Genomic DNA, 72,089 nt, shown 5'->3' with positions numbered 1-72,089 from the left:
GTCTGCCCGCGGACTTTATTGGAAAAATTCAACGTGACAACAATACCTAATCATTGTTAATAGCAGCCGGTCGACTGTGAATACTGGTCATGGGTAGTGTATCTTTCAAACAATGAAGACAATTAAATTTTTTGATCCTCTCGGCCTACCCTATACATTTTACACTCCACACATCAACAACTATATTGAAAGCAGTGGGAAAATTATTATTCAAAATCGGAAGAGAGTGCAGGATCTGACGACTAAAAGTTGCGGTTTCCATGCGCTACAATATTTCGTGTTCAGATGTCGCGACTATGCTTACAAGCAGTTTCTCATTATTTACATAGACAATCCCCTTCTGAACGACTTTTTGGTGGAAAATATCCTCTCAGACCTGTATAATATTGGTTTTAGTGCCCTACGAGTAAAGTGCTGAAAAAATGTATGTGAATTTGTTTATTAATATAGAAAAAATGTATATATACAACAATGCCTTTATTCTTCACTTTAAATTTCTTCTTCTTCGGTGTATAGGCAATTGTCAAGAACCACTAATGTTGGTAGATCATTGGAATTCACTGTATATTGATCTTGATTGGCTGCAAAGTCAGGGTCTCATTTTCTACAATACAATGTAACGTCACTCTTATCGTATCTCTTTGTATAGTCAATGATACTATTTGCATTCATATTGTGAAATTCACGTGTTTCAATTTGTCTATTTGAAGCAATATCACATACAGTGTTTTCAAATGGTGAATCACATTCTGTAACTGCCAAATAAATATCACTAGGTTTATAGTCATAATAGGCAGTCTCGCCATATCGGTGAAGTAGAAACTAAATTGTCATCTTACCCCCACAGTTTACTCGTAATCCTGATTTTTTCTCCCAAAATAATTTAAAACCACTACGATACAAGTCTCGTAGAATTAAAATAAACTTTCATTTAGGGTTCTTTCCAATAATATTAGGATAAATGTTTTCCCACTGATCACACTTGTCATAGTGGCAATTGGAGCATAGTTGCCCTCTAGGGTGAGTCACAAATCTCTTCAAGACATGAATTACAGTCTTTAATTTGTACTGCGTATCCTCTGTGTAATTTACAGGGATTACATAATTTGCACTTTTCATTATATACATCAATAATTATACAATTCTCACATGATGACCAACTGCCAAGAGTATAAATTCATAGTGGACATGTATAGAACATTTTTGGTTTCCAATGTCAACTCCCTCACAGCTAAAAGGAAACTGATCCACGTTCGATAAATTCAGAGGGGGATGGGACAGAAGTAACTCTGTGACGTTACATAACGTCTTTCGAAGGGGGAGTCATCTACATAGAATCTATGGCAATGTTTTCAAAAGTATATCCACTATATTATTCTGCTTTGTTTCAATTAATATATCAATAAATTGAGTAAAAGCATTTGAGTCACGTTGTAAAAGCTTCATACAATAGTCCAATGGGGGAGAATCAGTTTTCATTATATTGACAAGTGTTCCCTGAGAAAATATCTTCCGTTGAAGAAATAACTCGAAAAAATCGTCATTCAGAATCAAATGTTTTTCCATAATCACAAGATTCGACCTAATTCTCTCTTTCTCAAATTTATTCATTTTTCAATCCTAACACTCTCACTGCTGACTCTAGACTAACCACGATTCGTTCTATTTCAAGAATATTCGATAAGCTAAAAAAAAATCTAACAAAAAGAAATGGGGACATTTTTGATTTCAAAACAATTTTATTGTGCGTGATCATAAATACAACAATAATATATATTACACATATACAATTACCGATATAACTTATTGTCCTCTATACACTTCACTATTGCATTTAAAGCACTTTGAAGTCTATTCACATGTGCTATATCAACTTTTGCAGCAAAGCATAATTGGTCCTCCAATTTAAATTTGCTCAATGATAACACCAATCTTGCATATACTTTATCCTATTCAAGACAAAGCCGTGATCCTCTCGTGATTTCTACCGCAATGTTTGCTACTCTTGTATCATTGCTGCTGCTACCAACTCCACTATCAACTTCTAATAGTATAAACATTCCACTCATTATTGCAAATATATCTTAATGAATAAATATACGAGTAAAATCCAACTGTTCTCACCTCACTCTTTGAATTCTATTCTCACACTAATATCAACTACACCAAAAATCCTTCCTTATATTCGCTGCATCACTTCCCATTAGTATTTCTGACTCCCGTGATTGGTCTAGAAAGAGGCACGTGGTTTTGTACTACTTGTATTCTAATCCTATGATTGACTGTCATCCTGTTCGTACCGTTGTTCGTAACGTTAGTAGGAAAATGATCTTGTACTGATCGCGCTATAAGACCCTTTCTACTAGCTGGGTCGAGTCTTGCTGAGCTTACAGAGTCACGCCACTGACCCCCGTCCCAAACCATAGAATTGGATACACTAGGATTCGAACCCTCACCCTCTCGGACAGAAAATCCTAAATCCAGCGCACCAATCCACTCGGCTAGATACTACTACTACTACTAACAACTCACCGCAGCACCAAGGCACCTGAGGCCAACACAGCTACGCACGCTCCTCCTCCATCCCAATCTATTCAAAGCCTCCCTTTTTACGCCCGCTCATGAAGTTCCCATTTCCTTTAAATCTTTCTTTATAACGTCCTCCCACCACAGACGAGGACGACCTGCTTTCCGTTTAGCCCTAAACGGTTGGTCGACGGTTGGTCGAAAAGAACAATCTTCGGCAATCTGTCATCCTACATCCGCACAACATACCCTAGCCATCTCAAGCTTTCTTTCATTATAGCCCTAGAGAGCGGTATTGAACAACACCTTTCGTACAGCCTATTGTTTGAAATACGGTCAGTCATCCGGGTACCCAGAACAATCCTTAAGCAATTTCTCTGGAATACATCTAGCAAATCTTCATCCGCTTTTCGAAGCGCCCGTGCTCCAGAGCCATATTTGACCTCTGTCATCATGTTAGATTCAAGTACTCTAATCTTGGTTTGAAGATTTATCTTCCTGTTCTTCTAAACTTTTTTTAATTGTGAAAAAACTCTCCAAACCTTGCCTATCTACTTTTACCATTTTCGCTACTAACACGATTTTAACTAACAATGCCACCAAGATAAAGGAAGTTACCCATTTGATCAATCTTTTCACCACCCAACATCACCTTTTCATCTTCACTTATTCCTAGCCTTAGTGGCTTAAGACTGGTTCTCACTGCCCAGATTTTTTTTCTGGGCAGATTTTTTTTCTGTCCACAAAAAAAATCTGGGAATTCCGCATGTTCACACCGGAATTCAGTTCTCACTGTCCAGATAATTTTTCTGGACAGATTTTTTTTCTGGCCATCGGAAAAATCGGCGTAAGATTCAAAAAATGGATCATGAGGCTACAACTGTTTTGCTCTTGTGCTTACTTCGAAGGAGAAAGAAGAGAAAAGGCCTACAAGCCTCAGAGACTATGAGAAAAAGAAAATTTTGGGTCAGAGACTTTTTAAAAATGAGAAGTGAAAATGGTACTTCAAACCTACTAATCAATAACCTGCGTTTGAAAGATGCAGATTGGTTTCATGACTATTTCAGAATGTCACCTAAGCAATTTTATTACCTACTTGGTTTGGTTAAACCGTATATTACAAGACAAAATATAAACTTCAAAGCTGCTATATGACCTAATGAAAAGCTTGAAGTGACATTAAGACATCTTGCAGCTGGCGGTACACAGAGAAACCAAAGCTTCACATATTACCTGGGAAGGTAGATTGCCAACTAAATTATATGGAACACTATGAATGCAATCTGCCAAGTGCTGTCCCCATTATTTGTACGATTTCCCAGTGAGCAATCTGAGTGGAAGGAAATTTCCCATGAGTTTGCAGTAAAATGGAACTTCCCACACTGTGTTGGAGCTATTGATGGGAAGCACATTAGAATCCAGGCTCCACCAAACTCGGGGTCACAATATTTCAACTACAAGCAGTTCCACAGCATAGTGTTGATGGCTATGTGCGATGCTAACTATCGATTTGTCTATGTTGACATAGGCAGTTATGGCCGGCAAAGTGATGGTTCTGTGTTTGGCAATTCAACTCTTGGTAAGAAAGTGATTGCCGGTACTTTAGATCTTCCAGGCAGTGATACGACTGATACAGGAAATGCCACCTACTTACCATATGTGATTGTTGGAGACGCAGCTTTCCCCTTGAAAACAAACTTACTTAGACCCTATCCTGGTGATCACCTTCCAGTACCAGAGGAAATTTTCAATTACAGGCTTTCTCGTGCACGAAGGATAATAGAAAATGCATTTGGAATTCTTGGTGCCAAGTGGAGGATATTCAGAGAAGCAATTAATGCAAAGCCTGAGAATATTGACAAGGTCATACGCACTTGTGTTTGCCTACATAATTACTTGCGTACCGAAGATCTTACAACTCCACGGAGACACTCGAGGTATGTTAGTGCTAACTTCGTTGACACAGAAACTGACGGTGTTATAACATTGGGGCAGTGGAGACAAGAGCAAGTAAATGGGCTGTTACCAATTGTCTCAACAGCAGCACGAAACCCAGCTGAAGCTGCCAAACATGCCCGTGACAAATTTCGAGACTACTTCATGACGCCAGAAGGAAGTGTTCCTTGGCAGCTGAGTAGAGTGAGTCAAGGCCGCATTCCTGAGTAGGTCAGTGTTGTGTTGTAGCAGCAGGCTGTATGCAAACTTATCACACTCAAAGTTGTGTGATTAACTATCAGAAATGAATGTGTAAATGTGTGCGTCTATTTCTGGCTGTAGTTTAGTTACTTTTCTATAGTAAAGATTAAAGTCTATAGTAAAAACGGCTTATTTCGCTTTTTCTGGTGGATTTTCCTGCTTTCAATATATTGCTGGTAAATTTATCAGATAAATATGCTGCATGGGTTCAGGGGAGGATAATTGATAGTAATGACTGGCAACTGTTAAATAGCGACTATTTTTTCTAATAGTGAGATAAAATACTGTTTAATACTGAGATAAAAACTAACTTTCAGTAAAGCACAAGTATAGTACAAAGTACAAAGCACAAGCTATACATAAATGTTTGGGTCAATGTGCGACACAGTTATAACACTTCTGAACCGTAATCTTTCCGTTGAGAAACCAAAGTTAACGCGAAGCGCTGAATACCATTAAATTTATTGCCTAGCTTGCAATCCAGATGCATAGTTTCCAGCAAAAACTTATCTCAACTAATTCAACGACTGTTTAGGCCTTAAATTTGTTTGTTCATTTTTAGAATCCATAAACATATTTCGTTACTCTCCCCAACACCGCTTTTCTTTCTAAGCCTCTACGTTAGGCACAATCTGTTTTGGAAAGAATATGGCGTTAAAAAGTGGACATACTTGACACTGAAATTTTCTCTCCTTAAAGAAAAAGAGAAAAAAAAAGAAATTTCTCAATGTCCATTTCTTTAGACACTGTCGTAAATTAAAAATTAATATTTTCAAAACAACCGGCTGTATAAATAAATTTCGAGTTATCCCTGACTCTATATACAACTTTTTAATACCTCAAGGCATCAATATTTGCACTACGGAAGTCTTGACAGAGGAAAAAAAGAAAAAAACGGATACGGTAGTTATGCAGCATCCGAGCTCGTCCACTATAACAAGCATTCGAAAGTAGAAAAAAGAGCTAAGCATGAGTGAGTGCAGTAGAAAATGTTGGGGTATTGAGATTTTGCATACTGATAAAACTCAGAGCAAAGAACTGCACTGAAATGAATTTATATGGATACTATTCTTCTACATAGGCACTAGTTTTTTCAATATACTTTCCTACCGCTTTTGAATGCTCTGCTGCATAGCCATAAGCCGCTCTAACTCACTTGCCTTTGAAGCATGTCTTTGTATATCTGAACCATAGCAGGATTGCCAACCATAGGTCTAATCAACCATAGAGTCTAGTTGTAAACTAAGAAATTACACAAACACATTACTCATTTCCTGGTCATCACTTTCATATTTTTTAAGCACTTCAGAAATTTCATGACGTGCCGCTGCTTGTGCTTTTTTTGGCAAACCGTTCAACACGCTACAGATGTACTGGCTAAAATGTAAGTTGGGTGTTTTTTCTCTTGTAAAGACGAAAGAGCTTTGACAATTTCTTGGTCAATGTCTGTATGTGCCTGGCTACCTCCAGGAGTATTCTGAGTCTTGTTACCTCCACTACTACCACATGGCTCTTGGGATGTTTTGCGCTTTCGTTCAGGCTGGATGGGAGCTAAAGGTGACATACATGATGATGAGGTTTCAGACTGCTGATTCTCCGCGGAGTTTATCCTAGCTCTTTTTGACGGCTGAAAAAGAGATTCTGCTGTCTGCTCAAACTCTTCTGAGCTCAATTCTATATGCTGAGTAAATTCGTCTTCATCATCAATTGAAGTATCTATCCTGGTCAAAGTTTCACTAACAGAAGCAATCTGCAGAGGCTCAGTCATGTTGTCCACAGTTTTTCTTAGCTGACCCGTCTCTGTCATGAAGCTGAAAAGGTGGAAATACTTCCATGTTTTTCTGTTTACTTTTGCACCATCTCCACTTTTACCTTTTTCACTGCGTCTACACTTCATATAAGTATCTCTTAGAATGTCAAACTTTTTCTTCAAAATGTATGCAAGATTCTGAACAGGCAGTCCATAATCTGAAAACAAAATCCCGGATTCTGCCATGGCTGCAAAAGAGTTTTTCTTCTTCCTACAATCTTTGAAGTCTTCTCTAGAAGAATCCCATAGCCATGGATAGTTGATACAGGTGTTGACAAGGAGTTCAATCTCACTGTCAGACCATTTTATTTTGTCCTCCATGACGATAATGGTATCCTAGGGGTTTGCAAGGTACCAGCTGGCTTCAGCTCTGGTTCTTATGCCTAAAAAGAAAAAAGGGTACAGATTACACTATTATATTATTACATTATAACATATTTACAGTATATATTGTAATATCAGTTGACTTATGCTGAGTTCCGACCTACTCACCATGGTAAGCAAACATGAAAAAAAAGTTAGCAAATCCGTTCCAACCTTCTTCTCCTTACCATAGAGTTACCATGACTATTGTTCCAACCTGACATTTTTCCCTTGATTTTAGTTACCATAGTAACTTTTTGTTTACCATGCTGCTCTGCAGGGTAAGGAGCTTACTATGGTAGCTTACCATGGTAACCGGGTTGGAACTCACTCGCCAGTTGCCTCTGAAACAAATTTTTATGTAAAAAAATTAATTGTTTTTAAGAGGTTCCTAGAAACTGGTGTTCTTTTAAAATATCTGAAATTAGATACTTACCTTACTAATTAGCAAATTAGCTACCCTACAAAAAAAAAAAACTTAGTGGTGTTAAGATGGTACAAGACACACGTGGTCTAAAGGTAGCACAAGGGGTGCTGCCTACCGCACCCCGCACCCACACCTCTTCCCAACCCCTTGCTCCTGCTACTTAAGTCAGCTAACCAAAAGTACTATCGTAATTAGTGGGAGACGTATATGTATTAGTATGATTTAATATAAAAAAAGTGACAATTTTATAATTTAATAGAGTCCTGTAACTTTTGAATTTGCTGAAACATTTATGGCCTTTTCTCCCCATCATATTTCTGTACTAGACTGATTGAGCTCTACTTCTACAAAGTCAGGTTACCTAAATAAAGGTGCAGTTTAGTTCCCACTGTAGTGTGGGGTACAGAGGCCCTACCAATAGAACTGGGATATACAGTAAGAAGTGAGCTGCTTATACCCTGCTTCTACTGGACAGTAGGCTATCTGTGCAACTTTACAGCCCAATTGACTAAATAAAATACAGTAAGAAAAAAGTTGTTTTTATCAGGGGGAACTAATCTACACCTTCTCATGTATCTCCAACGAATTTTTCTCTAATATTCTTGTGAAGTCAGCTTCTTCAGTTTTTTACCTTGATCTTGGTTGGTGGTTGTCGTTTTCTGAGTGATCTTTAAATATCTGCTTGTTCTTCAGCTACATCAACCATGCTTTGAACTACTTTTAAGGCTAAAATCTGACCAGATTTTTTTCTGGCCAGAAAATATCAAACTCGATCTGATCGAAAAATCTGGTCAGAAAACAGTAAAATCTGGGAAAAAAATCTGGCCAGAATTCTGGAGACGAAAATCTGACCAGATTTCTGGTCAGTGAGAACAGCAATCTGGGCAGTGAGAACTTAGCTTTAGTCTTCTTAATATTAATTTTCAAACCTATTCTAGCATCCAAACTCGCAAAACCTCTAAAAGTTCATTCATTTTGCTCACACTTTCCTCTAGACTTTTTCCTCCCCATTTGATTCCGTGGTCTCCCATTGCCTTTTCTGTGCCCCTTAATACAAAATCCATCAAAATAATCCATATAAAGGGAGATAGAACACAGCCCTGCTTAACTCCTGATTTAATACAAAACCAGCTGCTAACCTCATTTCCTACCTTAACTGCAAGCAGTGTTATTCTCGTACACAACACTAATCACTTTAATGTATTTGTCTGGTATACCATACAAGGATAAAACCTTTGCTATAGCTCTTCTATCAACAGAATCGAACGCTTGCTCATAATCTATAAAACTAAGGACCAAAGGTGTTTGACAACTCAAGCACTTCTCAATTATTAACCTAAGAGGGAAAATTTGGTCGACGCATCCTCTAACTTTTCTAAAACCGCACTTTTCTTCTCTTAAAACTTTGTCTATGGCATCTCTCAGTCTAAAAAGTATCATTATACTAAGAAATTTGCTACCTACAGAGACCAGACTAATGTCTCGATAATTACCACACTCACTTTTATCACCTTTCTTGTAAAGTGGCTTAATTAAGGTTCTCCTAAAAACGTTAGGTACTTCCCCCTTTTCAAAAATCACATCCATAATCTTCAGTAACTTATTTCTAACCTCAGAGCCACCATATTTAAGAAACTCATTTACTACCCTATCAGCACCTAGGGCTTTATTATTTTTTAATCCTTTTAGTACTGTCGTTAATTCTTACTCGCAAAACAAATCTTCCCTCACATCCAAGGTATCACAAAGTTTTTCATTTTCCTCTATATCTTTACCTGCAGCTCTATCTCGGTTTAGCAAATTATCAAAATGTTCTGCCCATCTCCCTTTAATTCTTTCCTTATCGCTAATTGTGGCCCCATTTCTATCTTTAAATAGGCCAAGTCCGGATTGACTACTCGCTCTCAAATTATTGACATGCCAGTACAATATTTTACTATTATGACGTCTAGCTGAATATTCCAGGTCCTCGGCAATTTTATCCATGGCCTCCATTTCACAGCTCCTTAGTTCATATTTTAATGCTTTCTCCACTTTCTTTAAATTGCTTTTGTTTTCATATGATCTATCACTCAGATAATTCTTGTACAGTTCCTTTCTCCTTTCTATTAAACATAAAGCTTTTTCACTAATATTCTTAGCTGCAGTCCTAGCTTTCTTTCCTACGACACCTTCGGCAACATCACAAATTATTTTTCTAAAATTATTCCAACCTTCTTCCACATTATCAAATTTTAAACTCTGAAGTTTAGTATTCAACTGTTCCTGGAACGTTTCTCTCAAATTCTCATCCTGGAGTCTACCAACATCATAACTTCCCGGGAGGTAGTTACCCTTACAAAATTTGAGCTTTAAACTACCCCTTGACACAACCAGATGGTGATGTTTACTTTTAACATCAATAACAGCACTTCTATATACCCTAGTATCCTGTATTGATCCTGCCGGTCTTCGGTTTATAATAGCAAAATAAGTAATTTTTGCTGTTTTATCATAACGTGAAAACAATGTAATTTTCGATCAATTGTATGGCCAAAAACTGTATTGGTTATAACTAGATTGCACCACTAACGGAATTGCAGATTTCTATAGTCATTACTACTTTCTTTTCCTGTACCAAATTTACCTAGGCTTAGATAATATGTATTTTAATTTCTAATGACATGGGCGTAAAGATCCCATAGTAAAAACATCATATTTCTGCCTGGGACCCTGTCTATTTGCTCCTGTAATTAAAATTCATCTGAGTCACTAGTATCTCCGTCAGTCGGTCCTACAGGGGCATAAACTACTAACTGATACCTTGAACTTTTGAGTCATAAAATGAGCAATTAGTATTCTATTATTAATACCTTCCCAGCCTAAACAAGACTTAGCAGCTTCCTTATTCATCATGAGCCCTACCCCCTGTCTATGTACCCCATCCTTCCTGCCTGAGTAAACAAATTCTATATCATCTAATTTTAGACTTCCTACCCCTGGGATATGAGTTTCTGAAACTCCTAATAAGTCCAGTTCAATTCGTCTGAATTCGTCAGTCAAAATGCTGATACGATGGTCATTTTTTGACGTTGTAACATTCCAAGTTCCAATTTTCATGTCCTTTAAATCATTGAAATTTTTTGGCCTCAGGAAAAGCAATGATCCCGGACACCAGTGCAGGACGGGGATCACATATCTTCTCAAGTCTACACCAAAGTGCTTAAGCCGGCTTAGAATCGGACGGCAAGAAGTCCCTGGGACCACCATGAATGGAGGCTTTGTGCAATCCTGGGACCATCTTGGTCACAACATGGTTTCCAGCACTTGGCGATGCTCTTCTATCAACAAGAGTCGAAATCCTGCAGAGACAATCTCAAGCCTATTACCTCCGACTGATTATATATTCATGCCTACAAATATTATGGTACTACGGGGAGGCAGTCCATAGTAGATAGATTAGCTAGGAAGAGGTTTTTCAGCCCGAAAACGCCCTTCAAAACATACCAAGCTCAGAAGAATTATCCATTGATCAGAATCCCGTGCGAATGCTGCGTCGTTTACTAGGCTATAATTTCCCCAAGGGGCGCCACTCCTCAAGTGGGATAAGAATTGACTGCAAGGTCCCCCGTCTTGCAGGTACGCCGAAAGGGTCGAGGCAGCCCTTCGCAGAGGCCGTTCTCCAAATATCTGGATCTTACACCTTGCCGCAGTTCTCCTCCTATACAGGATCCTCCCACGATGGTGTTCTGCATCACCATGCAATTTAACCAATTACTGGGAGAAGATTTGTAACTCAGGGGACTTGTGAATACACCTACTGAGTGTACATTCGAGGGAGCTTCTTCCTCCTCTACCTGCACCTATGACCCCAGGTGAGGGTGCCCCAGTTTAACTTAAGCATGAGAACTGAAATAATTGAAACAAAAAATAATTGAAACTCAGCTAGATGAACTAGGCCAAGAAAAACTTTGGCCCAAAGAGCGAGAAATTGACTAGGGGAAGAACCCCCTCTTATACGTAATAATTTCTGTTCGTTTTAAGTGTTAAAGTTGCTCCTTATTTTCAGTTGAAAAAAAAACTTGTTTGTTTATGTAATTTCTGATCATTTTTTAAATAATGCTGGGAAATCCGGCACCCCCTTCAGGAAAATGTCCCTTCCCCAAGGTAACATCCTCCATGGAAAGATCTTCCCACATAGCCCCCTTTTCTGCCCCCCCCCCCCACACCAGAAAAAAAAATCCCTCCTGAAAACGTCTGTATACTTCCCAATAACAAATACTATATGTAAACAATGGGCCAAGTTCATAACTTGCAGCCCTTCGACCGGGAACTGTGGGGGACTAAATCATCCTCAAAGACATATTTATTAGGTTTTCAACTATGCTGAACAAAAGGGCTCAAATTTTGATTGGGTGACTTTGGGAAAAACATGATCGTGGGAGAGGGCCAATTTGCCCTCCATTTTTTTGGTCGCTTAAAAAGGGCAATAGAAATTTTAATTTACGTTCGAATGAGCCCTCTCACGATATTCTAGGACTACTGGATCGGTACGATAACCCCTGGAAAAAAAAACCAACAAAACAAACAAATAAACACGGATTTGTGATCTTTCTTCTGGCAAAAAATACAAAATTGCACATTTTTGCAGATAGGAACTTGAAACATCTACAATAAGGTTTTCTGTTACGCTGAGTCTGATGGTTTGATTTTCATTAAGATTCTATTACTTTTAGGGGGCGTTTCCCCCTTTTTTCGAAAATAAGGCAAATATTTTCAGGCTCTTGGCTTTTTATGGGTAAATCTAAATTCGGTGAAACTTGATTATTTAAAAGTAGCATAAAAATCCGATTCTTTTTATGTATCTACTGGCATCAAAATTCTGTTTTTTAGAGTTTCGATTACCATTGAGCCGGGTCGCTCCTTACTTACAGTTCGTTAATACGAAGTGTTTGAAAGCTTAGTAACTTCGTTGACGCCATGGGAGCCCCGCATAATGGTTATTTTGATGAAGAGGTTTTCAAAAGACATTTCGTGGAAACGACACCAATTTATGCCAATGACTAATCAAACAGTTCGTGGTTACGAACTGTAAGTAAGGAGCTACCCGGCTCAATAGTAACCGAAACTCTAAAAAACGGGATTTTGATACCAATAGATACATCAAAAGAATCAGATTTTAATACTGATTTCAAATATATAAGTTTCATCAAGTTTAGTCATACCCATCAAAAGTTACGTGCCTGAGAAAATGTGGCTGATTTTCAAAAAAAGGGGGAAAGACCCCCTAAAAGTTATAGAACCTCAATGAAAATCACACCATCAGATTCAGCGTATCAGATAACCCTGCTGTAGAGGTTTCAAGCTCCTATCTGTAAAAATGTGGAATTTTGTATGTTTTGCCACAAAAAACATCACAGATAAGTGTTTATTTTTATTATTTTTTTTTTCCAGGGGTGATCATGTTGACCCAGTGGTCCTAGAATATTGTGGGAAGGCTTATTCAAACGGAAATTAAAAGTTATAGTGCCCTTTTTAAGTGACAAAAAAATGGAGGGCAAATAGGCCTCCTCCCGCGCTCATGTTTTTCCCAAAGTCACCCGATCAAAATTTTGAGATAGCGATTTTGTTGAGCATGGTCGAAAATATAATAAATATGTCTTTTAGGATGACTTAATCCCCCAAAGTCCCCGGGGGGAGGGCTGAAAGTTATGAACTTATACCCAATGTTTACATGTAGTAGTGGTTATTGGGAAGTATACATACGTTTTCAGGAGGGATTTTTTTTGGTAGGGGGGGGGGGGTCGAGGGTTACGTGTGAGGATCTTTCCAAGGAGGAAGTTTTAATGGGGGAAGAGACATTGCTATGAAGGGAGCGTCGGATTTCCCAGCCTTATTTTAAAAAAAAAAGATCAGAAATTAAATAAAAAAATAAACAAGTTTTTCAACTGAAAGTAAGGAGCAACATCAAAACTTAAAACGAACAGCAATTAAAGTATATCAAGTATATGATAGGGTTCGCCCCCTAGTCAATACCTCGCTCTTTAAGCCAAAGATTTTTTAGTATTTTCATAAGAACTATTTATTCTAATTAACGGCCTTTGTGATTAAGGGGTCATTTTAAAAAAATGGAACAAAATTCGAACTTTAGCGTAAACAGCGAGGTATTGACTAGTGGGCGAACCAAAAATATATGGATATAGAAGTTCGTTACGTAAGTTAATTCGCAAGTTACGTATATTTATTACTAATAAAAACGTTCGTAAATAAAATTAAACAACTTTCGAGAAAGCCATTTAACCAAATAAAATTATAATTGATTTGCATTTTTTTTTTAATTATTCATGTACGGTGAGCCAAAATCAAAACCTCCATTAATTCAAAAACATTGAAAAATTAAATATAGAAAAACAAGTTTTTTAACTGAAAGTAAGGAGCAACATTAAAACTTAAAACGAACAGAAATTATTCCGTATATGACGGGGCTGTCACCTCAACGCCTCGCTCTTTACACTAAAGTTTGACTCTGTCTCACAACTTTATTTTTTAAAACAATAAAAAAGTGGCTACCTAAAGCAGAATCAAAGGAGCTATTAGAACTATTATAAATTAAGGCTTTTTCTATGTCTTCTTTATGCTAGTATAGGCGCTTTTCTAAATTCTGTGGGTTTCTCCCTACGGGAGTGTCTTTTTAGTCTACGGCAAATTGTATTCTTGACAAAAAGAATGGGATACCCGTTATTAAAAAGAATATCTCTGATAAAATTTATTTCTGCTGTTATGTAAAAATCGGAGCAAATAATAATAGTAATAATATTAATTTATTTTTTACCCACAGAAACACTATACAAGCATTAAAATGTGGAGTAAAAACAATTAAATACATACAAAAAATGAAAAACAATGACTATAGAAAAAAAAATTAACATTAAATAAACACAGGAAATTAAATACACACATACACACACACACAAAAGAACAATAGAGAAATAAAAAATTATACACAAGACATTAAATACATTAACTACACACAAGAAATGAAATTCACAAAAAAAAAACAACAACAACAACCAGTAGCCCAGTAAAAGGAATCACGGCACTGAAAATACATTGAAAATATGTTACAAATTTCAACTAGGGTCTTTAAAACTTCCCAATCAATTCCTGTCGCTGAATCTTCGATCAGATGATAACTTTCCTCTATTTTTTTTTTTAACAATTGCTCAAAAATAGCCATATCTATATTTGTATACATGGAAACAATGTCATAACTACTAACTATTGTATTTTCTTATATACTTGCCTTTTTAAGCTTTTCTACTAAATCTGCCGAATTACTAATGTAGGAACTTTGGGAATAAAGTAAAGGTTTGAATGCTGTACATAGCCATTTTCCATTATTGGAAGCATGGGCTTTAGTGGGCGTTCAGACGCTGGATTGTGTCTCAGACTCTGTCCAAGTTTTTCCGTTCAGAATGGTTGAAAGCTGAAAATAGGAACTATCGAGCAACATTTTCAAAACTGAAAACACCTATTTAGATGACAATTATGATCGTGAATTTCCTGTTTCTGAAAATACCTTGAACTTTCAACCATTCTGAGCGGGAAACTTGGACAGAGTCGTAGACAGAATCCAGCGTCTCAACGCCCACTTAGTACAAGCGACGATAGGTCTTAAGGGAATATCTTGTTTATTTAATTTTGATAAACAGTAAAATTTTGGACAGAAACTACCACGGAGGAAAAATTTATTGTATGATCGTGAGGTGATTTTACCATTAGGTCCGTTTTTAACACTAAGATCTTACATCTAAGATCTTACATCGATAACTTTGATGATCTACTCATCATTGTTCTCAGACCACTGATCAGAGCAGAATGATGAAAGACGTTTGCACAAAAACGACGAAAGATGCAAGATCTTTGTTCAAAGATTTCACTTTTAAGCGTATTCTGACAAAATATGTAAGATCATCGCAGATTGATGAGTGAAAAAACAGGCCTATTCTGTTATAGCTGCTTTAATTCATTTATAACATAATTAGATTTTGTTGTCACAATCTGTCGTATCCATGACAACAAGTGAATTGCTTTTATCTGCTTTTAGTTATTATACTAGATGGGTCTCTGTGGAGATTAGACGATATTTTTATGTCGTGCAAATTTTGTGGTGTAATATTGATAGGAGACTTTACATTTTTTTTTGGCTGTTGTAAAGGATATTTATAAGACAAGTATTAACTTCATCTGGGTTAGAAACAGATGTATAGTATTTATGCAAAGAGGACTCTAGAGAGGAAACTATATCTGCCACAGGAACTTGTTTCGGTAGAACGGACAATTTTGGAGCTTTTTCCAGTGTTTGGATTTCCTGGGGTTCAAGCGTTCTAGAAGAGAGCTTAACAATAGGTACTTAAATCACAGGCTTCGGAAAAGGTCTTGTCATATGCGTCACACTCGAGTTGTTTTTTGGTGTCTTTTTTTCACACATTTAAACGGTTACTTACATATGTGTACTCTTTGATGCCTTTTCAAAGAATCTACTCGAGAAAAGCTCTTGTCACATAAATCACATTTAAACGGTTTGTCACCAGTATGGACTTTTTGATGCTTGTTTAAAGAGCATGATTGAGAAAAGCTCTTGTCACATACATCACATTTAAATGGTTTCTCGCCAGTATGGACTTTTTGATGCTTTTTCAAAGTGCCTGATTGAGAAAAGCTTTTGTCACATAAATCACAATTAAAAGGTTTCTCACCAGTATGGACTTTTTGATGCTTGTTCAAAGTGCTTGAATCAGAAAACCTCTTGTCACATACATCACATTTAAATGGTTTCTCACCACTATGTATTCTTTGGTGCCTAATCAAATCGCACTTAAAAAAAAAGCTTTTGTCACACACATCACATTGAAATGGTTTTTCAGCAGTATGTGTTCTTTGGTGTTTAATCAAATTCCAAAAAAAAGAAAAGTATTTGTCACATACATCACACTTAAATGGTTTCTCAGCTGCATGTACTCTTTGATGTTTATTCATTTCCATTGAATTAGAAAAGCAATTTGTACATAAATCACATTTATATGGTCTTTTTTCTGTATATATATTTTTATTTCTTTCAAAGTTTTCGTGCTTTTTACTCGGTAAGCCACTATTAAAATATATATTCTGACTGTTTAAGCTTTCTGCTTCAGGTTCAGATTCATTGGAAGTTTCTATTCGAATTTTGGTATGATTTGATGAAGGACCTTCAACTCCATTAACTGCAAAAATAAAAGGATAAAAAAAAACAACCTAAAATGGCTAAACCATTCAGAAACAATGCAGCTTAGAAACGCACACAAAACGAAAAAATGAATTTAAAAACTGCCAAAAGGAAATTCTCGATTCAATTCAAGTATAATAATGTATGCATTGCAGCAATAATTTTTGAGAATTGTCTCTATTTTATATCTATTTACTCTATTTACAAATCTTAATATTCACATAATAACGCAAAAACTTCCACTGTTAAAAAAAAGAAATGTAGAGGGCAAAGTCAGTAAAGTGAAAATTATGTTCTGGTCTTTAGAGGCCCCGAGAGCTTCAGCCGTACCATTTTTAGGTTCTGTTCATTTTGAGTTTGACTCGGTTATCTATTGTACTGTCTGTTCCTTTTGGGTTTCATTTATTTATTGATGGTAGTTTCTGGTAGTTTTACTCTTGAAAAACTATTTGACTTTATTTATGCTCATCTTTGGTTTAATGGAGCTCTTGACTTTTCTTTGAAAAACTTCTTTTGAGGAAAAAGTTTGGTAAAACTAATTTCAGTTCGTTTTTAATGACATTAAATAAAAAAACTGTTTTTTTTTTAACTGAAAGTAAGGAGCGACATTAAAACTTAAAACCAACCGAAATTATTCCATATATGAAAGGGGCTATCCCCTCCACAACGCCTCGCTCTTTACACTAAAGCTTGACTTTTTGTCACAACTCTACTTATAAAAACTCTACAACAAAAGTTGTGACGTAGCTCCTTACTTTCAGTTAAAAAAACTTCCTTTTTTATTTAATTTTTGAACGTTTTTGAACTAATGTAGATTCAAATTTGGCTCACCGTACATGAAAAAAAAAAAAAAAAATTTATATTATTTTGGCAGATTTATCCCGTATATGAGGGGTTGCCCCCTCCTCAATACCTTGCTCTTACCACTAAAACTGTTAGCACTTTTAAAAAAGCTTTCTATTCTAATTAAAAGACCCACGTGTTTCAGTAGACGCTCTTAAAAAATTGGGACAAACAGTCAAAGTTTAGCTTAAAGAGGGGGCAACCCTTAATATATGGAATAATTTCTGTTTGCTTTTCAAATAATGCCGGTAAATCTGGCCCACCCTCTATGAAATATGCCCCTCCCCTCACAGAAAACTCCTCCGTGGGCATCTCATCCAACGTAAAGTGCACCCCCCCCCGTCAAATTCCCTCCTGATTGTTCCATCGTCGCTGAGAATCCCCCTTCTTTTTAAATTGTTTGCGGACAATTCAGCCTGAAAAAATATCCTTAGCCTTTTTTCATTTGAATTATTTAAAAAAAAATGTCCACAAAATAGTTTTTCATAAAAAAAGTAAAGAACTACAATAAACCAAAACTGAACAAAAATAGAATCAAATAATCTACCAAGCATACAACTACTACAAATCAGTATCAATAAATAAATGAAACCCAAAACGAATAGAAATTAAAATAAATAACAGAACAAAACTCAAAATGAACAGAAATTAAAATGAGTAGGGTTCAAAACTCCTATGCTTTCCAAAAGCCAGGATATGGTGTGTACTTTACTGAAAAAAATCAAATAAATGTGCATCATCAATTTAATATACATATGCTGATATTTATTCCTTAAAATCTTAATCAATTGTAGATTACTTTTAGTTATAAAAGTGAAAATATAGGTTTTCAAGAGGACGTATCAACAATACTTCAGGACCGGTTGATGGTATTAAGTTAAAAATTTAATCATGTTTTGAGGGGATGTTGGAAAAAAAAGTTGTTATTTGTTTACTGCTAGTACTAAAACTTTTGCTGTAAATAATTAATCAACCTTATGACAATGCTGAAAAAATTTAAACATCAGAAGTTTGTTGGGATGTTTATTATGGGATATGATGGGCGAGTCGGAGGGAGATCTCAAATCACTTTGACTCATAAAAGGGCACAATAAATTCTAATTTAAAATAAAATGAGAGGCATCTGAATTTAGTACGACCACCCATTCCATAAAAACCTTATATGCCCCAGGGCATAACTTAAAGCCCTTGCCGTAGGGCTCTGGGGGGTTGTGCCAACCCTGGAAGCATTTTGTAAGTTGTTTGGACTATTTTAAAAAAAAATTCCATCGTAAAATTTTAATCAGATGAATTTGGTGAAAAGAGGGGTAGTTGGGTGGGGGGGGGGCTACTTGATCTCCGTCACTATTTACCCTTATAACGGAAATAGAACTTCCAATTTCAACCAAATGAGCAACGTCTAAAGCTTATACAACCATCCCTTCCATAAGAACCTTAAATGTCCATGGGGCATAGCTTACAACCCTCACCCTCAGGCTCTGGTGGTGTGTATCAACCTCAAAAGCCTTGTTATATGATATTGGGACTATTTTTAATAAAAGGAATGTCTCAAAATATCTATTGGATGCATCATAGGCAGTGCAATAGCGTTGCCTAAGTAAAGAACGATGTGGGCACAATGTAATATTTATTTTTGGTTCTTGGTCTTAGACCAGGGCATTTCGTATCGAAGGACTTGTCGTAGAAACTACGAAAACAACTCATTCAATTAGAAATTAGAGTGGCCTGGGCCCTTTTTAATGGTCGAGAGTGGTTGGAAGGGAACTAACACCCCTTCCACGCCCACCATTTCCCCAAAACACATCCAATCACAATTTTGAGATAACCATTTTGTTCAGCGTAGTTGATTTCAAGAGAGAAACTATGTTTTTGAGGAGGACACTCCCCCACAGCCCTCAGGGCAAGGGTTGTAAGTTATTCCCTGGGGACATAAAAGTTTTTTATAGAAAGTTTTGTCGTAGAAACTTCAAAAAGGGCTCATTTGATTGGAAATTCAAAGGGCTAGTGCCCTTTGTGATAGTCGAAAGTGATTGGAGGTCAACTAATCCCCCTCTCACGTTCACCTATTCCCCAAACACATACAATTAAAATTTTGAGATAGCCATTTTGTTCAACGCAGTTGAAAGTTCTGGAAATTAGGTCTTTGAGGATGACAACCCCCCACAGCCCTCAGGGCAAGGGTTGTATGTTATGCCCTGGGGGCATATAAAGCTTTTTTATAGAAAGCGTTGTCGTAGAAACTTTAAAAAGGAATCATTCGATTGGAAATTGAAACGGCTAGTGCCCGTTTTAATAGTCGAAAGTGATTTCGACTATTTCCCAAAACACATCCAATCAAAACCATTACCCCAAAATGGTTTTGACACATCCACCATTTCCCCAAACACATCCAATCAAAATTTTGAGGTAGCCATTGTGTTCAACGTAGTTGAAAGGTCCGGAAATTATGTCTTTGAGGATGACAACTCCAAAATGAGATAGCCATTTTGTTCGACCTAGTTAAAAAGTATGGAAATTATGTTTTTGAAGATGACACTCCCCTCACAGACCTCAGGGCAAGGGTTGTAAATTATATCCTGGAAGCATATAAGGTTTTTTTTATAGAAACCGTTGTCGTAGAAACTTCAAAAAGGAATCATTTGATTGGAAATTGAAACGGCTAGTGCCCGTTTTAATAGTCTAAAGTGATTTCGACTATTTCCCCAAACACATCCAATCAAAACCATTACCCCAAAATGGTTTTGACACATCCACCATTTCCCCAAACACATCCAATCAATATTTTGAGGTAGCCATTGTGTTCAACGTAGTTGAAAGGTTCGGAAATTATGTCTTTGAGGATGACAACTCCCTCACAGCCCTCAGGTCAAGGGTTGTAAGTTATGCATTGGTGCATAAAAGATTTTTGTAGAAAGCGTTGTCGTAGAAACTTCAAAAAGGGCGCATTCGGTTGGAAATTGAAAGGGCTAGGGCCTGTTTTAATAGTCGGAAGTTATTGGAGGGCAACTAACCCCCCTTTGACGCCCACCATTTTGCCAAACTTATCCAATCAAAATTTTGAGATAGCAATTTTCTACAACGTAGTTGAAAGTTCTGGAAATTAGGTATTTGAGGATGACAACCCGCCAGCACACAGGGCAAGGCTTGTAAGTTATGCCCTGGGGGCATATAAGGTTTTTATTGAAAGCTTTGTCGCAGAAACTTCAAAAGCGCTGATTCGATTGGAAATTGAAAGGGGTAGTGCCTTTTTTAATAGTTGAAAGTGATTGGAGGGCAACCAGCGCCCCTCTCACGCCCACCATTTCCCCAAACACATCCAATTAAAATTTTGAGATAGCCATTTTGTGTAACGTAGTTGAAAGTTCTGGAATTTAGGTCTTTGTGGATGACAACCCCCTCACAGCCCTAAGGAGCAAGGGTTGTAATTTATGCCCTGGGGGCATATAAGGTACTTATAGAAATCGTTGTCGTCGAAACTCAAAAAGGGCTCAATCGATTGGAAATTGAAAGGGCTAGTGCTATTTTTAACAGTCGCAAGTGATTGGATGGCTGGACATTTTAATAGTAAAGATCAATGCAGGTACAATGTATTATTATTTTTTTCTTTTTTTTTGTTTAGACCAGGGCACTTCATATCAAAGTTGTCTTAGGAACTTCGAAAAGGGCTCATTCGATTGAAAATAGAAAGGGCTAGTGCCCTTTCTAATAGTCAAAAGTGATTGGAGGGCAACTAGTCCCCGTCCCAAGCCCACCCTCCTATTTGTCCATTATGTTTAAAAACTAAATGTTGCCTTAAGATTAAATCAAAATACACTATGTTAATGCTAATTTTCAATAAGGCATCTCAGCAGTATCCCAAGAACGACTGAGGGAATTATGTTCAAACTTTCGGGGCTACTTCTGCTCAATTTAACCAAATCAAAATAGCGTAAATGTATCAAAGCTATCAAAGGAAGTACAGATTTTTTTTTTCGCGAATGGTATCAAGTTATCTATTTCAGGTCAACTAGAGAAGGTATGAAACTAAATTAAACACTACTATTTGTGTCCAAATATTACAAAGGGTGTATGTTGTTAAAGATTGCTGAAAATTTTTCTCCAGCATAAAAATAGCAGGCCAAACTATAAAGTCTTGAAAAAACGAAGAGATTTAAAGAATTATTTTCTTTTCCCCTGAAAAGACTATGTCAATATAAAACGAACAAAAATTAATTAAAAAAAAGTTTTTCCACAAAACAATTTTTTCAAAGAAAAGTAAAGAACTCTATTTAACAAAAAATGAGTAAAAATCAAATATAATAATCTAACAAGTGTGAAACTACCACAAATTAGCATCGATAAAAAAATGAAACCCAAAACGAACATAAATTACACTAAATAACTGAGTCAAACTCAAAACAAGCAGAAGCTAACATGAGTAGGGCTCAAAATCCCTATGCCTTCCCAAGGCCAGAACATAACTTGCACTTCACTGAAACAAACAAAAATGAATGTACATTATCAGTTTAATATACATATACTGATATTTAGTAATCAAAATGTTTATATTATTTTATTTATAAAGTTATAAAAGTAAAAATAATTATATTTTTTCAGTAAAGTGCGAACTATATTCTAGCTTTGCGAAGGCATAGGGGTTTTGAGCCCTACTCATGTTAATTTCTGCTCGTTTTGAGTTTGACTCGGTTATTTATTGTAATTTCTGTTCGTTTTGGGTTTCATTTATTTATTGATGCTGATTTGTGGTAGTTTCATGCTTGGTGGATTATTTGATTTTATTTTTGCTCATTTTTGGTTAAATGGAGTTCTTTATTTTTCTTTGATCAACTTATTTTGTGGAAAAGTTTTTGTAATTAATCTCAGGAAAAAACGACGTGTTTGTGTATGTGTGTGAGGGGGGGGGGTGTCTCCCTCACTGACATAATTTCCGAAATCTTCAACTACGACGAATAAAATTATTATCTCCAAATTTTGATTGGAGGTGTTAAGGCAAATGATGAGCTTGGAGAGGGGGCTGTTAACTTTCAAATAACTTTGACTATTAAAAAGGGCACTTATAACTTCCAATTTCAAATCAAATAAGCCCCATCTGATGGTTATACGACCGCCTATTCTATAAACAAGTTTATATGCCCTCATAAACTTACAACCCTATCCCCATGGTGATGAGAGGTTGTCATCCCTAGAGACATTATTATCTGTTCTTCGGATTATTTTGAAAAAAAATCGCTATCTCATAATTCAAATCAGATGTGTTTGGTGACCACACTTTCTATAAAAACCTTATATGCCCCCAGGGGTGTAACTTACAACCTTGGCCCTGAGGGCTGTGGGAGGGGGGGTTCATACTCAAAGACATAATTTCCTTACCCTTCAACTACGTTCAACAAAATGGCTATATCAAAATATTGATCGGATGTGTTTGGGGAAATAATGGGCGTTGGGGGAGGGGGCATTCGCCCTCCGATCACTTTTGACTATTAATAAGGGCTTTGACTATTTTTCTAGGTGTTTATCCATTAAACTATTACCTGACAAATTTAATCTTGCCTAAAAAAATATTTTAGATATACCTTCATTGTCAAAACATGTGGACCCCAATTCCTGGGTGTCACGTTCAAATTTATATGGTCCTGAAAAGCTGGAGAAAGTACCAAAAGGAACAATTTCCCGACAAACGTCAGAGAGTTCCTCACTGTTAATAGGTAAAGCTTCCTCAGGTTCCGAAAAAAAGTAAAACTGACATAAAACACATTCGACAGTGAAGCTTACTATACAAGCCCAACTACTTTGTTCTTTACAATAGATAAGTCCCGAAAATCAATATTGACCCTTAATAGGATCAAAAAATACTTTGGTTTGGCTATTTACTAAGTTTTGCTATATATATATATATATATATATATATATATATATATATATATATATATATATATATATATATATATATATATATATATATATATATATATATATATATATATATATATATATATATATATATATATATATCTATATGTATATATATATTAAATATATATATATATTAAATATATATATATATATTAAATATATATAATCTATATTATATATAATATATACCCCAGCACGCGGCAGGCTTTTATATATATATTCTCACTGTCGCTTGTCTTATAAAGAAGACAATTTGAGCCTTTTCTTGATGTCATGACGTCCAAATTGACCTTAAATTAGAAGCGGTGCCTTTGAAAAATTACATTTTATTTATTGGACCTTTAACTTTTGTCTCGTCTTGTCTTTTGTCATTATGAAAGACATATCACCGAACCTTTGTTTCTTTCAATTTTTCAGGTGGTGGGACAAAAACTTCTTTTTCTTCCAACGATTTATCTAGTCCAGATTTTTGATTTTCAAATATATGGAAGGCATTGACGACCACCTATGTTTCTTTTAATTAATTAAAAAAAACTTTTTCCACAAAATAAGTTTTTCAAAGAAAAGTAAAGAACTCCATTTAATCAAAAATGAGCAAAAATAAAGTCAAATAATCTACCAAACGTGAAACTACCACAAATCAGCATCAATAAATAAATGAAACCCAAAACGAACAGAAATTACAATAAAAAACCGATTCAAACTCAAAACAAGTAGAAATTAACATGAGTAGTGCTCAAAACCTCTATGCCTTCCCAAGGCCAGAACATAATTTGCACTTCACTGAAAAAAATACAAATAAATGTGCATTGTCAGTTCAATATACATATACTGATATTTAGTAATCAAAATGTAAATATTATTTTATTTATAAAGTTGTAATAGTAAAAACATTTATATTTTTTCAGTAAAGTGCGAATTATGTTCTGGCCTTGGGAAGGCATAGGGGTTTTGAGCCCTAATCATGTTAATTTCTGTTCGTTTTGGGTTTCATTTACTTATCGATGCTGATTTGTGGTAGTTTCACGCTTGGTGGATTATTTGATTTTATTTTTGGTCATTTTTGGTTAAATGGAGTTCTTTATTTTTCTTTGAAAGACTTATTTTGTGGAAAAAGTTTTTGTAATTAATCTCAGGAAAAAACGACGTGTTGATGTGTGTGTGTGTGTATGTGTGTGCGTGTGTGGGGGGGTGGTGTCTCCCTCACTGACATAATTTCCGAAACCTTCAACTACGACGAATAAAATTGCTATCTCCAAATTTTGATTGGAGGTGTTAAGGCAAATGATGAGCGTGGAGAGGGGGCTGTTTGCTCTAGAATAACTTTGACTATTAAAAAGGGCACTTATAACTTCCAATTCCAAATCAAATAATCCCCATCTGATGGTTATACGACCGCCTATTCTATAAAAAAGTTTATATGCCCTCATAAAATAACTTACAACCCTATCCCCATGGTGATGAGAGGTTGTCATCCCTAGAGACTTTATTATGTGTTCTTCGAATTATTTTGAAAAGAAACGCTATCCCATAATTTAAATCAGATGCGTTTGGTGACCACACTTTCTATAAAAACCTTATATGCCCCCAGGGGTATAACTTACAACCTTAGCCCTGAGGGCTGTGGGGAGGTTGTCATACTCAAAGACATAATTTCCAGACCCTTCAACTACGTTCAACAAAATGGCTATATCAAAATATTGATCGGATGTGTTTGGGGAAATAATGGGGGTTGGGGGAGGGGGCATTCGCCCTCCAATCGCTTTTGACTATAATAAGGTCACTAGCCATCTCAATTTAAAATTGAATGTGCACTTTTTGAAGTTTCTATGACAGCGCTTTCTATAAAAACCTTATATGCCCGCAGGCCAAAACAAAATGGATATCTCAAAATTTTGATTGCATGCGTTTAGGGAAATGATGGGCGTGAGAGAGGGGTTAGTTGCCCTCAAATCACTTTCGACTATTAAAAACAGCACTACCCTTTTCATTTCCAATCGAATGAGCCCTTTTTGAAGTTTCTACGACAACAATTTCTATAAAAACCTTATGTGCCCAAAGGGCATAACTTAAAACCCTTGCCCTGAGGGCTCTGGGGGGGGGAGGTATCATCTTCAAAGACCTACTTTCCAGAACTTTCAACTACGTTGAAAAAAAATAGCCATCTCGAAATTTTGATTGGATGTGTTTGGGGAAATGGTGCGCGTGAGAGGGGGGGGGGGGGTTAGTTGCCCTCCAATAACTTTCGACTATTAAAAGGGCACTACTCCTCTCAATTTCCAATCGAATGACCCCCTTTTGAAGCTTCTACGACAACACTTTCTATAAGAACCTTATATGCCCCAAGGGCATAACTTACAACCCTTGTTCTGAGGGCTACGGAGGAGGGGTGTCATCCTCAGAGACATAGTTTCCGGACCTTAATTATTGCCTTTTGGTCAGCTGAACACCCCTTTCATGATGCCCCGGAAGTTCCACCTAGACACGGTAAGCCGTTCCAAAAATATTGCTGATGTGCGCTTTTGACCCCTATTGCATCTTTTTAACCTTAATACTCTAAGCCTTACAAGTTTTTGCAATTGAAGTAGTAATTGGAAAAGTTTAGTAGAAGTTTAGTAAAAGTAGTAGTGGCAGTAGTGTTAGTGGTGACATGCATATAGTACCATTTGTCAATTGATCTTCCCCTTTAAGTGTTCTCTGAAAGTTCCAACTTAATACCCAAATCCATTCTTGAGATACGCCTATTTGACAATCTGCATGCACATAGTGCGTTTTGGCTTAGTTTAAATTCCCCCTCAATAGTCTTTCAAATTTTCATCTTCATACCCGTAGCCTTAATTGTGCTAACACCATAGTAGCAGTTGTAGTAGTGGGAGAAGTAGTAATAGTTATTAGCGTATTATTATTAGTAGTAGTAACAGTAGTAGCAGCAGCATTAATAGCAGTAGCAGCAAGTACATTTTGCCTTTTGATCAACTGAAAATTCCACTGTTAGTACCCCTCAAATTTTCTCTTGATACTACGGCTGTATCCAGGGGGTAGGGGGTTTGAACACCCCCCCCCCTCCCGAAATGTTTGTCTGACTCGTAAAAACGTAACAAAAATGGACACAAACAAATTTTGTATGCGTTTTTTGAGGGTTTTTTTATTGTGTCAAACCCCCATCCCCCAATTTTTTTTAGTAAAACCCCCTTTGAAAAAAAAAACCTGGGTACGGCCTTGCTTGATACGATAAGCCGTTCCAAAAATATTACTGATACGCCGGTATCAGCAATCTGCATGCACACGATTTTGTTCAACTTCCCCCTCGACTTCTACTTAGATGTTTATTTCAATATTCTAAGCCATGGTAGTACCCGCTACAGAAGTAGTAGTTTTAGTGATAGTAGTGGTAGTAGTAGTAGTAGTTGCTGTGGTAGCAGTAGAAGCAGCGGTAGTTGTAGCAGTAGTAGCGTGCAAATATTGCCTTTTTGGTCAATTGATCATGTCCCTTGTCATTTCCTGTAAGTTACAAATTAATATACTTAATCATTCCTGAAATACGCCCTTTTGACAACCCATATACACATAACATGTTTTGATTTAGTTCAACACTCCCCTCAACATTCCTTGAAAAACTTAACTTAATGCCCTTCGTATTTTGGGAAAGTGGTAGTCAAACATGTATATCTTTTCTCAATAACATATATTATATGTAAACAATAAACAAATTGCTGAACGTACAGCCCTTGCTCTGAGGCGTCGGTGGGGGGAGGGGGGTGATATCCCCAAACATTTAATTACTGAGCCTTTCAACGATGCTGGAAAAAATAGATGTCTAAAAGCTTTGTTTGGATGTTTGTATTGAAAAATGATAGGCGGGGGGGGGAGGAGGGGGGGCTGGTTGCTCTCAAATAACCTTGACTCTTAAAAAGGGCAATATACAACCTGATATGCCCCCAGGGCATAACTTACAGCTGCTCCAGGGCTCTGGGGGGGGGATGTGTGTTCTTTGGGCTATTTTGATCTCTCACAACTTCAATCAGATGCACTTAGTGAAAAAAGGGGTAATTGAGGGGGGGGGGGGACTCGTGCTAGTTGACCTTCATCACTTTTGACTCTTAAAAGGGAGCTTAAACTTCCAATTTTCAACCAAATGAGCCACCTCTAAAGTTTATAGACGTACAAACGTCTCTTCTATAAAAACCTTAAATGCCACCGGGGCACAAGTTACAATCCTTGCCCCAAGGCTCTGATAGTTTGTATCAAACCCAAAAGCCTTGTTATATGAACTTTAGACGATTTTGAATAAAACGGCTATCTCAAAATTTCTAATTGAATGCATTTCGGGAAAACATGACGTGTGGGGGGGGGGGGGGGAGGTAGCTACCCTCTGATCACTTTGACTCTTAAAAGGAGCACTAAAAATTCTGATTACCAATCCAATGATTCCCTTCCGAAGTATATACGACAAACTTTTTTATAAAAACCTTATATGCCCACAGGGCATAATTTATAAACGTTGCCCTAAGAGCTGTGGAGGGGGGGCGTTATCATCCTCAAAGATATAATTTTCGGACCCTTCAACTACGCTGCACAAAATTCCTATATTGAAAGTTTGATTGGATGTGTTTGGGGAAATCATGGGCGTGGGGCTAGATGCTCTTAAATCACTTTTGACTCTTAAAAAAGGCACTTCAACTTCAAATTTGAAATCAAATGAGCGCCATCTGAAGTTTATACGGCCACCCATTCCAAAAAAACCTTATATGCCCCTAGGGAATAACTTACAATCCTTGCCCCAGGGCTCTGGGGGGGGGGGGGGAGGGGTGGCAATATGAGCCACCTCTAAAGTTTATACGAAGTACAAACGTCTCTACAATAAAAACCTTAAATGCCACCGGGGCAAACGTTACAATCCTTGCCCCAAGGCTCTGATGGTGTGTATCAAACCCAAAAGCCTTGTTATATGATCTTTAGACTATTTTGTATACAACGGCTATCTTAAAATTTCTATTGAATGCATTTCGGGAAAACATGACGTGTGGGGGGGGGGGGGTAGCTGCCCTCTGATCACTTTGACTCTTAAAAAGGGCACTAGAACTTCTTACTACCAATCCAATGATCCCCCTCCGAAGTATATACGACAAACTTTTTTTTTATAAAAACCTTATAGGCCCCCAGGGCATAGTTAACAACCGTTGCCTTGAGGGCTGTGGGGGGGGGATATAATCCTCGAAGATATAATTTTCGGACCCTTCAACTACACTGCACAAAATTCCTATCTCAAAAGTTTGATTGGATTTGTTTGGGGAAATCATGAGCGTGGGGCTAGTTGCTCTTAAATCACTTTTGACTCTTAAAAAAGGCACTACAACTTCCAATTTGAAATCAAATGAGCGCCATCTGAAGTTTATACGGCCACCCATTCCAAAAAACCTTATATGCCCCCAAGGGAATAACTTACAATCCTTGCCCCCAGGCTCTGGGGGGGGGGTGTCAACCCTGGAGGCATTGTTATATGTTCTTGGGACTCTTTTGAACAAAATGGATATCTCAAAATTTCTATTCCCTGAGGGCTGTGTGTGGGGGGGGAGGTTATCACCCTCAAAGATATAGTTTTCGGACCCTTCAACTACGCTGCACAAAACTGCTATCCCAAAAATTTGATTGGTTGTGTTTGGGGAAATCATGGGCATGGGGGGAGGAGGCTAGTTGCTCTTAAATCACTTCTAAGTTTCCATGAAAACTCTAAAAAAAAAAAAAAAAAAACCTGGTCTAAAACCAAAAAAAAAAAAATACATTGTGCCAACATTGGTGATTACTTAGACAAAAACCTTATCTAAGTTATAAAAACCTTATATGCTCCCAGAGCATAACTTACAGCCCTTGCCCCAGGGCTCTGGGAGGGGCTTGTGTCAACCCTGGAGGCATTGTTATATGTTCTTTGGACTCTTTTGAACAAATTGGCTATCTCACAATTTCATTCAGATGGGTTTAGTGAAAAGAGGGGCAGTCAGGGGGGGGGGTTGGTAGTTGCCCTCTATCACTTTTGACTCTTAAAAGGGAACTAGAACTTCCAATTTTCAACCAGACGAGTCTCCTCTAAAGTTTATACCCATCCCTTCCATAAAAACTTTAAATGCCCCTGGGGTATAGCTTACGAACCTTGCTCTCAGGCTCTGGGGGTTTGTTTCAACACCAAAAGCCTTGTTATATGATCTTTCGACTATTTTTAATAAAAAGGCTATCTCAAAACTTCTATTGGATGCATTTCTGAACTCCGATCACTTTGACTCTTAAAAGGGGCCCTAAAAAATCTGATTACCAATCCAACGAGCACTCTCCGAGGTTTTTATGACCACCCTTTCTATAAAACCTTACATGCCCCCAGGGAATAACTGACAAACCTTGCTCTGAGGGCTTGGGGGAGGGGACATAATGCTCAAAGACATAATTCCTAGACTTTTCAAATACGCTGAATAACATGGCTATCTCAGGATTTTGATTGGATATGTTTGGGGAAATGATGAGCGGGGGGGGGGGGCTATTTGCACTCCAATCACTTTCGACTGTTAAAAAGGGCACTAGCCAACTCAATTTCCAACCGAATGAGCCCTTTTCAAAGTTTCTACGACAACTCTAAAAAACAAAAAAACCTGGTCTAAAAAAAAAGAATAAAAGAAAAAAAAAATATTGTGCCAACATTGGTCTTTACTTAGACAGCGCTATTGCGCTGCCAATTTTTAATTTTATAACAGATATTTGATTAAAGCAGAAGTTTTAGTTAAGGTGCACCCAAACTCGAAACACCCCCCCCCCCCAAAAAAAAAAAAATTCAGTAATTTGTTTTTAGCATAAAAACCAAATTATCCATGTACATTATAGTTCTCTAATCAGCAGTCGTAACACGTGATCATTAGAGTTTGTAAATCGTCGCCTAATCTTAAATTATTTTACCATCTCGTTACAGCTTTACCCATAAAAATGAAAGTTCCAAATTCTAAAATGATAAATCAGTTGCATCGGCAACATTGGTATACCGTAAAATCGGTTTAGAAAAACCTGAACATAGGACGCAGATAAGAGAAATGTTCCATCTGAAGATTAGTCAAAAAGTATTTAGTCCATTTTTCAAGGTGTTTATCCATTAAACTATTACCTGACAAATTTAATCTCGCCAAAAAAAAATATTTTAGATATACCTTCATTGTCAAAACATGTGGACCCCAATTCCTGGGTGTCATGTTCAAATTTATATGGTCCTGAAAAGCTGGAGAAAGTACCAAAAGGAACAATTTCCCGTTTTGGAGACATAAAAAGGTCTGGAACGTCAAAGAGTTCCTCACTATTACTAGGTAAAGCTTCCTCAGGTTCTGAAAAAAAAAAAAGTAAAACTGACACAAAACAAATTCGACAGTGAAGCTTACTACACAAGCCCAACTACTTTTTTCTTTACAATGGATTAGTCCCGAAAATCAATATTGACCCTTAATAGGATTAAAAAATACTTTGGTTTGGCTATTTACTAAGTTTTGCTATATATATATATATATATATATATATATATATATATATATATATATATATATATATATATATATATATATATATATATATATATATATATATATATATATATATATATATATATATATATATATATTATATATATATATATATATATATATATATATATATATATATATATATATATATATATATATATATATATATATATATATATATATATATATATAAACCAACAAAGAGAAAAATCTAAAAAAAAAAAAAAAACGAGACTGTGGCCAGTGGAGAGAAAATAAAAAAAAAAAAAAAAAACAACGCGGATATTTCGCCTGCATACAAAAACGGCTTATTCAGCACTAAAGACACACAACAAGAAAAAGATAAAACAAAAAAAAAAACAAGATAAAACTAAAAACCAATAAAACCACCACCAAAAAAAAACAAACAAAAATGTACAATTGGCGCAAACTGATCCACGTAGGGAAAAGATTTTAATATAGAGTTACTTCAGTGAGGACACCAGAGTAACTGAGAAAAAATAAAAAAACCGTAAATCACTTTAATTATTCTGTTGCGAAATTATCCTTTTGTTAGCTATTACTGAAGCAAATCGTTTTGGTCTAGCAGGTAAAATAGTCCCCTGGTGACTATTTAAAATATTAACTCCCTTATTGACTGTTGATTCACTCTTTAGAGGGTTATCATAAATTGGGTCAATATTTAAATTGCCTGTGTCCCTATTTATGGAAAGGTTGGCAAACATATGTTTTTAATTTTTATGGCTTCCCTCGCCCATTGAGTGTAACCCCCATCATTAGAAATAGCCAAGGCTTCATCAAATTTTACAAAATGATCTGGTTGAAGCCAAATATGCTCTGCTAAAGCTGAAACAAAAGTTTCTGGAGGCTTGCTTAATTGTAGGGTTTTTTCTATTGAATTTCGGTGTTCAATAAACCTTTCAACAAATTTATGGTGAGTTCTACCAATATAGAACTTCCCACAAGAACACGGAATTTTACACACCCCACTTACTAAATTTCCCCGAGTTAAATCCTTACCAGAACTAAAAAACTAACCATTGGTCTTAACGATTGGAAACAAGTATCAATACCAAATTTACGTAAAACCCGCGAAAGATTCTCATCCAAATCAGGTACATATGATAATGAAATGAAGGTTTTTTATACAACTAAATCTACAGACTGAGAAGCCTCAATAACCCTTCTATCATGTTTAACCTGTCAATTTTCAATTATTTCATCAATGAACGTAATTGGATAACTATTTCAAAACAAAATATCCCTCAAGTATAGTAATTCCGAATCCTGAAATTTTTGTGACCAAATTACAAAAGCTCTATGCACTAGTGAAATTACAACCCCCCTTTTCACCGACAGAGGGTGGCAAGAATGACAATTTAAATACCTATCATTGTGCGTTGGTTTTCTGTAAATCGAGAAAAGTAAATGGAGATCCCTTTTAATTAATAAAATATCCAGAAAAAGTAATTTATTATTTTCCTCAAACTCAACTGTAAATTTAATTTTATTATAAAAACTATTTAAATGCTTACAAAATAGGTCTAAGGAGTCCAATCCATGTTTCCAAACGCACACCACATCATCCATGATCCTACCCCAGAAACAAGGGAAGATTCTAAAACTGTTTATAGCGGAGGTTTCAATGGCATCTATGAATAGATTTGCCAATAAAGGAGAAAGAGAAGTCCCCATAGGTAACCCAAAAATTTGTCTATAAAACTCCCCTCAAAAACCAAAATAAAAAGAAAATTCATTTACCAGAATAATTAGTCTCATAATGACTTCAATATCCAAACTGGCTAAAGTCACATCCTGTATTAAATCAAAGTGTTTTTCTAATTTACTTTTTAAAATATCCTCGCACCTTTTTAAATCACAATTTGAATACATGGACACATAATTTAAGAATTTTGACTCAAATTATGTTGAAAACTTTTTAAGAAATAACTTTCCATCTGACATTTTTATACGAATTAAGGAAATGGCCATTAGATCTTTTCGCCATGATTTTCATTTGTCCAAGGTTCGTTTGGTTGACAAGTTTAATAAAATTTAGTTTGAAAATTTCCAAGATTCAGATGTTTTTTATCCTCGTCATTGCCTGAGTCCAGCATTTAAGAATTTTTCCTCTAAACCTCTTAATATTAAACAGGAAGCCGTTTTGTCAAAGGGTTCTAAGTTCGGTTTTCCAACTCCAGTGTCCTATTCAAAAATAATTTCACATGTGGAATCAGGAATTATGGTCTCTAGAGATAAGGTTGATACTCCTCAAGAACTCAGAGCCGAGATCGTAACAAAAGTAAACACCTTTAATATGAACTTAATTGGTAAAGACATTTCACAAAAAATGACATTAAAATCCTTTCTGATTTGAAAAAGGATAAATTCCTTACTATCACCAGAGCCGATAAGGGAAACACGATCGTAATTATGAACACTGAAGACTATAATAATCATTTGAAAGCCATTATATAAGACACTATTACATACAAAAAACTTGACTTTGATCCCACAGATAAATTTTTAAAATCAAAAAGACTGGACATAGGTTCAATTAACAGTAATTTTTACATTACCGCAAGGTTTTAGAACAAATATTATCATAGGAGTTGTTCGGCCCCCAAGATTTATGGTCTACCAAAGATTCACCAGACTGGCGCCCCCCTCCGCCCCATTATGTCAACTTTTCCGTCACCTGTTTCAAAATTAACAAAATGGTTGTCGGTAGCTTTGCGTCCACTTTTGGGAACACGAAAATCATATTTAAAAAATTCGACTGATCTTACTAATAAATTGCGAAATTTCACGCTGGAGGACAGTTCAATTTTTTGCAGTTTTGATGTTGTGTCCATGTATTCAAATTGTGATTTAAAATGGTGTGAGGATATTTTAAAAAGTAAATTAGAAAAAACACTTTGATTTAATACAGGATGTGACTTTAGTCAGTTTGGATATTGAAGTCATTATGAGACTAATTATTCTGGTAAATGAATTTTCTTTTTATTTTGGTTTTCGAGGGGAGTTTTATAGACAAATTTTTGGGTTACCTATGGGGGCTTCTCTCTCTCTCCTTTATTGGCAAATCTATTCATAGATGCTATTGAAACCTCTGCTATGAACAGTTTTATAATCTCCCCTTGTTTCTGGGGTAGGTTCATGGATGATGTGGTGTGCGTTTGGAAACATGGATTGGACTCCTTAGACCTATTATGTAAGCATTTAAATAGTTTTGATAATAATATTAAATTTACAGTTGAGTTTGAGGATAATAATAAATTACCTTTTCTGGATATTTTATTAATTAAAAGGGATCTCCATTTACTTTTCTCGATTTACAGAAAACCAACGCACAATGATAGGTATTTAAATTTTCATTCTTGCCACCCTATGTCGGTGAAAAGGGGGTTGTAATTTCACTAGTGGATAGAGCCTTTATAATTTGTTCCCAGGAATTTCAGGATTCGGAATTATTATACTTGAGGGATATTTTGTTTTGAAATAGTTATCCAATTACGTTCATTGATGAAATAATTGAAAATAGACGGGTTAAACATGATAGAAGGGTTATTGGGGCTTCTCAGTCTGTAGATTTAGATGTATAAAAAAGCTTCATTTCATTATCAGAATGTACCTGATTTGGATGAGAAACTTTCACGGGTTTTACGTAAATTTGGTATTGATACATGTTTCCAATCGTTGAGGCCAATGGGTGGTTTTTTTAGTTCTGGTAAGGATTTAACTCGGGGAAATTTAGTAAGTGGGGTGTATAAAATTCCATGTTCTTGTGGGAAGTTCTATATTGGTAGGACTCACCAACAATTTGTTGAAAGGTTTATTGAACACCGAAACTCAATAGAAAAAACCCTACAATTAAGCAAGCCTCCAGAAACTTTTGTTTCAGCTTTAGCAGAGCATATTTGGCTTCAACCAGATCATTTTGTAAAATTTGATGAAGCCTTGGCTATTTCTAATGATGGGGGTTACACTCAATGGGCGAGGGAAGCCATAGAAATTAAAAAACATATGTTTGCCAACCTTTCCATAAATAGGGACACGGGCAATTTAAATATTGACCCAATTTATGATAACCTTCTAAAGAGTGAATGAACAGTCAATAAGGGAGTTAAGATTTTAAATAATCACCAGGGGACTATTTTACCTGCTAGACCAAAACGATTTGCTTCAGTAATAGCTAACAAAAGGATTATTTCGCAACAGAATAATTAAAGTAATTTACATTTTTTTGTTTTTCCTTAGTTAATCTGGTGTCATCACTGCAGTAACTCTCTATTCGCATCTTTTCTATTTTTGGATCAGCTTGCGCCAATTGTACATTTTTGTTTGTTTTTTTTTTGTTTTTGTTTTTGGTGCGTTTATTGGTTTTTAGTTTTATCTTGTTTTTTTTTTTGTTTTATCTTTTTCTTGTTGTTGTTCTTTAGTAGTGAAGACGCCTTGTTTTTATGCAGGCGAAATATCCGCGTTGGTTTTGTATTTGTTTTTTTATTTTCTCTTCAATGGCCATAGTCTCGTTTTTTTTTTGTTTTTTTTTAGATTTTTCTCTGTTGGTTCTTGTCATGGCTGGCCAGTTCAGCTTAAGATCTTTCATATATATATATATATATATATATATATATATATATATATATATATATATATATATATATATATATATATATATATATATATATATATATATATATATATATATATATATATATATATATATATATATATATAGAAATTAACATAAGTTGGGCTCAAAACCCCTATGCCTTCCCAAGACCAGAACATAATTTGCACTTAACTGAAAAAAATATATATGTTTTACTTTTATAACTTTAATAAATCAAATAATATTAACATTTTGATTACTAAATATCAGTATATGTATATTAAACTGACAATGCACATTCATTTGTATTTTTTCGAGTAAAGTGCAAAATATATTCTGGCCTTGGGAAGGCATATGGGTTTTGAGCCCAACTTAGGTTAATTTCTGCTCGTTTTGAGTTTGACTTGGTTATTTATTGTAATTTCTGTTCGTTTTGGGTTTTATTTATTTATCGTTGCTGATTTGTGGTAGTTTCACGCTTGGTAGATTTTTTGATTTTATTTTTGCTTATTTTTTGTTGAATGGAGTTCGTTACTTTTCTTTGAAAACTTATTTTATGGAAAACGTTTTTTAATTAATTTCTGTTTGTTTTGTATTGACACAGTCTTTTCAGGGAAAAAGAAAATAATAGTTTAAATCTTTTCGTTTTTTTAAGAATTTATAGTTTGGCCTGCTATTTGTATGCTGGAGAGAAATTTTCACCAATTTTTAACAACATACAACCTTTAAAAACCTGGACACAAATAGTAGCGTTTAATTTAGTTTTATACCTCCTCTAGTTGACTTGAAATAGAAAACTTGATAGCATTCGGAAAAAAATCTGTTTACTTTCTTTGATAGCTTGGATACACTTACGCTATTTTGATTTGGTTAAATTTTAAGAGCAGGAGTAGCCCTGAAAGTTTGAACATAATGCTCTCAATTGTTCCTGGGATACTGCTAAGATACCTTATTGGGAATTAGCAGTAATACAGTGCATTTTGATTTAATCTTATGGCAACATTTAGTTTTTAAACATAAAGGCAAATGGGAGGGTGGGCGTGGGAGGGGGATTAGTTTCCCTCCAATCACTTTTGACTATTAAAAAGGGCACTAGCCATTTCAATTTCCAACCGAATGAGCCATTTTTTAAGTTTCTACGACAAAGCGTTCTATAAAAACCTTATATGCCACAAGGGCATAACTCATAACCCTTGCCCTGAGGGCTGGTTGTCATCCTCAAAGACCTAATTTCCAGAACTTTCAACTAAGTTGAAAAAGGGCACTAGACCTTTTAATTTCCAATGGAATGAGCCCTTTTTCAAGTTTCTAAGACAAAGAATTCAATAAAAACTTATATGTCCCTAGGGCATAATTTATAACCGTTGCCCTGAAGACTGTGGGGGAAGGGCCCTGTTCAAAGGTATAAAGTCCTGAACTTTAAACCGCGCGGAACAAAAAGGCTATCAGGAACTTTTGATTGGATGAGTTTGGGGAAATGGTGGGCGTGGAATGGGTGTTAGTTACCTTCCAATCACTTTCGACTATTAAAAAGGGCACTAGCCATTTCAATTTCTAATCACATGAGCCCTTTTTGAAGTTTCTACGACAACGCGTTCTATAAAAACCTTATATGCCCCCAGGGCATAACTTACAACCGTTGCCCGGAGCGTTGTGGGGGCGGGGGGTTGTCATCCTCAAAGACCTAATTTCGAGAACTTTCAACTACGTTGAACAAATGGCTATTTCAAAATTCTGATTGGATGTGTTTTGGAAAAAGGTGGGCGTGAGAGGGGGGTTAGTTGCCCTCCAATCACTTTCGACTATTGAAAAGGGCACTAGCCCTTTGAATTTCTAATCGAATGAGCCTTTTTTGAAGTTTCTACGACAACGCTTTCTATAAAAACCTTATATGCCCCCAGGGCATAACTCACAACCCTTGCCCTGAGGGCTGTGGGGGATTGTCCTCCTCAAAAACATAATTGCTATCTGGAAATCAACTACGCTGAACAAAATTGCTATCTAAAAATTTTGATTGGATGTGTTTGGGGTAAAGGTGGGCGTGAGAGGGGGGTTAGTTGCCCTCAAATCATTTTCGACTATTAAAAAGGGCACTAGACCTTTTAATTTCCAATGGAATGAGCCCTTTTTCAAGTTTCTAAGACAAAGAATTCAATAAAAACTTATATGTCCCTAGGGCATAACTTATATCCGTTGCCCTGAAGACTGTGGGGGAAGTGCCCTGCTCGAAGGTATAATTTCCTGAACTTTAAACTGCGCGGAACAAAAAGGCTATCTCAAAATTTTGATTGGATGAGTCTGGGGAAATGGTGGGCATGGAAGGGGCGCTAGTTGTCTTTAAATCACTCTTAACTATTAAAAACAGCGATAGTCCTTACAATCTCAAATGGAATTATTATTGTTTAATTAGTATATAGCAACATGTTCTATAAAAACCTCTTTTATCTATAATGCTATATTCGAGCTCCTTAGCCTGAGGGCTCTGGGGGGTTGTCATCCTCAAAGATCAAATTTCCAGAAGTTTAAACAACGTTGAAAAAAACGTTGAAACGTTGAAAACATTGAAAGGTTGTAAGTTATGCCCCCAGGGCATAACCTACAACTCTTGCCCTGAGGGCTGTGGGGGAATTTCCTCCTCAAAAACATAATTTCTATATGGAAATCAACTACGCTGATCAAAATGGCCATCTCAAAATTTTTATTGGACGTGTTTCGGGAAATGGTGGGCGTGGAAGGGGTGTTAGTTGCCTTCCAATCGCTTTCGACTATTAAAAAGGGCACAAGCCACTCCGATTTCCAATTGAATGAGCCCTTTTCGAAGTTTCTACGACAACTTTTTCGATACGAAGTGCCCTGGTCTAAAGGGAAAAAAAATAATACTATGTGCAAACTTCGTCCTTATATGCCCCAGAGCATAACTTAAAACCCTTGCCCTGAGCGCTGTGGGGGAGTGTCCTCCTCAAAAATATAATTTCTATCTGGAAATCAACTAAGCTGAAGAAAATGGCTATCTCAAGATTTTTATTGGATGTGTTTCGGGAAATGGTGGGCGTGGAAGGGGTGTTAGTTGCCTTCCAATCACTTTCGACTGTTTAAAAGGGGCAGAAGCTATTTCAATTTTCAATTGAATGAGCCCTTTTCGAAGTTTCTACGACAACTTCTTCAATACGAAGTGCCCTGGTCTAAAGGAGAAAAAAAAATAATACATTCTGCCAACATCGTTCTTATATGCCCCCAGGGCATAACTTAAAGCCCTTGCCCTGAGGGTTGTGGTGGAGTGACCTCTTCAAAAACATATTTTCTATCTGGAAATCAACTACGCTGAACAAAATGGCTATCTCAAAATTTTTGATTGGATGTGTTTGGGGGAATGATGGGAATGGGGTAGGGGGGGCTAGTCGCCCTCCAATCACTTTCGACTATTAAAAAGGGCACTAGGCACTCCAATTTCCAATCGAATGAGCCCTTTTCGAAGTTTCTACGACAACTCCTTCGATACGAAGTGCCCTGGTCTAAGACCAAGAAAAAAATAAGCGATACATAGTGCCAACATCATTCTTTACTTAGGCAGCGCTATTCCACTGCCTATGATTATTATTTATTTTTTTCACAGAGGCACATCATATGGAAGGGGTCGTCGTAGAAACTTCAAAAGGGGTTCATTCGAATGGAAATCGAGAGTTCTAGTGCCCTTTTGAAGGGTCAAAAGTGATTGGAGGGAAACTAGCCCCCCCCCCCCGCCCAATATTCCCCCTAACCCATCCAATCAAAACTTTGATATAGCCATTTTGTTCAGCGTAGTTGATTTCCAGATAGAAAATATGTTTTTGAGGAGGACACTCCCCCACAACCCTTAGGGTAAGGGTTTTAAGTTATGCCCGGGGGCCACATAAGAATGATGTTGGCACAATGTATTATTTATTATTTTTTTCCTTTAGAGCAGGGCACTTTGTATCGAAGGAGTTGTTGTGGAAATTTTGAAAAGGGCTTTTTCACTTGGAAATTGGAGTGGCTTGTGCCCTTTTTAATAGTCGATAGCGATTGAAAGGCAATTAACACCCATTCCACGCCCACCATTTTCCAAAACACATCCAATCAAAATTTTGAGATAGCCATTTTGTTCAGCGTAGTTGATTTCCAGATAGTATGTTTTTGAGGAGGACACTCGGGCAGGGGTTGTAAGTTATGCCCTGGGGGCATATAAGGTTTTTATAGAAGGCGTTGTCGTAGAAACTTCAAAAAAGGCTCATTTGATTGGAAATTCAAAGAGCTAGTGCCCTTTTTAATAGTCGAAAGTGATTGTAGGGCAGCTAACCCCCCTCTCACGCCCACCTTTTCCCCAAACACATCCAATCAAAATTTTGAGATAGCCATTTTATTCAACGTAGTTTTAAGTTCTGGAAATTAGGTCTTTGAGGATGACAACCCCTCCACAGCCCACAGGGCAAGGGTTGTAATTTATGCCCTGGGGGCATATAAGGATTTGTATAGACAGCGTTGTCGTAGAAACTTCAGAAAGGGCTCAATCAATTGGAAATTTAAATGACTAGTTCCTTTTTTAATAGTCGAAAGTGATTCTAAGGCAACTGAAACCCCTTCCACGCCGACCATTTCCCCAAACACATCCAATCAAAATTTTGATATAACCATTTTGTTCAACGTAGCTGAAAGTTCTGGAAATGTTTGATATATGTTTATATATCAAACATTATGTTTGATATATGTTTGAAAAATATATGTTTGAGCAGGACCCTCCCCCCACAGTCTTCAGGGGCAAGGGTTATAAGTTAAGCCCTGGGTGCATATATGGTTCTTATGGAAGGAATGCTCATATAAACTTCAGAGAGGGCCCACTTCATTGGAAATTGAAAGTTCTAGTTCGCTTTTTAAGCGTCAAAAGATATTGGAGGGTAGCCAGCTCCCCCCCCCAAACATCTTTTTCCAAATGCATCCAATAAAATTTTCAAGATAGCTATTTATTTAAAAACAGTTCAAAGATCATAAAACAAAAATGCCGGTGTCGACAGAACCCCCCTGGGCCCGGGGGCAGGCGTTGTAAGTTATGCCCTGGGGGCGTATTTAGCTCTTCTGTAAGTGATGCTCGTACAAACTTTAGAGAGCACTCATTTGATTGGAAATTTAAAGTTCTAGCTCACTTTCTAATAGTCAAAACAGATTGGAGGGCACCTAGCCCCCCCCCCCCTCTACTTCTTATTTCCCTCAAACCCTTCCAATTAAAGCTATAATATAGCCATTTTTTTTAGAAGTAGGTCAAAGACCATATAAGAAACAGTTCAGAGTTAAAAAAACCCCCCGGGGCCCGAGGGCAGGTTTTGTAAGTTATGCCCTGGGGGAATATATTGTTCTTATGGAGGGGATGCTCGTAAAAATTTCAGAGATGGCTCATTTGATTGGAAATTGAAAGTTCTAGTTCAATTTCTGAGAGTCAAAAGAGATTGGAGGTCAACTAGCCCCCCCCCGCCCCTTTTCCCCCAAATGCATCCAATAAAAATCTTGAGATAGCCATTAAATTAAAAATTGCTCAAAAGTCAGATAACAAAAACACAGGTGTCGTCAAAACCCCCCAGGGCCCGAAGGCAGGCTTTGTAAGTTATGCCCTGGGGCATATATGGATCGTATGAAAGGGATGCTCGTATAAACGTCAGAAAGAGCTTATTTGATCAGAAATTGAAATTTCGAGTTCACTTTTAATAGTCACTAGATATCTAAGAGCAGCTATTTCCCACCCACGCCTTATTTTTCCACATCCATCTGATGAAAAGTTTCAGATAGACATGTTGTTAAAAATAGTTCAAAGTTCGGAAAAAAAAAAATCAGGTGTCAATACAACCCCCCAGGGCCCGGGAGTACGTGTTCTTAGTTATGCCCTAAAGGCATGTATGGTTCTTATGAAAGGGATGCTCGTATAAACTTCATAGAGGGCTCATTTGATTGAAGATTCAAGAGAGTTAAGGGCAACTAGCCCCCCCCCCCCCACGCTCTTTTTTCTTCAAACCCATCCGCTACAAATTTTGAGTTAGCCATTTTTTTGGAAATTGTTCAAAAATTACATAACAAAAACTCCCCCCAGGGCCCGGGGGATAGGCGTTGTAAGTGTTGTCCTGGGGGCGTATATGGTTCTTATGGAAGGGATGCTTGTATAAAGTTCAGAGGGGGCTCATTTGATTGGAAATTGAAATTTCTAGTTCAATTTTTAAGAGTCAAAAGATATCCGAGGGCAACTAGCCCCCCCACTCACCCTTTTTTCTCCAAGCCCATTCGATAAATTTTTTATTATGGCCATTTCATTAAAAATAGTTCAAATGTGAGATAAGAAAAATTCCTGTGTCGACGGAACCCGCCAGGGCCCGGAGGCAGGCGTTATGAATAATGCTCTAGGAGCATATATAGTTCTTATGGAAGGGATGCTCGTATGAACTTCGGAGAGGGCTCATTTGATTGGAAATTTAAAGTTCATGTTCACTTTTTAAAAGTCAAAAGAAATCGGAGGGCAACTAGCCCCCCCCTCCTCCACACCCTAAAAGCCTCAGTTAAAAATTTTGAGATAGACATTATGTTAAAAATAGTTCAAAGTTCAGATAACAAAAAACTCCGGTGTCGACACAACCCCCCAGGGCCGGGGGGTAGGTGTTGTAAGTTATGCCCTGGGGGCATATATGGTTGTTATGGAAGGGATGCTCGTGTAAAATCCCTAGAGGGCTCATTTGATCGGGAATTGAAAATTGTAATTCAATTTTTAAGAGTCAAAAGTGATTGGAGGGCAGCTAGCCTCCCAGACACACTCCATTTATTTGTTTCCCAGAGGCACTTCATATAGAATGGGTCGTCGCATAAACTTCAAAGGGGGCTCATTCGATTGGAAGTCGAGAGTTCTAGTGGCTTTTCTAAAAGTCAAAAGTGATCGGAGGGCAACTGCCCTCCAGTAGTCTAAAACCTACTGCGTCATTGGCGCTTTACTGAAAACCATACGCGTCTTGAACAGTCTTGGAAAGTATAAACACCATCAAATTAAATATTTGATGCATAATGATATTAATTGATGAAAGATCCATCAGTTCAAGAATTTATTTCACTGCAATTTTTTTTTATTTTCAATGCTGTAAGAACTGTAAAATAAAACATTTGTAATATAATCCGTTTTCAGTTAAGCGCCAATGACGCAGTAGGCTTTTGGTCTTTATTTACAGTTAGGAAAGGAGGAAGTATCCAAACACTTGTTTGTAGTGAAACTGTATTTGTCTTTAACAACTTTAAAAAGAGCTAATAAATTAAACTGAATATTTGATGTATAATGATACTAATTGCTGAAAGCTCACCAGTTCAAAATGTTACTATGATTTTAATGTTTATTTTTAATATTAAGTACAAAAGAAAATATTTGTCATATAATTGGTTTTCAGTAAAGCGCCAATGACGCAGTAGGTTTTAGACTTTTACAGTGAGAGAAGGAGGTGATACCCAAACTCTTGTTTGTAGTGATTTTTGTTCGTTTCAAGCTTGACCTGCAAGCTTTCAAGCTTCACTCGTTTTAAGAGTTATTTATTAATTTACATTAATATCTATTGTATGTTTGTTTGCATTGAATGTATATTTAATTTTTGTTGGTTTTAAGTTTCATTTATACTTCAATAGGAAAATATTTTTTTTCGTTTTAAGCTTGATTTTCATAATCAATTCAAGCATTACTCGCTTTAAGATCTATTTATTCATTTATATTATTATTTGTTGTATGTTTTTGCTATGGTTGTTTATTTAATTTCTGTTCGTTTTCGGTTTCATTTATTCTTTAATAGTAATTTCTGGTCTTTTCGAGTTTGAATTTTAAAAGGTATTTTTGTCTGCTGAACTTAAGTTTAAAATGGACTTTACTTTTCTTTGAAAAACTTATGTTTCAGAAAGTTTTTTTTTAAAATTAATATTATAAAGAAGGCAATTGACGCTGATTTGATACCAATTTCCACTTTATGATTTAAGTACCTTGTGTAATCTAAAGCCTTATTATACCTTCTTAAAATATATCTCACTTATTAAAAGCCTCTTATGTATCTTAAAGAAGATACTTTCTATAAATAATGATGCATTTCGAGCACATATTATTTTTCCTAAAACTTATTTTTTGTGAATGAGGATAGTAATAATTAGACAAAGTCCGTTTTTTTAAATGCTTCCAGGATTATTGTACCTGGATCCAAGTACCCTACCCAACTGTAGAACATGTCCTTTTTCACTGTTATGTATCTTAAAAGGACTTAAAAATTCTCATTTTAAACTGTCCGTGATGTGAAAAAAAATCGGCTTTTGGTTGTATAATGGCCTTTGCCATTATACAACAGAATCATCAGAATGGCCCTAACATAGAACATACTATATGAAAACAACTAATTGAAGTAGTTTGCCTCCCTGTTGTGTCCAAATTTGACAAAATACTTACAATTCAGATATGAACCTATTGGATTTTCTATCACAGGTGACACAAAGTCCAATATAGCAGGAGAAAAAAGAAACAGTAGCTTATAGCTTAGCTTCAGAGAGGGATGCTTGGCAATAATGTGAAAAAAAAACTTTTCTTTGCAAAGCTTCTATTTCTCAAGCTGGAGACTCATCTTTAAGTTTTTCTTTCTTTTTTATAGGGGATCTCTACCACAACCTCGGTTTGGCCTATTTCAGTGAAGTCTCTATTCTCACAACTTTGAGGTGTCTGAAATTAACTTCTGACCCCGCAATTTTGAATTTATTATGACCATCGTTATTTTTACTAGAAACATTCTCTTCCGCGTCTTGTAGTTTTAAATTTTCCTTCAAGTTCTGTTTTCCCTCTTTGTTAATACGCTCACCTTCTACTAGCTGATGATCATTGGGTTTAACTTCACATAAGTTAAATTTTCATACAGTGAGTTCTGTGCAGATGAACTTTTCAAATAAGTTTTTTATGGTATTTTTTTTTTTTTTTTTTTTTACATGGGTTGAGTTTCAAGCAATTTTAGTTTTGTTGTGTCAAAGTTTCTTAGTTTAGTTTTACTTTGGCAGAATTTAATATGCATTGACTTTACTATTTCTCCTAACAATATAAAATGGGGTAATAATTACTGCAGTTAAAAAAATACTTTGTTTCAATTTGGTTTTCAATAATGTTTTCCAATATTGCTCAATTTTATTTGATAATTTGGGAATAGGAAAGGACAAGATACAAATTCCTGTCCAAAATTGTTCCAGAAGAATTCAATATTTACAGGTTCAGCCCCCAAACAGTGTACTAGTGAGCTTGGCAGTGAGTTTGTACAGGTTCCTTGGGATTTTTTTTCTAAAAAAAAATACTTCTGACAATCTAAAAAGATTAGTTAGTGATACGTGTAGGAGTTCATTTGGGCAAAGGGTGAGGTTACGTTGGGCTCAACCATTATGACCATAGGTTTTAGTCTTTCTGGAAGGAGAGGAGGCTGTTATTTTTGATAACATTTTCCTCCCCAATTTTTAAATTCACAAGGAGCAACAAAAAAGATGATTTTTCTTATGAATTAATAGTTGAGATCACTTCTAAGCTTTGTCAACAACCTTGGATGCTCCTGTGCGAAAAACCAAGATTGAGATAAAAAGTTCTTCGAAAATGAACAAGCTACACATAGGCCATTTTCATTAAACGCAATTCCCTATTTCCTGCAAGTCGAGTTGAAAGCATAGATGCATTAACGCAGGCTTTCAAAAAAGCCTTAGAAAGTAAGTTGAAAAATGCCTTAGGAAATGTGTGGAAAGGAATATGTAGAAGCAATGCTCAATGGAAACTAAGCTTAAAAAATTAACATTAAGACATTTTGATGAGATTTGCATTAGAACTTCCTTTTTTGAGCAATTGGAGCATCTTTTAAAATATTTTTAGCAATCTTCTTTATCTTCTACTTCTAGCTACTATATGGTTTTTGTTCTTTTATTTCTACATTATTGTTGAGCCAGTAATAAGCTATCTAAACAAGTCTTTCTGAAAAACAGTATCATACCAATAAGACAGGAATAGAAGTTGACCCATAACATTAAAATTACCTTTCCATCACGCAAGCTCAATCTTAGTTGAACCTTCTTGAAAAAAAGGCGCTTAGGTTTTCATGGGTTTATAATTTGAATAATGTCGAAGACCACACTGCCTTTCCATCATACAAGAAAGAGAAGATAACGGGAACACTTATAAAGACAGTGACTGGCTGAAAATATCTACAGCAACAGCAACCTTATAAGAAAATTAAAATATATTTTCTTGTGAATTATTATCGCTTCTAATCAGCAGTTGTACCAAACCAATCCTGCTCAACTCATCCTCAGGGCTATACTGTGATGTTTCTCCTCCCTATAGTATAGAGTAGACTGTTTGATATCATTCTTTTTTTCCTTCTTGTTTTAGTTTTTTTTTTTTTAAAGCTTTGTCCAATAGGCAATGTATAGAAGTCATCCAAAAAAAAAGTCCCCCCAGATCCCAAATCAAATACCAGTGAAAGTGCCATAGTGAAAGTTACTTATCTTGGCTAGTCAAGCACACTATCTAGAAGTTCAAATGATATCTCCAATTCGGAGAGTAGGACACTGATAAGTGTAGGGGCTAATGTAACCATAAATGATGATAATGGGTTTCAAGAGGTCCTCTCTAGAAGCTCTAAAAACAGGAAAAAAATCTCCCCAATCAAAAGCATTTTCCCTCTCCCTGCCCAAGATCCTCCCTCCAAAAACTTAGGAATTTACCTTAAAATTACTCATACTACCCCCTTTGAAATAAAATGATCACTGCAATAAGAGTTGCAATTTTTAAATTGCTAAAATCAATATTCTCTCTTAATATTAACCATGATGGATCTCTGCTAATAGCTGTAGAAGATCAGAATTCAACAGATACAATAATTAACCTAAAATCCCTTCTGAATACCAAAATTATTGCATCCAAATGGAACACAAAACAATCACCAACAAAAAATATTAGTTTATAATGTTCCCCCAGAGATATCCACTCAGGAGTTAAAAAAAGGCCTCTCAGATAGGGCTGGAAACAAAATCCCAGTTGAGGATGTTACCCAACTTGGCAAACCTAACGCTAATGGCCTAAAAACTAGTAGATCCTTCATATTCACACTGAAGGAAAAAATAAATATCCCAGAAAATTATTCCTATTTGGGCAAATCAAACCACACACGGAATACAAACCTAAGCCTATCCAGTGTCAGAAGTGTCACAAACTGGGACACACGACAAACAAATGCAATGAAATTCTCCGAGAGTGTAGTAATTGTAAAGCTTTCCATCCTAAAAAGCTGACAACTGGCAACAACACTCAGCCTACATGCATCAATTGCAAAGGCCCACATGAATCTACAAATAAATCATTATGCCCTGCATACAAGAAAAGAGCTCTAACACTCCAAATATCAACAGAGAAGGCCATCCCATACCCCTTTGAAGCAATGGAAGCAAATTCTACCCAACAATACCAAATCAATCCTTTAATGAAACCAGCCGAACCCCCGAAGTCCAACGCCCCCACTGCATCAAGTAGCCCATGTAAAATACTATCTTCTAAGCCGTCTAGCTTCCATATCTCGCCAAAGAAATCGCTTCGTCAACCAGCCTCCTTGTCCAGTTAGATGAGGTCAGCCTGGCCCCCCTCCCAAGAAGGGACAAACCAGAAACACTACCAGGAATCAATCCCCTAACCGACAAACAGGATGCACAACCAAAAATGCAATCCCCAAATATATGCTTATTCATTCTAAACTGTAATGCAGTTCAGACCATGAACATACATCAACTACAGAAAACAAGAATCATTGCAGAATTGGCAAAAATCTACATCCCAGATGATATGCTCATTCAAGCAAAAAAAGATCTTGCTTTACTTTTAACAAAGCTGAACATTGATACACAGTCATATGAAGAATAAATCAACAACATAACATATATCAATACTCCAATGGAATGTAAGATCACTCACAGAAAATAAGCTAAATGAACTAATATCTATTATGAATAATAATTCCATTAATATTGCTTACCTCCAGGAAACTCATTTAACCCAAAATCAACAAATTAAGTCTCTGGGATATACTATCCTCAGAAAGGATAGATCTTCAGAGAGAAAAGGAGGTGGGGTAGCTTTATTAGTTAAAAATAATATAAAATTTTGTGGCATCAATTTTCCAGATTTTGCAAATGATGTGGACGCAATTGGTATCAGTGTTTGGCTGAATAATTTAAAAACCTGCATAATAAGCTTTTATAACCCTAATGGCAAAACTACAGATGCCAAGGATTTCTTTAATTATATAAATAATTCTAATATGTTAAAAAATATTATTATTTGTGGAGATTTCAATGCCCACAGCCTTTTGTGGGGGAATAAACCAGCAAATAAAGCTGGTAAATTGATTGAGCATATGACTTCAAACAATAATGAATTAGCTGTTGCTACCCCTCCAAACCTGAACATATACTTCAACCCCAAAAGTGGCATATTTTCCACAATTGACCTACAAATTGTGTCATTAAATATTTTGAACAAAATTTAGATAAATAAAATTGATAGTCTATGTACTGACCCCTTTGCTATAGTTTCGTCCCTAAATGAACCTGCTGATACTTTATCTCATACCTCCAGATATATCAACACTAAAGCAAATTGTTCTATGTTCCAAAATAAGCTAAATGATGAAATTACAAGTTTCACCCAAAGTTCATGCATTTCTAACACAACAGTTGACATACATGCTGAAGCCTTGACATCTTTACTAATAAATACAGCTAATCATGCTATCCCCAGGTCAACACCTAAGAAAACATTCCCCAAACAAATTCATAAAGCATGGTGGACAAATGAGTGCCTAAATAAATGGAGGATGAAAAAGACAGCTATGACATAATTCATAAGAAAAACATCACCTACTACATATTTTAAAAAATTACAAGCAGAATCTTATCTAAAAAGGACTATAATAGATGCTAAGTATAAATACTGGAATAATTTTGCAAATAATCTCTCCAGAGAAACACATGAGCGAATTATGCATAAAGTCATAAGCCACATCTTTGGGAAAAAGATTTCCCCCAACCCACTCCTGTATGAGCTTATACATAATAATACCCATTATGACAATGATAATAAAAAGGTAACCTATTTGCAAATTTTTTTGCTAATAAGCTAACATCAAATAATCAAAGCAAACTGTCCACAATTCCTATGAACCCAAGTTACCAACCACACCCAGGATCTGAGTACATAACTAATCCATTTTCAATCCAGGAATTGAATAATGCAATACATCATATTAGGACCAAAACTAGCGGCAACTATGACAATATACACCCTACATGGATAAAGAATCTCACACCTTCATACAAACAAGAACTGCTAAATTGTTATAATCACGCTTGGGCATCTTCTAGGTTCCCCAATATATGGAAATGTTCGTCCCTCCTACCAATCCTAAAGAAAAATAAACCAAAAGATAACCCTGAGTCTTATAGGCCCATAATGATTACTCCTGTGATGGGGAAAATAATGGAGAAAATGATCTATCACAGACTCCTCTGGTTTGTTGAAAAAAATACTATGATCCCTCACACTCAAACTGGATTCATGAAACACCACTCCCCAACAGATGCATTCATTTTGCTAACAAATGCAATCAGCGAATCCTTCTCAAAAAATAATGTCCTAGTTGCAGCTTTCCTAGATTTTGAAGGGGCATATGACAATATGAACCACCAAATCCTTTTAAACAAACTTGCAAACCTTGGAGTACCCCCTAAGGTAGTATCTTTTATTAAATCCTTCATAGAAGTGCGAAGTTTCATCGTTTGTGTTGGTTCAGCCTCTTCACCCCAAAAGACAATAACCAAAGGCCTACCTCAGGGAGCAGTCCTCAGTTGCCTCCTATTTGCCCTATATCTCTGGGACATGAATCTACCCCACACGAATCTACAATATGCTGATGATCTGGTGTTATGGTCATCTGGCAACACCTTTCAGATAGCACAGTCAAATCTGCAAAAGTCACTTTTCCAGTTTGAAAAATTCTCTCAACATTCAGATTTACCCATTGCACCCACCAAGTCAAAAATAATCCAATTTCACCGGAAAGCGAAACCATGTTAATGCAAAACTAACTCTAAATAAAACAACTATTCCAGAAGATAATCATATTAATTACCTAGGTCTCAAGCTTGACCAAAAGCTTAATTTCCACCTCCACATTTCAAACACAATAAAAAAATGCTATAGAAAAACAAATATACTAAAAAGACTTTTTTCCACACCCTGGGGCTGTAAGGAGAAAACCATACACCAGTTTTATAAATCACATATAAGACCCCATATTGACTATGGGCTCATCGTCTATGATGCATGTGCAAAGACCCAGAAAGGAGAGACGTAGGTTTCTCTTGACAAAACATCTTACAAAAATTGAATCAAATAGCTCACACACATTACATAATTGGTTAAGAAATCCAGCCATGTATAGAGGCATTGCAGATGAGTATGCCAATATTCAGAAGAAGTTCCCCATACCAGAAAAGTCTATTGCACCCACTTTCCCCCGATCCCCCCCATGGAATTGGTATGGTCCCATAATAAATAATGAATTCTCAAAGTGGAATAAAGATTTAACCCCCATTTCTTTTGTCCACAAAATATTTGCAGAAGTTAATACAATCACTTATAAAAATCACTTCCAAATATTTGTTGATGGATCAAAAATGAATGAGAAGGTTGCTAGCGGTGTTTTCCTTCCCCACCGCAAGATTGTAATGGGCAAGAGATTATATAATAATTTATCTATAATGTCTGCTGAGTTAATGCCATGATCATGGCATTAGAACACCTTAAGGAAAACTAACCTTTGATTGCAACTTCAAATAATATTATCATATATTCTGACCCTCTATCAAGCTTTGAGTTGCTGGCCTCAGCTCCTCAATATAAGTTGGAAATTGACACTCATCATTGTTTCAGTACTTTAGATAATCTTGCTTCAAGTGGCATAAAAACATATTTTTATTACATCTCTAGCCCCTCTGTCCTAAGTGGTAATCATCAGGTTGATGATATTGCAAAAAATTCTATAAATATTGACCAACCGAGTGGGAGACCAATCCCAATTAGAAATATCTACCGAGGGAGGCTATCAGATATTAATTTTAATAAGATTAATCCTATCCTTTCCCCCTTTCCCAATAAGTATCTTTCTAAAATTTATCATAGAATTCGTTCTGGAACAAATGGACTAAATTTCCTTGCATTCCCATATAAGTTTTCTAATTCAAGTGGTTCAATTCCCCTGTCCCCTCTTTGCAGGCATTGTAATATGAATAATAAAACAATTGACCATTGCCTATTTGAATGTAATATGCTGACGTCGGCACAACATACCTTACTTTGTAAACTGTTAAAATGCTTCAAACACCACAAAATCTCACTATCAGCCAAGAGCCTAGCCAACTATACCTGCAGACAGAGCACAGAAATCGATATCTATCATCTTATATTTGAAATCCTTGAGTCAAAAGATCTACTGAAAGATATCTGAGAATATATAAAAAATAAGAGACAACCAAGACAGTAGCTCTGTAGCCCACAGAGTGAAGCAAAAAGAAGAGGGCTAAATAGTACCAACTGAATAGCCCGTCTGCTGTGAATTAGAAGAAGAAGACAGTGAATAACACACCATGTTAGTCATAGCACAAGTTTCCTCAATATTTTCTCTTGTTGTGTTTATTTCAAGTTTTTTTTTTGCTTTTTATGAAGCTTCTCATTATTTTATTTTGTTTTTCGACTGTCCCACAACAACCTCTACTTTGGCTATAATATTAATTCTTTTTTCTTTTCTTTTTTTTTATCATACCTCCACATAGAAAAGAATGACAAAAAATATTCTGCTGAAGAATTGATTTTCACCCCAAACTTGTAAATCATGTCTTATAAATTAAGGTTTTATGTGTTTCAAAACAACTACTTGTTTCCCCCTCATCCTTAAGGGGTGGATCCAAGTGAATATGCATTTGTATGTTTTATTTGTGTTTTGTTTTTAGTTAGCAGTACTTTATACACAAAAGGAGAAAAGAAGATGAAATTATTTACCAAAGCAAAGCAGTTTTCCTTTTATTCCTAGAATTTAGTTGGACAGCTTACCATTTTTAATAGCAGAAGAAGCAAAAAGGGTATCTTCAGCCATATTCGTAATTTGAGGCAAGTCCATAATAGAATGTCAGCACAGAGTTAACACCAATTATAAAACATCTAATACTATCAACAACACTTGGATACTGCAAAAATGTTTTACCAAGGACAGTAGAAGCAAAAATCACCTAGAAATATACAAGCTTTAATGGATCATTTCAAGCCGATAAATAAAAGTTCAAATACGGATAAAATCCTTTTAATAGACAGTGTTTTTTATAACAGTGATAGAAATTGACAAAAATACCAGATATTTCGGTCACATATACAGTGACCGTCATCAGTAGTAAAACTAAAATAAAACAATTTAAAACAAAAGTTTATATACTAAATCAAATAACACTACATATTGTTTGAATCTCTAATTCTTTTCAAAGCAAAGGCGGAAGCTATTCTTTTTGACCTTCTTGGATTCGGTTCATTAGCGTTCAATGATATAACATTTGGACAAAGGTCAACTACATTGGGTGAATTGAACTTTACTCTGTCAGATTTTAATAAATTATCATAGATAGAGTCCAGCCTATATTCACCTGTATCCCGATTCAAAGCAATATTCTTGAATAAGATTTTCTTTATTTCAAGAATTTCACGGAAATTTTGCTTTAAACCCCGATCCCTAGAAATCAAAGAGACATTTTCGAACAAAATAAAATGGTCTGGAAAATTAAAAATATGTTCTGAAAGGGCTGAAGGGAAATCTTCAGACTTAGAGTCTTGCTTTAAAGCCGAAGAAATAGAATCTTTGTGTTGTAATAATCTCATTTCCAAACTCTGGTTAGTACGTGCCACATATGAGCTTCCATAAGTACATGGGATCTGATAAACCCCACTTTGTTGCCCCAATGAAGTTAGATCCTTCCCAGAATTTAGAAAACTACCCAAAGTATTATTACTCTTTAAAGCTACCCTTAGACCATTGCTTTGTAAAATTCTTCTAAGTTTTTCACTTAGCCCGGGTACATATGGTAAGGAACAAAAAAAATCCTTTTCCCGAGTTGTCTCTAAGACTTCCTTAGAAATCTCTAAAAACCTTTTTCTTCTTTTTGAAAAAGTCTGGTTAATTAACCATTCTGGATACATGTTGCTTATTAGTATTTTCCTTAGAAAAGACAACTCCTCTTCAAAAAAATATGGAGAGGATATACTGGAGATCTGGTCAGTTAAAGAGATGATCAAATCGATTTTTACTTGGTGAGCAGAAGTGGAACTGGAAGACATAAGTCTATTTTTATTTGTCGGTTTTCTATAAATTTTGAAATCCCGAGTATTTTGATTTTTCAAAAAAATAACATCAAGGAAAGGAAGTTTCCCATTCTCTTCCAATTCAACGGTAAACTTTAAATCTCCTCCCAAACAATTAAGATATTCCAAAAATCCTTTTAATTCCTCCTCCCCATAATCCCATACTGAAATAATGTCATCCATATACCAGCCCCAGAAAATACGTTTTAAAAAATATGAATCTAATGCAATTTTTTCAATATTCTCCATAAAAATATTAGCTAATAAAGGGGATGAAGGGGCCCCCGTAAGTAAATCATTTATTTGTTTGAAATTCTCCCCTCTGAATTGAAAAAAATAAGAGAATTTATTGCACAACCTTACTAAATACATAATTACAGAAACTTCCAAATCTGTTTTGCCACTAATCAAGTCCAAATTTCTTAAGAGCTTTCCTTCTAGAAGAGTTTCGGCTGCTGAAACTCTCATATGTTGCTGAAGAGCTCATATGGGGGACGTACTAACCAGAGTTTGGAAATGAGATTATTACAACACAAAGATTCTATTTCTTCGGCTTTAAAGCAAGATTCTAAGTCTGAAGATTTCACTTCAGCCCTTTCAGAACATATTTTTAATTTTCCAGACCATTTTATTTTGTTCGAGAATGTCTCTTTGATTTCTAGGGATCGGAGTTTAAAGCAAAATTTTCGTGAAACTCTTGAAATAAAGAAAATCTTATTCAAGAATATTGCTTTGAATCGGGATACAGGTGAGTTTGGGCTGAACTCTGTCTATGATTAAATAAAAAAACAAGTTTTTTTAACTGAAAATAAGGAGCGTCAGTAAAACATAAAACGAACAGAAATTATTCCGTATATGAAGGGGGCTGTCCCCTCTTCAACACCTCGCTCTTTACGCTAAAGTTTTTTATTGTTTAAGAAAATAAAGTTGTGAGACAGAGTCAAACTTCAGCGTAAAGAGCGAGGCGTTGAGGAGGGGACAGCCCCTGTCATATACGGCATAGTTTCTGGTCGTTTTAAGTTTTAATGTCGCTCCTTACTTTCAGTTTAAAAAACTTGTTTTTTTTATTTAATTTCTGATCGTTTTTTAGTTAATGCAGCTTTTATTTGCATAAAAATTTTACTTTTCTTTTGCTAAATGGATGTCTTTACAAATTAACTTACGTAACTAACTTCTATATTCGTATATTTTTCTTCTGGCAAAAAATACAAAGTTGAAGATTTTTGCAGATATGAGCTTGAAACCTATGTAATAGGGTTTTCTGATACGCTGAATTAGACGGTGTGATTTTCATTAGAATTATTTCACTTGTAGGGGATGTTTCCCCCCTCTTTAAAAAATCGGGTAAATTTTCTCAGGCTCGTAGCCTTTGATGAGTAACACTAAACTTAATAAAATTTATATATTTAGGATCAGCATTATAAACACATTCTTTTGATACATTTATTGACATCAAAATTTCGTTTTTAAAAGTTTCGATTACTATTGAGCCGTATCGCTTGTTTTTTTATTGTTTTTTTTATTACGTATATGTTATTACTTATATGAAGGGGTTCTCCCCTGAGTCAATACCACGCTCTTTACTTTAAAATTAAAAAAAAATGTTTATTAAAAAACACCTCAAACAAAAATGCCTTTTAATTATAAGAGATAGCAATTTTTAAAGAAATAAAAAAAAAACGTAGCGTAAAGATCATGGTATTGACTTGGGGGAGAACCCCCTCACATACGTTATAATTTCTGTTCGTTTTAAGTTCTAATATTCCTTCTTACATTTCATTTGAAAAAACTTGTTTTTTTTATTTAACTTCTGATAGTTTCTTAAATAATGCTTGGAAATACGGCGCCCCCTTCATAGAAATGTCACTTACCCCAAAGAAACATCCTCAACGGAAATATTCTCCAGTGTAATCCCCTCCTCTAGCCCCCCCCCTCCAGAAAAAATCCTTCCTGAAAATGGTTGTATACTTCCCAATAACCAATAAATAATGCTGGCAAGTCCGGCGCCCCCTTCATGGCAATTTCCCTTCCCCCATGAAAACTTCCTTCATGGAAAGATCCTTCCATATAGCCCCCGACCCTCTCCGTCCCCCACCTACCAGAAAAAATCTCCTCTGAAAAAGTCTGTATACTTCCCAATAACCAATACTATATGTTAACATTGAGTAAAGTTCATAACTTTCAGCCCTCCCCCTGGGGACTTTGGAGGATCAAATCATCCTAAAAGACATTTTTATCATATTTTTGACCATGCTGAACAAAATGGCTATCTCAAAATTTTGATCGGGTGACTTTGGGAAAAAAATAAGCGTGGGAGGGGGCCTAGTTGCCCTCAATTTTTTTTTGTAAATTAAAATTGTCACTTGAAATTTTAATTTCCTGTCAATTTACCCCGCAAAGTATTTTCTCTTACAAAGTGTTCTTAAAGAAAAACCCTGGGTAAAAAAAAAAAAAAACAAACAAACAAATAAACACGCACCCGTGATCTTTCTTCTGGCAAAAAATGGAAAATTCAACTTTTTTGTAGATAGGAGCTTGAAACCTCTACAGCAGGGTTCTCTGATACGCTGAATATGATGGTGTGATTTTCATTAAGGGTCTATAACTTTTAGGGGGTCTTTCCTCCTTTTTTCGAAAATCAGCTAAATTTTCTTAGGCGCCTAACTTTTGATGGGTAGTACTAAACCTTATGAAAGTTATTTATTTGAAATCAGCATTAAAATTTGATTCTTTTGATGTATCTATTTGTATCAAAATCCCGTTTTTTAGAGTTTCGGTTACCATTTAGCCGGGTCGCTCCTTGCTTACAGTTTGTTACCACTAACTGTTTGATAATTTATTAAAATCCGATAAAGTAAATTTCATTCACCCAATGTAGTTGACCTCTTTCCAAGTGTTATATCATTGAACGCAATGAACCGAATCCAAGAAGGTCAAAGAGAATAGCTTCCGCCTTTGCTTTGAAAAGAATTAGAGATTCAAACAATATGTAGTGTTATTTGATTTAGTATATAAACTTTTGTTTTAAATTGTTTTATTTTAGTAAGCAGCCGAAACTCTTCTAGAAGGAAAGCTCTTAAGAAATTTGGATTTGATTAGTGGCAAAACAGATTTGGAAGTTTCTGTAATTATGTATTTAGTAAGGTTGTGCAATAAGTTCTCTTATTTTTTTCCATTTAGAGGGGAGTATTTCGAACAAATAAATGGTTTACCTATGGGGGCCTCTCTATCCCCTTTATTAGCTAATATCTTTGTGGAGAATATTGAAAAAATTGCGTTAGATTCATATTTTTTTAAACATGTTTTCTGGGGCTGGTATATGAATGTTATTATTTCAGTGTGGGAGTATGGGGAGGAGGAATTAAAAAGATTTTTGGAAAGTTTTAATTTTTCGTGAGGGGATTTAAAGTTTACCGTTGAATTGGAAGAGAATGGGAAACTTCCTTTCCTTGATGTTCTTCTTTTGAAAAATCAAAATAGTCTGGATTTTAAAATTTACAGAAAACTGACAAATAACAATAGATTTTTGTCTTACAGTTCCGGTCATGCTCGCCAAGTAAAAATTGGTTTGATCATTTCTATAACTCATCGGATCTTTAGTCTTTGCTCTCCAAAATTTGTTGAGGAGGAGTTGTCTTTTCTAAGGAAAATACTAATAAGCAACATGTATCCAGAATGGTTAATTAACCAGACTTTTTCAAAAAGAAGAAAAAGGTTTCTAGAGATTTCTAAGGAAGTCTTGGAGACAACTCGGGAGAAGGATGTTTTTTGTTCCTTACCATATGTACCCGGGCTAAGCGAAAAACTTAAAAGAATTTTACAAAGCAATGGTCTAAGGGTAGCTTTAAAGAGTAATAATACTTTGGGTAGTTTTCTAAATTCTGGGAAGGATCTAACTTCATTGGGGCAACAAAGTGGGGTTTATCAAATCCCATGTACTTGTGGAAGCTCATATGTGGGACGTACTAACCAGAGTTTGGAAATGAGATTATTACAACATAAAGATTCTATTTCTTTGGCTTTAAAGCAAGATTCTAAGTCTGAAAATTTTACTTCAGCCCTTTCGGAACATATTTTTTACTTTCCAGACAATTTTATTTCGTTCAAGAATGTACATTTGATTTCTAGGGATCGGGGTTTAAAGCAAATTTTTTGTGAAACTCTTGAAATAAAGACAATCTCATTCAAGAATATTGCTTTGAAACGAGATACAGGTAAATAAGGGGTGAACTCTATCTATGATAATTTATTAAATTCTGACAGAGTAAAGTTCAATTCACCCAATGTAGTTGACCTTTGTCCAAATATTATATCATTGAACGCTAATGAACCAAATCCAAGAAGGTCAAAGAGAATAGCTTCCGCCTTTGCTTTGAAAAGAATTAGAGATTCAAACAATATGTAGTGTTATTTGATTTAGTATATAAACTTTTGTTTTAAATTGTTTTATTTTAGTTCTACTACTGATGACGGTCACTGTATATGTGACCAAAATATCTGGTATTTTTGTGAATTTCTATCACTGTTATAAAAAACACTGTCTATTAAAAGGATTTTATCCCTATTTGAACTTTTATTTATCGTCATGGAAAGGCAGTGTGGTCTCCGAAATTATCTACATCATTTCAAGCATTGAAAAGCCAGTTTCATTTTAATACACTCTAAAGCATAGGTTTAACTCCTTCAGCTTTTAGAAAAATAAAGATAAAGGATAATTTGATTTTTTGAAAGAAGGGGGTGTTAAACTCAAAACCTGTCTTTTTGATCTAACTGTGTTTAAATTATAGGCTTGGATTTTATGTTACAATTCGTTTCAAAATAAAACTGAAGAATTGAATTTTTTTAGCTTGGAAAATTTGTCTACTAGAAAACAAAATTTAAAAGCAATTAGAATTGAAGTTTCAACTAGAGTACAGGAACATGTTTTGTAGCTGGTTAAATTCATTCATCAACAAAAACAGTTGAAAATGTGATGTTTTTCTTCCTCTTTCTTTTTCTAGGACAGGAAGTCATAAAAGGCTGAAAACAATACATGTTCAATACAGTCTTGAACTAAATTTTACAGTAAAATTGCAGAATATTGTCTCTTCTGAAATTTGAAATGTGACACTTTCCCAATCAAATTCAGGGTCTAAACTAGGACTCAGGAAGATGGTTTGCAGTTTTGTTGCAACCCAACTAATACTTAAAGTATCTGATCTATTAATGTACTAACGGGTTTATTTGTGGTTTTAATGCTTAAAACACTAGCGTTAATACAACTTGACAGATGAATTATTACTCACTTCAAATCAAACCTGATAGCCAAGAAGATAAAAATAACTGTCCTGTAAATAATTTTAAGATGTAGCATGTAGTTGACCTTAACATTAGAGATACGTATTTGTCTTCACTTAAGCATAGTTTAAGCATTTATTGTACAGTTGATCCTGAATGTAGAGAAACTTATTCATCCTCATGGCTTATATGTTGCCACTTTACTTCCTATTGCCAGCATAAAACTGATTTTAGTAATTATCAAAAGTAGTTGCAATTTTGGTAACATAAATTATATCATAGACAGTGCAATAGTACTCCTTATGTAAAAAGTGATGTGGGCACAAAGTAAGGAGCTGTTGTAGAAACTTCAGAAGGGGCTCATACAATTGGATATTGAAAGGGCTAGTGCCCTTTTTAATAGTCAAAAGTTATTGGAGACCAACCAGCCCCCCCCCCCATGCCCATCATTTCTCCAAACCCATCCAACCAAATTTTGAGATATGGCAGCCATTTTGTTCAGCATAGTTAAAAGGTCTGTAAATTATGTCTTTGAAGATGACAACTCCCCCCCCCCTGCCCATAGGGCAAGTGTTGTAAGTTATGCCCTGGGGGCATATAAGGTTTTTACAGAAATGGTGGTAGTATAAGCTTTGAAGGGGGCTCATTGCACGGGTAATCAGAAGTTTTGGTGTCTCCCCCCCCCCCCACATGCTGTATTTTCCCAAAAACGCATCTAATATAAATTTTCTGATAGCTATTTGTTCAAAAATAGTCTAAAGATCACAACAAGACCTTTGGGGTTGACACAACCCCCAGAGTCTGGGGGCAAGGGTTGTTAGTTATGTCCCAGGGGAGTATAGATTTTTTTATGGAAGGAGTGGTCATGTGAACTTTAAATGAGGCAAATTTGATTGGAAATGTATAGTTGTAGTTCCCTTTTAAGAGTCAAAAGTAATGGAGGGCAACTAGTCCCCCTCCCACAGGGGTTGGATCTAGAGCAAAAAGTTGGCGGTGGGGGGGACAATGTCACAAGGGCACGAATAAGCAAAATCTTGGGGGGGATGTGACAAAGGTGCCAATAATTGACAAATTCATTCTAAAAAAAAACAAGGAAAGAGGGCACCAGAAAAAATGTTGGAGGCCTGGGGTCCCTGGGTCTGCTACTACCCTTCCTGGCATTCCTTATAGCCCCCCCCCCACCCCAACTTTTTCTTGTACTTCATTTAACCCTAGAACGATAAGCTTCCCAAAAAGTTATGCAGATGGTAGGCTTTTTTAAAAATTACTACTTGAAGAAACATTGACTTTCGAAATTCATCATTTAAGTATATTTTAAAAGTTAGTTGGAATTATCAAAAACAGATTTTCAAAAAAAAAATTAAACAGTGTAAAAGATTGGTGTCATTTCTTGGAGTAAAATGGTATGCCTGACTTCACATGGTGTTCAAAAAAGTCTAAAGATCACAACTAGACCTTTGGGGTTGGCACAACCCCCCAGAGTCTGGGGGCAAGGGTTGTTAGTTATGCCCTGGTGGCATATATATTTTTTATGCAAGGAGTGGTCATGTGAACTTTAGATGAGGCACATTTGATTGAAAATGTATAGTTCTAGTTCCCTTTTAAGTGTCAAAAGTAATGGAAGGTAACTAGACCCCCTCCCACAGGGGGTGGATCTAGAACAAAATCTTGGAGGGGGGGGGGCAATGTCAGAAGGGCGTGAATAAGCAAAATCTTGGGGGGGGGGGCAATGTGACAAAGGTATCAATAATTGACAAATTCATTCTAAAAAAAAAAACAAGGAAAGAGGGCACCAGAAAGAATCTTGGAGGCCTGGGGTCCCTGGCTTTCCTGGGTCTGCTTCTAGTGTTCCTGACATTCCTTGTAGCCCCCACCCCCAAACTTTTCTTGTACTTCATTTAATCCTAGAAAGACAAGCCTCCCAAAAAGTTATGCAGATGGTAGGCTTTTTTAAAAATTACTACTTGAAGAAAAATGGACTTCTGAAATTCATCATTTAAGTATATTTTAAAAGTTAGTGGGAATTATCAAAAACAGATTAAAAAAAAATTAAACAGCATAAAAGATTGGTGTCATTTCTTGGAGTAAAATGGTATGCATGACTTCACATGGTGTTCAAAATAGTCTAAAGATCACAACAAGACCTTTGGTTGGCACAACCCCCAGAGTCTGGGGGCAAGGGTTGTTAGTTATGCCCTGGTGGCATATAAATTTTTTTATGGAAGGAGTGGTCATGTGAACTTTACATGAGGCATATTTGATTAGAAATGTATTGTTCTAGTTCCCTTTTAAGAGTCAAAAGTGATGGAGGGCGACTAGCCCCCCCCCCTCCCTCAGGGATTGGATCTAGAGAAAAATCTTGACAGGGGGCAATGCAACAAGAGCACCAATAAGCAAAATCTTGGGGGGCAATGTAACAAGGGTGCCAATAACTGACAAATTCATTCTAAAAAAAAAGAGTGACATAAAGATAAAAAACAAGGAATGATGGCACCAGAAAAAATCTATCCTCCTCTCCACCCTCAAATTTTTCTTGTACTTTATTTAAGACTAGAAAGATAAGCTTCCCAAAAAGTTATGTAGATGGTAAGCTTTGGTAAAAACTACTACTCAAAGAAAAACTGACTTCTGAAATTCATCATTTAAGTATATTTAAAAGTTAGTGGGAATTATCAAAAACAGATTAAAAAAAAAAAATGTTTTAAACAGACAAAAGATTGGTGTCATTTCTTGGAGTCAAATGGTATGCATGACTTCACATGGTGTTCACTGCAGAATGGCTTTTTGCAGTGGTTGCAAAAATTGGTAGTCATTCAGCAAATGCATGCTGGGCAAAGGTCACAGGTTATTCTTTACCTTTCCACAGACATCATTAAACATATTATACCTGTCACCTCTGTTGTTTGACTCATATCAAGTCCAATCAAGTGCTGCTGAGTTGAGGTTTCTAAATGAGTGGCCATATATGGCTGGGCCAACTATTTGGACAGATTGTTCACAAAAGCCTTTTGTAAAAGCAGTTTTTCACCAGATTTGGAGATAGTGAAAGAGTATATGACATAACCGTTGATGTACACAATGTTGATCAGCCCATTAAACATACACATGGGCCACGTGTTGGTCTTTGGAATTGCTGACATTGAACTATAGAGTTGGTCAAATGTGTCAACACTACCTTTGGTGTTATTATAGTATTCAATTATCTCAGGCTTTTGGATTGGATATGTGATACTGGTACCCTCATGACAAGTTGACAGAAGCAGGATTATTTTCAATGGCTTAGTAAAATAAGAAACTAGAGTCAGCTCCTGATTGAAACAGAACATTAAGGTTCATGTAATTCTTCCTTTGCTTACAAGCAGCTCTTCTGCAATTTCCCTCTTTTTTTTCTATAAAGTCCCAACTATTGTCAGTCAATATAGTTCTTTCAGTAGTTCTGCTGCAAATACAATTTATGTAAACCTGTTGTCAAGCATGTCATTTCTATTTGTTACCCAGATAGGGGAACAAATTTGTTAAATCAGAATATAGCCAAATTCAGCATTTTCATATGCCATACCTGACAATATTTGCTACAAAGCTTATAAACATTGTTAGATAACTGATCTCACCTCCCAGTACAAAGAAGTTAAACTTCTTTGTACTGGGAGGGTCAGACAAACGTAGCTTTTTTTTTAAGAATTACATTGGAACCACGAAAAAGCTCAACCATTTCTTTCTCTACAGCAGAAAAATTAAAAGAATAGATTGGTAATAATAATTATAATAATTAAATATTTAGTAATAAAATAAATTTATAATTTGATAATGAAAGAATTCACAGTTTAATTAAAAGGTTTTTAATTAAATAAAATTATAAAATTTAATAGTAAAAAAAAAAACTAAATTACAAGCTGAGATCAATCATGCAGCTATTGATAAACTGCAGTTGACTATTGGTATTGATGGTGTTTAGTTTAGAAGATATAACGCAAAGGCACTGTTTTGTATCAATTTTGTTTGCCCACTGAGCTGCTGAAATCAATACCCGAAAAAAAGCTACGTGTGTTCAGTTCTTAAGAGCTTACAGACTAAACCCCAACTTGAGACCAGCCTTCTTTTCGGTGAACAATAGCTTAATTTCAGGGAAACGGAGGTGAGTTGTTAGCACTAGCAGCAGTTTTAGTCTCTTTATTTTAACAAACGGCAAAGTTTAATTCCCTCCATGTTTGTGTTTTCGTGATTGTGTTGTTGTTCTCAATAAATTCTAGAAATCATAGCATCATACTTTTCAAGCCATTATGTGTCACAATACTGAATTACTTTTGTTCTTTGTGTAGAAGAAAACAAAAGAAATTCTGGACTCAATTTGTTTTGGAAAACAGGGAAGAAAGCAACAGACACCCAAGTTTTGCAAATACTCTGCAGCATTTGAATTAGACATGGTTTGGACGCCTTAACTAGTGTAATGTTTGAGCAATGGAAGCCAAAGTGCATGTAAATGGAAGTTTATTTGGGTTTCTACTTCTGTTGTAATCGGTAGGGGTGTCCTATTAGGAAGAGGGTAGCAACCCAAAATTTTTGAGATTTTGTGAAAGTTTACCAATTGTCCAAAATTACACTGAATTATTCTTGCAGCAGTAGCTGCAATCTATTAAAAAGCAAATCACAGCCCATAGTAAAGTTGAAAAACGCGTTTTGAAAAAAATGCCTAGTGAGAAAAATTGCCATCTGAAACTGAATTATGAATGGTAACTATTGTTTTGGCTAACCTTAAAAGTAAAAGTTTATTGCAAAACAAAATTATGGTGATTTCAAAAAAGAGCCTCAAACTCCTTGAAAATGGCGCGAGACCAAAATGATAAGTAAACCATTGGAACCAGCATGGTCAAAAACCTTATATAGGACAGTTACAGTCCCTCACCTTGAACAGAAGGGAAAATTACTTTTTTGCATGGGCAGCACTGATGTGTCTAATTTTTTTTCTACCAGGGCTAGTGGGTTTCAAGAATATAATAGATATGTTTAATAGGTCATTCCATTGGAAACTATAATTGCTAGCACCCTTTTTAAGTGACCAAAAAGAATGGGGAGCAGCTAGCCCTCTTCCCCCAAAATTTGTCCAATCAAAATTTTGAGATATTTGTTTTGTTCAACATAGCTCAAAAGTTCAATAACTATGGTTTTGGTGATTATGTGACCTTCCAAAGTTCCTGGGGAAATGGTTGTAAGCGGTATTGGGTGTATTGGTGTTGTGCATATCAGTATAGTTTTTTAAACACATTTAAAAAACTTACTTTTGAGAAAAAATTGCCATCTGACACTGATTCAGGAGTGGTAACTATTATTTTGGTAAGTCTTAAAAGTGTAAGTTTATTGTGAATACAAATTTATTTTGATATTGAAAAATTCTGAAATCCCTCAAAAATGGCACCAGATCAAAATAAAAGTTTTACCAATGGAATCAGTATGGCCAAAAACCTTGTATAGGGTAATTAGAGTCACCCATTTTCAACAACAAGGAAAATTACTTTTTTGCATTGGTAGCACTGTCACCTTTTTTTTTTCTTTTTTTTTACTAGGGCTGTTATCAGAATATTGTAGAGAGACGTTTAATGACTCATTTGAACAGAAATTGAAATGGCTAATGCCATTTTTAAGTGAACAAAAAGAATGGAGGGTAGCTATCCACCTCCAAAAAAGGTCCCTTTCTCCTAAAGTACTCCAATCAAAATTTTGTGACTGCCGTTTTAATCAGCATAGTTGAAAGATTCCTTAACTATGCTTTTGGTCATGACATAACCCTCTATAGTTCTTAGGAAAAGGGCTGTAATTTGCACAATTATGGTCCTCAAAAAATAATAGATTAAATTAGATTAATAGAATTCATGGTTCAGTCAGTAAAGCATTGGGTCAATATCTACGAAATCATATTATTGAGTTAGGACAAAAGTGAATACACCATTTAATGCCTTTTTTTATGCTGCTTACGAATATAATAAGTAATTCTATTGGAAATGAGTTTCAGCCCCCCCCCCTCTATAGGCCAATTCAGGGTTAGGTTAAGTTTGGTATAGCCTATATAGGGGGGGGGGGCTGAAATTCATTTCCGATAGAAATGCTTATTATATTCGTAATCAGCATAAAAAAAGGCATCGAATGGTGTATTCAGTTTATTCCTAACTCAATAATATGATTTTGTAGATATTGACCAAGCATTGGACTTAAAATTAGGAAGCAAGATGCTCAAGTCCTTGTCGGTTTTTTTCCAGTCATGGTTTAGTGCCTTCTTTATGATTAATTAAAAAAACAATTCCACAAAATACATTTTTCAAAGAAAAGTAAAGAACTCCATTAAACCAAAACTGAACAAAAATAAAATCAAATAATCTACCAAGCATGAAACTACCACAAATCAGCATCAATAAATACATGAAACCCAAAACAAACAGATATTACAATAAATAACCGAGTCAAACTCAAAACAAGCAGAGATTTACATGAGTAGGGCTCAAAACCCCTATGCATTCCCAAGGCCAGAACATAATTTTCACGTTACTGAAAAAATATAAATGTTTTTACTTTTGTAAGTTTAGGCCTGATAAATCCAATAATATTAACATTTTGATTGCTTGTAATTGGTGGTTCATGACTAGGCCTAACAAGGTCCCTGCAGTTCGTTACTACATCCGGGTTTGATTTCTGGGTTAGTCTGGGTCCCGTATTGCCAAACTAAGATTAAGCACACATCAATACTACAGGACTTGTTACAAATCTAATCTGAGAACGTTTTTGTTTTTCAAAAAATGGCAAATATGGCAGTGTTGCCGTATTTGAAAAAATATAATTGAAAAAAAAAATTAAAAAATATAAATGTTTTTACTTTTGCAACTTTAATAAATCAAATAATATTAACATTTTGATTACTAAATAACAATATATGTATATTAAACTGACAATGCACATTCTTTTGTATTTTTTTTCAGTAAAGTGCAAATTTTGTTCTGGCCTTGGGAAGGCATATGGGTTTTGAGCCCAACTTATGTTAATTTCTGCTCGTTTTGAGTTTGACTCGGTTATTTATTGTAATTTCTGTTCGTTTTGGGTTTCACTTACTTATCGATACTGATTTGTGGTAGTTTACGCTTGGTAGATTATTTGATTTTATTTTTTTTTTCATTTTTGGTTTAACGAAGTTCGTTACTTTTTTTGAAAAACTTATTTTGTTGAAAGTTTTTTTAATTAATTTCTGTTCCTTTTATATTGATATATTCTTTTCAGGGAAAAAGAAAATAATACTTTAAATCTTTTCGTCTTTTTAAGACTTTATAGATTGGCCTGCTATTTGTATGCTGGAGAAAAATTCTCAGGAATTTTTAACAAAATGCAACCTTTTAAAAATCTGGACACAAATAGTAGTGTTAAATTTAGTTTCATGCCTCCTCTAATTGACCTGAAATAGAAAACTTGATACCATTCGCAAAAAAAAATCTGTTTACTCTCTTTGATAGCTTGGATACAGTTACGCTACTTTGATTTTGTCGAATTTTAAGAGCAGAAGTAGCCCCGAAAGTTTGAACATAATACAATCAGTCGTTCTTGGGATACTGCTGAGATGCCTTATTGTGAATTAGCATTAACACAGTGCATTTTGATTAAATTTTAAAGCAACATTTAGTTTTTAAACATAATTTGCAAATGGAAGAGTGGGTGTGAAAAGGGAGTAATTGCCCTCCGATCACTTTCGACAGTTAAAAAGGGCATTAGCCCTTTCTATTTTCAATTGAATGAGCCCTTTTTGAAGTTCCTACGACAACTTCTTCGATACGAAGTGCCCTGGTCTAAAAAAAAAAAAAAAAAATATATATATATATTGTAACCACATCGATCTTTACTACAAAAATGTCAAACTTTCCAATCACTTTCGACTATTAAAAGGGCACTAGCCCTTTCAATTTCCAATTGAATGAGCCCTTTTTGAAATTTCTATGACAACGATTTTTAGAAAAACCTTTTATGCCCCCAGGAAATAACTTACAACCCTATCTCTGAGGGCTGGGGGGGGGGGGGCTGGTTGTCATCCTCAAAGACCTGATTTCCAGATTTTTTAACTACGTTGAACAAAATGGTTATCTCAAAATTTTGATTGGATGTGTTTGGGGAAATGGTGGACGTAAGAGGGGGGTTACTTCCCCTCCAATCACTTTCGACTATTAAAAAGGGTACTAGCCATATCAATTTCCAATCTAATGATTCCTTAATGAATTTTCTACGACAACGCTTTCTATAAAAAAAAAACTTTTATGTCCCCAGGTCATAACTTATAAAAATTGCCCTGAGGGCTGTGGGAGCAGTGTCATCCACAAAAATGCAATTCCCGGACTTTTTAACTAAGTCGAACAAAATGGCTATCTCAAAATTTTGATTGGATGGGTTTGGGGAAATGGTGCGTGTGAGAGGGGTGTTTGTTATCCTCCAATCACTTTCGACTATTAAATAGAGCCCTTCTAATTTCCAATCAAATGAGCCCTTTTTGAAGTTTCTACAATATCACTATCTATAAAAGCCATATATGAACTCCCAGGCCATAACTCACAAACCTTGCTCCGAGGGCTCTTAGGGGGTTATCATCCTCAAAGACCTAATTTCTAAAACTTTTAATTACGTTGAACAAAATGACTATCTAAAAACTTTGATTGGATGTATTCGGGGAAAAGGTTGGCGTGAGAGGGGGGTTAGTTGCCCTCAAATCACTTTCGACTATTCAAAAGAACGCTAGCCCTTTGAATTTCCAATCCAATGAGCCCTTTTTGAAGTTTCTACGACAAAGCTTTCAATAAAACCTTATATGCCCCCAGGGCATAACTTAGAGCACTTCCCCTGAGGGCTGTGGGGAAGTGTCATCCTCAAAGATATAATGTCCGGACTTTTCAACTACTTTGAACAGAATGGCTATTTCAAAATTTCCATTGGATGTGTTTGGATAAATGGTGGGCGTGGAAGGGGTTATAATTGCCTTCCAATCACTTTCGACTATTAAAAAGGGCACTGGCAATTTCAATTTGCAATCAAATGAGCCCTTTCTGAAGTTTCTACGACAACACTTTGTATAAAACCTTATATGCCCCTAGGGCATAACTTACAACCCTTGTCCTGAGGGCTCTGGGTGGAGGTGTCATCCTCACAGACCTAATTTCACAGAACTTTCAACTACGTTGAACAAAATGGCTATCTGAAAATTTTGATTGGAAGTGTTTGGAAAAAGGCGGGCGTGAGAGGGGGGTTAGTTGCCCTCCATTCACTTTTAACAATTATAAAGGGCACTAGCCCTTTGAATTTCCAATCGAATGAGCCTTTTTTTGAAGTGCCCTGGTCTAAAAGAAAAAAAATACATTGTGCCAACATCGTTCTTTGCTTAGGCAGCGTGATTGCGCTGCCTATGATTATGTGGAAAACCTGTCTTTTTTTAGGCTGACTACGGTAATTCTTAGCCAATGTGGTTTTTCCCTCTACGCCAAAAATTAACGATTAACCGGGAATATTTGACTGATTTTGAGCTTCATTTTTTTTCTAATAATTTGTAGATAAAAAATGGCTTCACTTTTTTTACATTTTCTTTTAGTATTTCAGAAAAGTAAAATTAAATTAAGTTAGTTGCATTTGTCAATTCATTGTTTCTTTTCGTTTCCATAGTCTCCAAAGAAAGGGTTGTAAGTTACTCAATTTGTCCACTGTTTGCATATGACCTAGCTTTTGTTATTGGGAAATACTTGGACATTTTTAAGGTCAGATTTTTGCAGGGTGGGGGGTGAGGGGAGTGATATGTTTGAATTATTATAGGAAAATAGGACAATACTGAAAATACACAAAGGCCAGTATAAAACAAAACAAGAATATTGATTTAGGAGTGAAAAGTTTGTTTGTAGTCTGACAAGAACAAACTAATAAATAACGCTTTTGATAGTCTTACACCAGCTATGAAATCAGTAATTTTCAGTATACAATTAAAACTATCTTAAAACTTAAGCATTGAAATAAATATTATTTTAATAACCGCAAAGTCATTGAACACCATACAAAAATGATGGATAGATTTGTCAGGTAACATCTTAGTTTTACCAGCTGTAATACCAATAGTGAGTAATATACATTTTAGTTTGCAAAAAACAAGCTTTATTATGACTCGAAATGAAGAATAAATTAACCAAAATAGGAACGCCAGAAATCCGGTTATTTTTCTTTATGCAATGGAATGTTTAAAACTAGGGTACAAATTCTAAAGCGTCTAATGTCCTAATGCTATCAAGATGGCTCTGCTTCAAGCTTGTCTACAAAATAATCTTGAAACGTTCTCTTCAGAACCAAAACGACATCCGACCATTTGACTGAGACTATTGTAAAGAAGTAATAACAAATTAAACAAAAAAAGCAACAGTCCTAACATGCTTTATTTTTTTTTTCAGAAAGTGTCCTTCATCAGTTTGCTTTTATTGTACCCAACCTCCTATATTGTTTTGTTTTGTTTTGTTTTTTTACCAGGGAAGCGCTAATTTTCTATAATCATACAAACATAGGGAAATATTTTCAGTTAGTTTATTTGCACTAGTTTTATCAATAGATGCTAGATAGATTGTGAGGCAAACATTTTTGTTCCTTTTAGTTTTAAACCTTGCTCTTTACTTCCCTTAGCAAAAGTTTCAAAATAATCTGAGCAAAAAAAAAAAACAATGTAACTACTGTGGAATCTCAAAGATTGCAAAATTTTAGCCAGATTTGAATACAAATTCCAAGATCTGGTAGTGAAGGTCAAAATTTCATTAGTAGAGTTACCAATTTTGGGAAAGAAGTCTCGTAGTGATATGCTTTGCTATTAAATGTAGTTAAAGCCGAATCAAAATCTAAAATCTTACGACGAAATTAAAAAAAAAGTTAAGAAATTTGTTGAAGTTCTCAAAAAATTTTAATCTCATTCCTAATTTTCTTTCTGAATACCAAGTGCATTTTCTGGAACGGATATGATAAAATACGAAATTTGTTACCTTTGCATTTTCGTAGTTTTGCCAGATGGCTCCAATTGAAAATAAAAAGTAAAATCTTTTTCTGACCTTAATAAGTTTATTCGCTTAAAAAGATTTGCTGCTTTTGCGTTAGTGTGAACTATTTTATTTTTGATCTTTTTTCACCAAAACTGAAGAGTGAGAAATAAATAATATTAGCAAAACATGGCCTTGGTTGCAAAAGTTCGAGAATATACTTTCAACTCACGGCTTCTTAGATTTCTGCTGAATATCGCTTATCTGAGTTAAAGCTTCATCTGCGTTAAGAAACAAAAACGATTTAAAGTGTTTTCTTTTCAATTTTAGTTGCAGAATTTGAAAAAAATTAAAACTGTAACGGTTCTTTCAATGCTGTCATAGATTAAAGCAGTTGATATCTGTTGTTATTAGATGACAGTAGAGATGCATCTATTAATGCTACACGAACAAGATTCAGCCAATCAGAGGGCTAGAATCCCGAGATATATAAGATCGCGTGTCTCTTTCTAGGCTAATCAGGGAATTAGAATAATGACGGGAAAATACACATGCGGACTCCAATGAGCATGACAATGTTATTGATCCACTAACGGGACAAGATCGCAGTGAATATAAGGAAAGATTTTTGCTATAGTTGCTATTAGTGTGAGAATAGAATTCAAGGAGTGAGAACAGTTTGACTTTATTTCTTCACTGAGATATATTTGTAATAATGAGTGGAATGTTTACACTATTAGAAGTTGATAGTGGAGTTGATAGCAGCAGCAGCAGCAGCAATGATACAAGAATACCAAACATTGCGGTAGAAATCACAAGAGGATCACGGCTTTATCTTGAATGGGATGAAGAATATGCAAGATATTTGTTATCTTTGAGAAAATTTAAAATGGAGGATCAATTATGCTTTGCTGCAATATTTGATATAGCACATGTGAATAGACTTCAAAGTGCTTTAAATGCAATAGTGAGGTATATAGAGGACAATAAATTATATCGATAATTGTATATGTGTAATATATATTATTGTTGTATGATCACACACAATAAAATTGTTTCAAAATCAAAAATGTCCCCTTTATTTTTGTTAGATTTTTTTTAGGTTATCTAATATTCTTGAAGTAGAACGAATCATGGTTAGTCTAGAGTCAGCAGTGAGAGTGTTAGGATTAAAAATGAATAAATTTGAGAAAGAGAGAATTAGATTGAATCTTGTGATTATGGAAAAACACTTGATTTTGGTTGACGATTTTCTCGAGTTATCCCTTCAACTGAAGATAATCACACAGGAAACACTTGACAATATAATGAAAACTGATTCTCCCCCATTGGACTATTGTATGAAGCTTTTACGAAGTGACTCAAATGCTTTTACTCAATTTATTGATATATTAATTGAAACAAAGTAGAATAATATCGTGGATATTCTTTTGAAAACACTACCATAGATTCTATATAGATGGCTCCCCCTTCGAAAGAGGTTATGTAACGTCATAGAGTTACTCCTCTTCTATACCCTTCTGAATTTTTTCGAATGTGGATAAGTTTCTGTTCACCTGTGAGAGATTTGACATCGGAAACCAAAAAAAATGTTCTATACATGTTCACTATGTATGTATACTCTTGGCAGGTGGTCATCATGTGAGATTTGTACAATTATTGAAGAATGTAATGAAAAGTGTAAATTATATAATCCCTGTAAATTTCATAGAGGATATGCAGTACAAATTAAAGGCTGTAATTCATGTCTTGAAGAGATTTGTGACTCTCACCCTAGAGGGCAACTATGCTCCAATTGCCACTATGATAAATGTGATCAGTGGCAGGATACTTATCCCGGTATGATTGGAAAGAACCCCAAGCGTGATCTTAGTTTATTTCTACAAGATTGGTATCGTCGTGGTTTTAAATTATTTTGGGAGGAAGAATCAGGTCTACAATTCAACTGTTGAAGTAACAAGACAATTTGGTTTCTACGTCTTCATTGTGACAACACTGCCTATTATGACTACAAACCTAGTGATTTTTTTTGGCAGTTACCGAATGTGATTCACCATTTGAAAATACTGTTTGTAATATTGCTTCAAATAGATAAATTGAAACACCTGAATTTCACATTAGGAATGCAAATAGTATCACTGACTATACAAAGAGATACGATGAGAGTGAAATTACATTGTACTGTAGAAAATGTGACCCAGACTGTGCAGCCAATCAAGATCAATATGAATTCAAATGATCTACCAGCATTTGTGGTTCTCGACAGTTGTCTATACACCGAAGAAGAAGAAAAAATTTAAAGTGAAGAATAAAGACATTGTTGTATATATATACATTCTTTTCTTTATTAATAAACAAGTTCACATACATTTTAGAGCACTTTAGTCGTATGGCACTAAAACCAATATTATACAGGTCTGATAGGATATTTTCCACCATAAAGTCATTCAGATGTGGATTGTTTACGTAAATGTTTAGAAATTGCTTTTAAGTATAACCACGACATCTGAGCATGAAATATAGTAGCGTCCGGAAATCGCAGCTTTAAGTCGTCATATCCTGCACTCTCTTCCAATTTTGAATAATAGTTTTCCCACTGCTCTCAATATAGTTGCTGATGTATTGAATGTATAGGGTAGGCCAAGAGGATAAAAAAATTCAATGGTCTTCATTGTTTGAAAGATGCACTACCAATGGCTGGTATTCATAGTCGACGGACTGCTATTAACAATGATTAGGGTATTGTTTGCACTTTGTATTTTTCCAAGGAAGTCCGAAGGTAGACAATAGGATCTGTATTTGGACATTTAGGGGTCCATATTAAATACATTGATTATTTGACT

At 35.6% G+C, this 72,089-nt stretch overlaps 1 protein-coding gene across 1 annotated transcript; it reads right to left on the bottom strand.

The window, feature by feature from the left end:
* Nucleotides 1-14,187: 14,187 nt before the first annotated feature.
* On the bottom strand, nucleotides 14,188-51,869 carry LOC148945964 (uncharacterized). The gene is made up of 5 exons (XM_089097561.1): nucleotides 51,665-51,869; nucleotides 30,507-30,677; nucleotides 26,789-26,823; nucleotides 22,983-23,148; nucleotides 14,188-16,564 (listed from the first exon to the last, which is right to left on the bottom strand). The coding sequence occupies exons 1-5, from the start codon at nucleotides 51,729-51,731 to the stop codon at nucleotides 15,801-15,803; spliced, it is 1,203 nt and encodes a 400-aa protein (XP_088953687.1). The 5' UTR covers nucleotides 51,732-51,869; the 3' UTR covers nucleotides 14,188-15,800.
* Between the last annotated feature and the right edge of the window lie 20,220 nt (nucleotides 51,870-72,089).

The sequence above is a fragment of the Artemia sp. Qi Xiang Cuo genome, chromosome 12 (assembly GCF_049724085.1).
Source record: "Artemia sp. Qi Xiang Cuo chromosome 12, ASM4972408v1, whole genome shotgun sequence".
In the NCBI taxonomy this organism is placed as follows: Eukaryota; Metazoa; Arthropoda; class Branchiopoda; order Anostraca; family Artemiidae; genus Artemia; species Artemia sp. Qi Xiang Cuo.
The sequence above is the reverse complement of the archived record's forward strand: the minus strand, read 5'-3'. Positions and strand labels throughout refer to the sequence as shown.

Excerpts from the sequence above, each read along its gene's own strand:
- LOC148945964 (XM_089097561.1), bottom strand. The coding sequence starts at position 51,731 with ATGGACTTGCCTCAAATTACGAATATGGCTGAAGATACCCTTTTTGCT. Across the intron at positions 26,824-30,506 it reads CACATGTTTTGACAATGAAG|GAAATGACAAGGGACATGAT; the intron begins GTATATCTAAAA and ends TGTAACTTACAG. Across the intron at positions 16,565-22,982 it reads CACATGTTTTGACAATGAAG|TTAATGGAGTTGAAGGTCCT; the intron begins GTATATCTAAAA and ends TTATTTTTGCAG.